The sequence below is a fragment of the Pongo pygmaeus genome, chromosome 6, assembly GCF_028885625.2.
Source record: "Pongo pygmaeus isolate AG05252 chromosome 6, NHGRI_mPonPyg2-v2.0_pri, whole genome shotgun sequence".
Lineage (NCBI taxonomy): Eukaryota > Metazoa > Chordata > Mammalia > Primates > Hominidae > Pongo > Pongo pygmaeus.
The window spans coordinates 68,663,187-68,735,275 of record NC_072379.2 but is presented as its reverse complement, the minus strand read 5'-3'; the positions used below and the strand labels follow the sequence as shown (position 1 = coordinate 68,735,275).

General features: G+C 38.3%; 1 protein-coding gene across 1 annotated transcript; it reads right to left on the bottom strand.

The window, feature by feature from the left end:
- Positions 1-33,166: 33,166 nt before the first annotated feature.
- On the bottom strand, positions 33,167-38,605 carry PRPS1L1 (phosphoribosyl pyrophosphate synthetase 1 like 1). Its single transcript, XM_054496848.1, has 2 exons — positions 36,440-38,605; positions 33,167-33,413 (listed from the first exon to the last, which is right to left on the bottom strand). Exon 1 carries the CDS (start codon positions 37,537-37,539, stop codon positions 36,583-36,585), a length of 957 nt encoding a protein of 318 aa, XP_054352823.1. The 5' UTR covers positions 37,540-38,605; the 3' UTR covers positions 33,167-33,413; positions 36,440-36,582.
- Positions 38,606-72,089: the final 33,484 nt, after the last annotated feature.

The window sequence follows — 72,089 nt, the reverse complement described above, 5'->3', positions numbered from 1 at the left end:
GGGAGGCGATGCTGCAGCAGCCACTGATGGTGATCTCTTGAGGTAGCTGGGGCACTACAGCAGCCAGGCCAAGGCAGGGAAGGGCTGGAAGGCCATCAGTGGGGATAATGTAAATCCAGAACGAGCCTGGGCTACAGAGGGAGATCTGAAATGGAGAGTTTGACTAGCCCCTTGGGGCAAAGCAGTGACTAGAACAGGATCCAAAGATAGAACACTTGCTGAACCTCGTATGGCATGAGAACGGTGCAATGGGAACACACTAGGGTCCAATGCTGGGTGACCGAGGAGGAAGACCCTGAACCATTGCGGAAGCCAGCTAAATAGGAGACAGGCTGTGTACAGGAGCTAGTTAGCTAGTTTGGTCAAGAGTAGCTATGAAGTTGAATTCATGATATGAGTTTTACTGGTACCATTTTTCTTTCTTTTTTTTTTTTTTAAGATAGGATCTTGTTCTGTCGCCCAGGCTGGAGTGCAGTGGCATGATCTGGGCTCACTGCAACCTCTGCCTCACAGGTTCAAGCCATCCTCCTGCCTCACCCTCCGGAGTAGTTGAGACTATAGGCGTGAACCACCATGCCTGAGCACTGATAACATTTTGAACTCTGAACTCGCCCTACCTGCTTTTAAAGGCACGTTGCCTCCTTATGGACAGAGCCCTCATGGAGCTCTGATGAGTCACTACTTTCCATTCTCACAAACCACTTTCTTCCTCCAATTCTTAGATCGCTCCATCTAGCTTCCTCTCTGCCCCACTTCAGTTTGAAGGATACTTGAGTTTTTCTTAACACCTTCACTTTTATTCAACATCTGCCCACTAAACTTGCCTCTCTATAGACAGTGTACCTTATGGTAGATGACAAGTCTGCCCTCATTAGCATTCTTAAAGGTTCTTTGGCCATCCCTGCCTCAACTTTGTATCAGTTGAGGAATTTGTCCCTTTTTTTTTCTGTTATATCCAGGTTACAAAGCACATCTATAAACTATTGGGTAACTGTATAGAATAGGACCATTTCATGTACAGGCTACCCAATCTCAACTGGTGCTTTAATATTGTGTGAATTTTTGAGACAGAGTCTTGCTCTGTCGCCCAGGCTGGAGTGCAGTGGCACGATCTCAGCTCACTGCAATCTCCACCTCCCAGGTTCAAGTGATTCTCCTGCCTTAGCCTCTCAAGTAGCTGGGATTACAGGTACTTGCCACCACACTTGGCTAATTTTTGTATTTTTATTAGAGATAAGGCTTTTCACCATGTTGGCCAGGCTGGTCTTGAACTCCTGACCTCAGGTAATCTGCCTGCCTCGGCCTCCCAAAGTGCTAGGATTACAGGTGTAAGCCACCATGCTCGGCCTGAAATTCTTTTAAAAAATGGCACGTGTTGATATATATTCTCCCAAAAGCTCTAGTAACCTGCCAGTCCTCTTATTTGTATTAATATAAATAATAGTTCATATTTATTGAACACTCCTTGTGATAGGTGCTTTATAAGCATTATCTCATTTAATCCTCACAACAATTCTATGACAGATACTATTCTTCTTGTTTTCACATTCACCAGTTTATTATGAGGGATGTTACAAAGGCTACGGATGAAGAGATGCATAGGATGAGATATGGGGGAAGAGATACAGAGCTTCCATTCTCTACCTGGGCTCGCCACCCTCCAGGAACTTCCAGGTGTTCAGCTATCCAGAAGCTCTCTGAAGTTGGTTTTCTTGGGTTGTTATGGATGCTTCATGATACTAGCATTCCTTCCCCCCGGGTACAAGGCAAGACTGTCTCTGGAATGAGAGTTTTATGTCTCATAATCAGAAAAGTGGGGAAGATTAGAGTCCCGCCTTGGAGCAAGTGAAAGGCGGGCAGGAGAAAGTCAGAGAGATTCTGCTTCCTGAGGATGACCCTGAGGCCTAACATACCCAACATTACAGCAAAAGACTGTAATAGGGGCTATGAGAGTTATGAGCCAGAAACCATGGATGAAAGCATAGATGATAGATAGATAGAAAGATAGATAGATAGATAGACAGATAGATAATCTTTTATATATCTACATATATAAACAGATCATAACACCACAGGCCACACCCCTGGTTTTCGAACACAGATCCATTACATCAACAGAATATTCACAGTAATGAATAATTAGTCCAGTCCATCATATTGTATGAATGTCCCCCAGGGTGAGGCCATTTATGTTTGTTGGCTTTCTTTCAATCTTCTCAGCTTCCGAAAGCAGAAGTGGCCCTGGAAAATATATAGCTTCGCCTTTTCAGGCATCTGGAATAATTGAACTAAGAGACAATGTTATCTCTTGCTCTGAGACCCTTTCAAGTTGTTAAGGTAATATTGGATTTACCTTCATTTATAACCCATTTTTTCATTTATTTACCCTCAGCTATTATTAGTACTCCTTTTTCCCATTTGTCATTTATTTTTTACCGAAACTTTTCCACCTTAGGAAGGGATATTAGGTTTGGCCACTGTGCTGGTCCACACTGCTGGTAGCAATACTAGTCTAACAAGTGCCTCTCTCTCAGACCATTCCCACCCACAGAGGGTAGGGTTATATGGGCTCTGGACTCTTGAGCCACCGTACTACCAGGCAATATAGCTGTATTCACTTTTAGCCCCAATTTGCCAGATGGGGCGAAGTCACAATCCACTCCCATCAGGCCCATAGGAATTCTGACATAAAGTTTTAAAACACAGTTACAATTTCTTAGTTACAGAAATCATCCCTGCTTCAGCAGTTATGTTGCAGCCCTGGTCCTAGAGCCCCTGCATCATGTAGGGGAGGAAAAAAAATTGTTTAGATGACTTGGGGAAGAAATAAAAAAATTATAGTCATTAGCCAGCATACCCCTCCCTTGGCAAGAATTGCATATTCATACCAACAACAGATACGACTACTAATCTCAAACTACAGGAGAAGGAATTTAGGGTTAGAGACCTTAAGTCATTTGCTGCAGGTCACAGTCCAGAAAAAACGCATTTTAACCACTCAGCAGCTTCGCATTCTTCTCAACAGGCATTTCTACATTTTCTCTGCTCTCTCCTGAAGCTCTCCAGGACTCCCGCCCTCCAGTTCTTTCCAGCAAGTGTCCTTAACTTTCCACAGCAATGCAGAAGAGACTGACTGGAGCAACGTTTACACCTTCCCCTTCCCCCACATCTATCAGCGTCTTTTCCCCAATATATATGTGAGAATTGTCAAGTCCAGATCCTCCTTTCTTCTTCTAGGTCTTGCATTCATTCTTTAAGTTTAACTTCTCCCTACTAACGCTTTTTTTTTTTTTTTTTTTTTTTTTTTTTTGAGACTGTCTCCTGCTGTTGCTCTCTCAGCCTGTAGTGAAGTGGCGCCCTCTCTCGGCTCACTGCAACCTTCAACTCCTGGATTCAAACCATTCCCCTGCCTCAGCCTCCCGAGTAGGTAGGATTACAGGCGCACCACCACACCCGGCTAATTTTTGTATTTTTAGTAGAGACAGGGTTTCACCATGTTGGCCAGGTTGAACTCCCGACCTCAGGTGATCTGCCCGCCTCGGCCACCCAAAGTTCTGGGATTATGGGCATGAGCCACCACGCCTAACTCCTACTAGCTCTTCCTTTACAGAAAATGAACATGGTCAAACCTTTCTCATCTTAAAAAAAAATCATTAAGTTGTCCAGTCCTTCTAGCTACTTCCATTTTTTCATGTTCATAGTCAAGCTTCATGGGAGTAGTCTGCACCATTGGTGTCAATCCTCGAGATTAAGAGACCTAGGAGGACACAGGCCACACCTGTCTTGTTTACTGTTCCACCCACCTACACTTCATGCTAAGCACAGTTCCTACCCTAATAAGCATCTGTTAAAGTTTTGTTAAATTAGTGAAAAGATGCAGAGATGCGTGGAAAAAATAAATAAGATTTCTATTGCCAATCAGTTTTTGAAAGCTGTGGTAGCCCTGCTTCTTCTAAATCCAAACTCATTATTCCCCTCTTCGTGCTTACCCCTACTTCTGTATTAGCTTCTCTTCCCTCATCATGTAAATGCAACAAGTCACCAGGTGAAACTATTACATCAAACTAGCAAGCATGTGTGATATAAAAATAAACACATTTATATTTGTCTCCCACTCTCCTTTGAAATATTTCCTCTGGGACTAGTTTCCACTTTATCTCTTGATGAAATATAGGGCAAGACCCATGATTTTCTAGTCACTTTTAGTGACCAGCTGTATCACAACGCTGAAGGCTTGGTCTCCCAGGGGCTGATCTAAAGTCTTCATTCAGAAAAAGTGTCTCTCTCCTTATGGGAGGTTTTTAAACCAATAGTTTGTGTATTATACATATGCACATACACACATATACATATATATACACACATATTCATATATATGCATATATACAAATACATGTGATATATTTAAATTAAATATGAATATAATGTAAATCATACATGTTTAATGTACACATATCCAAATATATTTTACTATATGTAATGTACAGTATATATATAGTCCACATGATATTCTGGGTTTCTTGTTATTTGCCTGATTGCCTTATACTGAACCTTGTTTCTCTCTCTTGGTCCAGACCTTTTAGATTCATGCCTTTTAATGTTAATTTCTCCACAAGATTGTTTTTCATTTGTCTCCTTTTGCTCTATGCATCCAAGTCTATCAACCAGTTCCAATCTGTGGGCCCAGATCATCTTTGAAGGAGAGAGTGTAATTTCTACTCACTTGGGAGTTCTTTAAGGAAAGACATCATATCCATTTATCCTCCAAAATGGAACTTTCCTCCTGGCATCCTAATGCTGTTCCCATCTTACACATGTGCTTTAGGACCCAGCAGAATACAGAATCCTAAATTGTCAAGCCACGTATTTTGAGTCTGAAGTGATAGACATGTGAAATATTAGGTTGAACTCACATAATCAAAACTCAAGTTATATACCCCATCGTCTCTACAATGGGAATGCCACAAATTCACTACCAAATTTTGCAATAATCAAATTGAGAGTTTCAATATTAGAATTTTAGGTAGTTTTCCCGCCCCTTCCCATAACACCCACTGATGGGCTTTCTTATTACTCCTTGCGCATGCCCCCCCCCATCTATTCTACCCCCTGTCACTCACTATTTGGCATGAGTAACTCGGCCTCTGTTTGTGCCTAGGTTCATAACGTGGCAGCTGTTTTCATTACCATCTCATTATTTCACTGAGGGGGAGATGTTTCCATGGTGATGCTGAACTGCATAAGTAGAGATTTTACTACACTGAGCTTTTATCTTCTCAGTGTATTAGTTAGAGGGAACTGAGCTAGAACCTTTCCAATAGGAAAAGGGTTTGTAAATCTCCCTTGTTTCCTGTATCTGTCTGTGCTTTTTTCAATGAAGGTATGTTGTAATTATGAATTTTTAACAGACAAGAGTTGATAAAGAAAACCAATAGCTGTTTCTCTGTATTTTAATTAAATTGCCCTTTTAACATAGCCATAGAAGCTTCCAGAATAGCATTACATAGGATAATTGACCAGCACAATTAATTTTTTCAAAATAGCCCCACCAGGAAAAGAGAATTTAGAGTCTTGGGAAAAATTCTGGATGGGAACTGGCCCAATTACTAATGTAATTATTGCTTAAGCTTTGATTGCTTCCAAAGTTGTCATTCCCTGGGGGAAACAAAGGTCACAACAGCATTGAAATGATTATATAATACTTTTTCTACATGTGAATGAGTGATACTTGGTTTCATTAATTGCTTTGTGCTTAATCCTACATTGCAGGAGAACTTTTAATAAATTTTAATACATTCCCCTTTGCAGTAAACCTTCAATAATTTGATATTCATTGAAAGTAAATCTGCCCATGACAGCAAATTCTTTTTCATCATTTGCTTTTGGATTTTTAGCCAAATCAAACCACATTTGTTGAACACTGAAGTTCTTAAGCACTTATATTCTTATTTAATAACTGAAGTACAAAGACAATCAAAATGTTTAAAGTAAACAGCATTGATAGTAACAGAATTAGTAAAGGCACCATTAAACAAATGCACCAATAGGATAAATACATTGGATCAAATCAATTATGGCATGGAATTCACTTAAACGTAGATTTATCTATGACCTGATCCAATGGACTTTCATAATCAAAATAATACTAATTTCACATAGTTACTGATATGTTAATGTTATTGCTATAGAGATTTTGGCAAATTTTCAACAAACGTAAGGCAATATGTGGTATATCAGAATTCAATGTAACAGAACATTTCTTCATTTTCTTCTTCTTCTTTTTTTTTTTTTTTTTTTTAGTAGAAACGAGGGCTCACTATGTTGCCTAGGCTGATCTCAAACTGCTGAGCTCAAATGATCCTCCTGCCTTGGCCTCTCAAAGTGCAGGGATTACAGGTGTGAGCCACCAGGCCCGGCCACGGAACACTTCTTGAGGAACAATTATGTGTGTTAGACATAGTGGTAGTTATTTTCCCTGATATTTCTTCGTTTACTTCTTGCAGCAGTATAAAGTGAATATTACTATTTCCACTTGAATGATGATGAAACCAACATTTAAGATGTGCAAGTACTAGTCATCCATCAAACACCCAGTCAGTATTAGAAGTGGGATTCAAATTCTGGTGTTTGTTTCTAACATCTCACTGGAAGGAATTATTAAATTATGGTAGTCACTATTAGTCTCTAAATAAACTAGGAAAGTTTTTTTGGTGGGGGACTTTCAGAACAATTATAGGGTGAGTGCCTGATGGAAAAACATAGAGTAGATAACAAAATCAAGTAGAAAAATCTTTTACAAAGAATTACATATATTAATAAACAATATTCAGCAATATCTTGGACAAGTAAATCATATATTAAAATGAAAAATCAGTTTTTAGTACATGAGAATTGGTTTGGTGGCCAGTTCAAGTTTGAGTACAGTTTTCCCTCTCCATGAGTCCTCATTTAAAATCAAAGTGCATTAGAATTGTTCATTCCTGTTTATTCTAAACTGTTTCTATTTCAAGTAAAGTCCCACTTCTAGGAGAGTAACATCTATCTCTACATAAAATGTAACTAAAATATTCTCTTCCCTCAGTATTCAGATACAATCCATAGAATACCATAACTTGTGCACTTGAAATAAATGTAGAGTCAAGATATGATGGTCTTGCCTAACTCACCCACTTGGCATTCAAAGTTCTATTTCATTACCTGCTGAGCCAGATTCAGTAAGATTTAGTCTTTGCTTATTAGAATGTTTTTATTTACTTTCCCTGTAACTCTATGTTTTCTAGCTTTTAAATTAAAGAGAAATTTTGGAATCAATGGTTAAGATGAAGAAAAATAAATTTATTGACATAGGGTTATCAGGCTATTCTCTGGCCAGTGTATTTCCAAAATATGCAAGATAAAGCTAACACAACTGAAGTGTTCAGTCAAGTGTTTGTGGAATTGAGTTCTTTAGAAATTGTAATTATAGATAAAGCAGAGCCCCATTTGACTGCTAGCCAAGTATCACCTGGCACTATTTTTATACAGTCTATTATTATCAAGAAATGTCTTCACAGAGAGTGAAAGTATAATGACCTTTCAGGCCGCTAAATGTGGATAAGAGCTCAATGTCAAAACAGATTGCTATGCCTCACCACATAGCTAGAACGAAAATTAATCAAAGTTTTATGTGTGCAGATGGAAATGCTTAAGCCAGTTTTACATACCAATTACTGTTCAGTTCCAAAAACCTATAACTTGTTCAAGATTTAATACACACTGAACAGCCTCAGAACTCCTTGAAGAATAATAATTCAAACTTAATGTAGAATGTAAGTTGACTACTGTTTCTGTGTTCTTAATTTCTATATTTTTCAGTTAAGATAAGTTATAATTCAGAGCCACACAGGAGATGCCTTTATAAAATATGTTTTCTGCTGACTGGCCTTTTTACAAAGACTTATGCAGCATACTTTTAGTGATGTAGTGCCATTGCTATTACAGGACCTGATTCTGTACTCCTTGTTCAGAATAAAAGACAGCTGAATTTAGGATCAAGAAGCAAGATTTTATTTTAGTATTTGTCATGGCTAAACCTTGAAAATTACAATGAATGGATCAAGTTCTTCAGGGCATTGTTTTTTTCCTTTCAGTGCTGTTGTTTTTGTTTAGTAAAGCTATTGATGTCCAGATCAAAGAATACATTACTATTTTTATTTTAAATAATCTTTTCTTACTGTGTAAATAATGTGTGCTTGGGATATGAAAATTAAAAAAAGATAAACTAAAGTGAAAATAAAAAATCACTCATAATTCTACCAGTCAGAGATAATCATTGTTAACATTTTAGTATTCATATTATAAACTAATTAATATATTTTAAATAATTGACATAATATGCTAATATTAATTTTAAAATATCAACATCTTCTTCTAGATTTTTTAAAATTGCAATGTATCATACCATAACTGTCATTTAATAAGTAATATATTTTGAATATTTTTCCACGCCTTCAGTAAGTAATGGTCATGAAAATATTAAATGCCAAATATAAAGTGTTCCATTTAATGATCTTCAGCTTTTTTGGTTTTATTACTCCCTAAAATGTTTTGAAAAATTTAGGTGCCCCATTGCTAATTTTAAGTCAACTTTTAAATTTTTTATCATGGGCTTAATAGTTACAAAGTGCCCCATTTCCACAATATTAAAATATTAACATCTTAAATTAAAACTACTAAAATGCTCTTAAATATAGCTATTGGAAACTAGTATCATAGTGATTTCATGCTGACGATCATGTGTTTGAGAAATACATCAAGATCTTTTAGTTAGAAAGTACTGTATGCATTATTCCTTTTCCTCCTTATATTATATTTCCATACACCTACCCCATTTTTATTCCAATGTAATGTTTTTATGTTTAAAAGTATTCATTTTTTGAAAGCTTTTTTGTTATATCTTTATGCCTCTTTGAAACAAAACTATACACATAAAATGCACTTGAAAATTCATATACTGTGGGTAACCATAGAGCTCTAAATACTAAATTTTCTTTTGAGTCGGGCATGGAGGTGTGTACCTGTAGTCCCAGCTACTCAGAGGGGTGAGGCAGGAGGATCGCTTGAGCCAAGGAGTTTGAGGCTGCAGTGAACTACAATCACACCACTGCACTCCAGGCTGGGTAATAGAATGAGACTCAGTCTTAAAAAAAAAATTATTTTGGATTGAGTTATGATTACATTTAATATTGAATAATTGATCAAACAATTCTAAACATATTATGCTTTTATAAATTATTATTAAACATTTAACAGTAAGATTTTATCGGAAATGCACGTCTTGATATGATGGATGTAAGTCTTTTTTCAATAGAGTGTATATCGATCAATAAATGTGCCTTATTTCTAAAATGAGACTTTTAGTGGAAATTAACAAAATGGTCACTAATAAGTGTACAGCTTTTATGAGGTTTCTCCATGAATGTTTCCAAATGCATTATTTTCAGAAGAATCTATAACAGATTCCCTTTAAAGTAGTCCAAATTGAATAATTATGTGATAGGAATAACAAAATAAACAGAGAAGTAGTTGACATGTGATGAACAGGAGACTTATCCAAAGTGAAATGTGAATTTACAGTACTAGTAATATTTTAGCAAATGTTAATGAAAATATTTTCTTACAAGCCTGAATATATGTTAAAAAGACAACAACCCACTAACTTACCTCCACCATTGTTCTTTTCCCTCAAACTTGAGGCCCTTACTACTGGAAGTAAAAATGGAAGTTTTTGTTACAAAGCAAATGAGCTTGCTGCCTGATACACATATGAGCCAATACTATGAGGCACATGCTTTTGATTAAAAAAAAGGCTTTATAGCAAAACCGATTAGCAAGGAGACAAGAGCAAACTCAGATTTGTTTCCCCAGTTTGGAGTCTGGGACAAATTTATGGGCTCAGAGGGCAGGGAAAAGGATTTAGGAATGTTGGTTCCACACGGTCTGATTGGAGGACTTCATATTTGACCATTTATGGAAACATACGTCGAGGTGGATTTTAGCCCCAGATCTTCCAGGCCCATCGACCCCTTGCTTCTGATAAACTTCTGGTGTTCAGGTCCCTGTCATGTCCTGGTCTTCTTGGTTCCAAGGGGAGGATTCACTGTTTCCAGATATTGTTAGAGCTCAAAGCTTTTTCTGTTGCACATGCTTGGACAACATGACTTGCAGTTTGGGGCTCTGTTCTATCTAAAAGTTAACTCAATATTTTGTTATTAACAGAGTAGACTCAGTTTGGGCTGGTCCCAAAATTACTACCTCATTCCTCCTTTAAGTCATTTTGCAAAAAGTAGCAGAGACCCAAATGGTGTTTTGATTAAATGAGACCCAAATCATGTCTTGATTAAATGAGGCTTCACAGGCACCAAAATTTTGAATTGCCCTTTGTTTGGCACTCCATTGTCTTTATACAATCTAAGGAAATGTAATGGTTGTAAGGCTCAGGATGGGTAAGAGGCATGCCTTTCTTTGGTAAAGTGGACAAGGGTATTAGGGAAAGAGGAGGTGGAAAAGGAAAACAGACATGATACTTTGACTATAGCACACTGTAAAGTGCATCAGTTTTAGGAAAAAAAGTCATTGAAAAATGAAGATCTGGAAATTGATTTTCTTAAAAGTGTCATTACTTGTTTGTGTTCCATAAGGAGCACTTTTAGGTATCCCCAAAGATACCCAACATTGGGTTGGACATCATTGGCATATTAGTTCTTTAATAGTAAAACATCACAGTGAGATCCCCCCATCTCTACAAAAATACATTTAAAAAATTAGCCAGTTGTGGGGGTGCATACCTGTAATCCCAGCTACTGGGGAGGCCGAGGTGGGAGGATCACTTGAGCTCAGGAATTCAAGGCTATACTAAGCTGTGATTGCACCACTGTACTCTAGCCTGGGCAATAGAATGAGACCCTGTGTCAAAAAAACAAAAATAGGCCAGACCTGGTGGCTCATGGCTGTAATCCCAGCACTTTGGGAGGTCAAAGTGGGAGGATCCCCTGAGTCCAGGAGTTCAAGACCAGCCTGGGAAATACAGGAAGACCCTGTCTCTACAAAAAAAATTAAAAAGAAAATAGTAAAACATTTACCTAAGTATATTGACTTAAGTGATTAATAGTAAATAATTTTTGTTTTTAAGAAAGCCGCTCAGAGGAAATTCCAGCATCCTAGATTTACCTACATATTTATCTAAATTTAAAAAATATTCCATGATAAGTTTATGGCTGGTAGAGACTAGCTCGGTTTCCTGGGCATATATGGAACCCCGTGAGGCCCAGAGAGGGAAATGATTCTTCCCATGGCACCTAAATACTTAGTAGTAACGGAGTACCGAGGATTGGAAACCAATCCTTTTTTTTTTTTTTTTAACGAATCATAGAAAAATTCTTTTTCATTTATTTTTTAAAGCTTAGCCTAAATATAGTTTCAAACAGGAATTTAAAAATTGCCAACTGCCTCTTGCTAGGAAATTAATCTAAATTCCATAGAACCTGAATTTTAGTGTCATCACCATATCCATTTATTCTTCATGGCTTTTTTATTTTTGACGGAGTCTCGTTCTGTCGTCGCCCAGGCTAGAGTGCAGTGGCACGATCTCCGCTGACCGCAAGCTCCGCCTCCCAGGTTCACGCCATTCTCCTGCCTCAGCCTGTCGAGAGCTGGGACTACAGGTACTCGCCACCACGCCCGGCTAATTTTTTGTGTGTTTTTAGTAGAGACGGGGTTTCTCCGTGTTAGCCAGGATGGTCTCGATCTCCTGACCTCATGATCCGCCCACCTCAGCCTCCCAAAGTGCTGGGATTACAGACGTGAGCCACAGCGCCCCGTCTCTTCGTGGCTTTTTATCAATGTCTGTTTCCTTGGTTTCTGGCTTCGTAACTTGCCCTCTTGGTATTTGGAGTCTTTAACTTCTGCACTCCTCAAAACGGGACTGAGACTTTCCCTGTCATGCATAGTGCTTGTCTTGACAACTCTGTTTGGGGTTCTACTTGGCCTCAAGGAGACTGGGCCCAGGTAGGTCTTCTGCATCAGGGAAGCCCTGAAGACCCTCCACAAGTATTGCAGAGCTTCACTTATGCCACATTTTACTAATGCTTTCTGCTTCTTCATTACTTTTATTTTTTCATGACCCTTTCTGTGCCTCATGACCTTTCTTCGCACATCACTTCAGCTTCAGTCTCACTGCCTGATTCCTTCAATATTTACAATTGCAATTTAATTAGAGCAAAATTCTGATTGACACAGCTTATTTCTGCCTGGTTAGGGATTTTGATGCCAAACTACGCTGAGCCTGTAGACCAGTAGCTCACTCTTGATACAATCAGATTTGGTGAAGGTGGGGCATGTTGCTAGAGGCTTGGGGCTGTCCCTTCATAAAGGTTGCAAGTAGAACAAAATTTCTATAGAACACAGCCATGTCCTGAATAATATTGTTTTGCATCTTGAGTTTTTTAAAAAAATACAATATATTGTGAACATTCTTTCATGATAATATTTTTCTATATTGTTTTAATGTAATCGTTCCCAAATGATATTGCATGTTGTACCTAGGGAGCTTAAAAAAAACAATGCCTCATCCCCAGAAATTATAATTTAATTTGTGTGGAATGCGACCTGGTCTTTAGAATTTTTAAAAGATCCTCAGGTGATTCTAAACTTCAGACAACTTTGGAAACACCACATTAATGGCAGCAAAGTGTTACTGAATAGGAGCAGTATAGCAGTATAACTTATTTAATGAATATTTTCTCAATGGATATATTTTAAGATGATTGTTAAGTTCTCACTATTTTTAACTACACTACCAAGAACATTCTTTTTTTTTTTTTTTTTTTTTTTTTTTTTGAGACGGAGTCTTGCTGTGTTGCCCAGGCTGGAGTGCAGTGGTGCGATCCCAGCTCACTGCAACCTACGCCTCCCGGGTCAAAGCAATTCTCCTGCCTTAGCCTCCTGAGTGGCTGGGACTACAGGCGCCTGCCACCACGCTTGGCTCATTTTTGTATTTTTAGTAGAGACAGGATTTCACCATGTTGGCCAGGCTGGTCTCGAATTCCTGACCTCAGGCGATCCGCCTGCCTCAGCCTTGGAAAGTGCTGGGATTACAGACATGAGCCACCACACCCGGCATGAACATTCTTTTAGCAAAAATTTTTAGCACAATTATGGTTACTTAGAGCAAATTTCTACTACTGAAATTATTGAATTAAAAAGTATGACTATTCCAAACTGCCCTCAAAAAAGATTCAATTTACGCTTTTGCAAATGATTTATGGATGTTTTCCTATTCCAAACTAATATTATTTATTAATTTTTTCTATTTGATAAGTAAAAAATAGTATGTTTTTTTTTTGCATTACTAGGGAGATTGAATTCCACTCCCTCTTCAGTTTATTTTGCCCTTTTATTTTTTCTTCCTATCTATATTTGGGTTTTCTTTGGTTCATTTTTCTTTTAGGTGATCATCTTTTGCTGATTTGTTTATTTATTTTTACATACTAACAGTATAGATTCTTTGTCATATATGTTATACATATTTCAGCTTGTTTTTTGCCTTCATTATTGCCTTGCCAGTTTTTAGAAAGTAAAATAATTTAATGTTTTTTATTATTTCAATTTCTTGGTGTCTGTGTCTCCACTTAGAAAAAAAAACTTTCATTATTATTTTTACCACCTTTCAAAAAATAACCTCTGTAAGACTAAAATTGTTTGTTATTTTTTAAAAAGGATAGAAAATTGACTATTGTGGTATGATCTTTATCACAAATAAATGAGACCGAGACCAATGTAACTGGTTTGTATTATTGAACCATTAGTTGCATCCAAGTCTTACTAGAAGTATACACTAAAAAACATGAAAGACATGAAAAAGTTTAACCTCACCAAAAGTGTTTCCTTATTACAACACCCCTGAAATTGAGACACTGGAATTTTCCTGGGTATACAGTAAATATGCAATAGGGAAACGATGGCAGAATAAAGCCAGATAATGTTCAATTGAAGACAATCTTGCTTATTTTATTTCATAAGCAAATTCCCAAATATAAAGTTTAAAAAGAAGTTGGTTCCCATATTGGTACCCTGGCATTTGTATTTGTCTGTAATGTAATCTGTAGATATAGTTCTCAAGTCCTGTGGAAAGTTAGCATTAAATTACTGGTTAATGTTACTCTAGAAGAATTGTGTTCATTACAGCATGTCTTTGAACCAACTCAAATATCCTTATAGTTGTCCTTCAGTTTATGATGCTGAACGTATGGTGCTTTAGTCCTATAAGAAAATAGCAAAGATTAGATTGCCTTGTAGTCTCATTTAGACAGTTAATTTTATCTTTGTTTTCTCAAGTCACATTTCATTGTGTTTCTCGATGGTGCAAAACTAATTGGCTCTTATCACAGTTACATTACCTTCAAAGGCAGATAAAATTAATGCAAAGTAAAAGATCACTACAATCAGAGATATCTGGTTAAAAGGGAGACAGGCTTGCATAAAGTGGCTGCAGAATCCACAGAAGACTCTGGCAGAATAATAAATCATGACTTTCTCCAGGTTATCATCTTGTGCTCCAGTTCATTATTTTGTATCATTTGTTTTAACCTTGGATTGTCCCTACTACATCTGCTCTGCTGTGATTAATTCTGCTGATGGAAATAAACTGTGGAAGGGCAATGCTGTACTGCATGACTAATTAGCTACCAAATTATGTCCATAAATTAACATTTTGTTTTTATTCATTTAAATAAGTCAAAGTTGTCAAAACTTATTTTGTGTAGAACACTTTATATCAATTTATATTTGTATATCACATAATATCAATTTATATTTGTAAACTTTAACTGATTCAGTTTACTTACTTTTTGGTCAACTAATTCTTAAACGATTTATATGTTAACTTTTCTAAAATGATCATAGTTCAGTTATTGTCTCTGCACAAGAGAAAGAAAGCTTTTCTCAGTTAAGCTGTATCTCTCATCAGACTCTCTGCCGTAGCCTACCCCTTCCTCAGCTCCCACTTGTCCCCAGTCCTGGCCACAGTTCCTGGTCCTTCTTCTATTGGTTATATGGAAAGGATTACTATTGTAAAAAACTAAATCTTTCTCACAAGAATCTTCTAGGGCCTCTAACAAGAGGAAAGACGTTTATAGGTACTGAAGAAAGGGACCAAGCCACTTTTTATTTTTAAATACCTCCACCTAAAAAAGTAGTTAGGACCAAGTAGGCTCTCAGTAAACTTTAAAAGTCCACTCAAGAATGCTATATGAAAGAATAATACTAGACATAAAACAGATTATTTCAGATCCAGAAACAAAGATGAGAAATGTTTCTATATATCCTGTGGCATTGCATTGCTTGCTACCATAGGCATTTGAAGAATGTGACTCAGTCTTTCTGGAACACTGTTTCATTGATTTTATTTTAATAAAAGCATTTAGGCATTTTTCAATAACAAGGCACTGCCTGCCACCTCAGGAAACTGAATAACATGAGAGATGTCACAAGCCCTCAAGTTAATTTCAGAAAGTTCTCCTAGTGGCTGTCCTTGCCTTTTATGTAGGGTGGTTGGGAAGACGGCTCACACTCGTTCACTAGACCCAATGGTGCAAAGCTCTTCCCAATTTCTTGTTCAGTGAGGGTACGTTGGTAGCTTGAATTTGGCAATGGAAATATTTATTCCACAGAAATTTTCTAAAAGTACAAATTAGGACTTTTATTTTCCAGAGAGTTGGTTGTTAAACATTTACCAGCACTCCACTGTTTAGATGGGAGATAAATGCTGCTAGGCATGGATCTCTCTCTCTTTCTCTCTGTTTTTTTTTTTTTTTTTTTTTTTTTGAGATGGAGTCTTACTTTGTCATCAGGCTGGAGTGCAGTGGTGCCATCTCAGCTCACTGCAACCTCCGCCTCCCAGGTTCAAGTGATTCTCCTGCCTCAGCCTCCCGAGTAGCTGGGACTATAGACGCGCGCCACCAGGCCCAGCTAATTTTTGTGTTTTTAGTAGAGATGGGGTTTCACCATGTTTGCCAGGATTGTCTCGATCTCTTGACCTTGTGATCCACCTGCCTCAGCCTCCCAAAGTGCTAGGATTACAGGCATGAGCCACGGCGCCCGGCTGGACATGGCTTTCTTACGGTGCCTTTCCAATTTAACTCTTAACTAGTTCATAGTAGAAGAATCTTTACATTTATGTTTTTTCTCTCTCCCTCTCTCTCTTCCTAAGAACATACATAGTTCATCATCTCTCACCTTTCCTTAGTCCTCAGCCCGGTTTGAAATAAACATCCTAGAAATTCATGTTTGAAATAAATACCCCTGAAAATCTCTGAGTGGAACAATCAGGAGACAGTTGTTCCCAGGCTTTTTAACTCAGCTGAGTCAAGTAACATTCCAGTTACCACTCCAGACAGGTTTCCACAATGATAACATGTTTCTGCTTTACATGGGGAGCACCACCTTATGTCTTCCTTGATACTTGGATAGTTTTGCCAGAGGAAAGCTGTGCATCGTTGAATCATGGTATCATATATAATGGAATCACTCCTCAGCTTAGTGACCAATGTGTTTTTTTTAAATGTGATCTCACTTTTTCTTTTATTTTTACATTTTGTATTATACTTTAAGTTCTGGGTTACATGTGCAGAACGTGCAGTTTTGTTACATAGGTATATATGTGCCATGGTGGTTTGCTGCACCCATCAACTCATCACCTACATTAGGTATTTCTCCTAATGTTATCCCTCTCCTAGCCCCCCAACCCAAGACAGGCTCTGGTGTGTGATGTTCCCCTCCCTGTGTCCATGTGTTCTCATTGTTCAACTCTCACTTATGAGTGAGAACATGCTGTGTTTGGTTTTCTGATCTTGTGATAGCTTGCTGAGAATGATGGTTTCCAGCTTCATCCACGTCTCTGCAAAGGACATGAACTCATTCTTTTTTTATGGCTGCATAGTATTCCATGTTGTATATGTGCCACATTTTCTTAATCCAGCCTATCATGGATGGACATTTGGGTTGGTTCCAAGTCTTTGCTATTGTGAATAGTGCCGCAATAAATATATGTGTGCATGTGTCTTTATCGTAGAATGATTTATAATCCTTTGGGTATATAACCAGTAATGGGATGGCTGAGTCAAACGGTGTTTCTAGTTCTAGATGTTTGAGGAATCTCCACACTGTCTTCCACAATGGTTGAACTAATTTACATGCCCACCAACAGTGTAAAAGTGTTCCTATTTTTCCACAACCTCTCCAGCATCTGTTGTTTCCTGACTTTTTAATGATCACCATTCTAACTGGCATGAGATGGTATCTCATTGTGGTTTTGATTTGCATTTTTCTAGTGACCAGTGATGATGAACATTTTTTCATAGGTCTGTTGGCTGCATAAATATCTTCTTTTGAGAAGGGTCTGTTCATATCCTTTGCCCATTTTTTGATGGGTTTTTTTTTCTTGTAAATTTGTTTAAGTTCTTTGTAGATTCTGGATATTAGCCCTTTGTCAGATGGATAGATTGCAAAAATTTTCTCCCATTCTGTAGGTTGCCTGTTCACTCTGATGATAGTTTCTTTTGCTGTGCAGAAGCTGTTTAGTTTAATTAGATCACATTTGTCAATTCTGGCTTTTGTTGCCATTGCTTTTGGTGTTTTAGACATGAAGTCTTTGCCCATGCCTACGTCCTGAATGGTATTGCCCAGGTTTTCTCCTAGGATTTTTATGGTCCTAGGTCTTACATTTAAGTCTTTGATCCATCTTGAGTTGATTTTTATATAAGGTGTAAGGAAGGGGTACAGTTTCAGTTTTCTGCATATGGTTAGCCAGTTTTCCCAACACCGTTTATTAAATAGGGAATCTTTTCCACATTGCTTGTGTGTGTCAGGTTTGCCAAAGATCCGATGGTTGTGGGTGTGTGGTATTATTTCTGAGGCCTCTGTTCTGTTCCATTGGTCTGTGTGTCTGTTTTGGTACCAGTACCATGCTGTTTTGGTTACTGTAGCCTTGTAGTATAGTTTGAAGTCAGGTAGCGTGATACCTCCAGCTTTGTTCTTCTTGCCCAGGATTGTCTTGGCTATGTGGGCTCATTTTTGGTTCCATATGAAGTTTAAAGTAGTTTTTTACCAATTCTGTGAAGAAAGTCAATGGTAGCTTGATGGGGATAGCATTGAATCTATAAATTACTTTGGGCAGTATGGCCATTTTCACGATATTGATTCTTCCTATCCATAAGCATGGAATGTTTTTCCATTTGTTTGTGTCCTCTCTTATTTCCTTGAGCAGTGGTTTGTAGTTCTCCTTGAAGAGATCCTTCACATCTCTTGTAAGTTGTATTCCTAGGTATTTTATTCTCTTAGTAGCAATTGTGAATGGGAGTTCACTCATGATTTGGCTCTCTGTTTGTCTGTTATTGGTGTATAAGAATGCTTGTGATTTTTGCAAATTGATTTTGTATCCTGAGATTTTGCTGAAGTTGCTTATTGGCTTAAGGAGATTTGGGGCTGAGACAATGGGGTTTTCTAAATATACAATCATGTCATCTGCAAACAGAGACAGTTTGACTTCCTCTCTTCCTATTTGAATACACTTTATTGCTTTCTCTTGCCTGATTGCGCTGGCCAGAACTTCCAATACTATGTTGAATAGGAGTGGTGAGAGCATCCTTGTCTTGTGCTGGTTTTCAGAGGGAATGCTTCCAGTTTTTGCCCATTCAGTATGACATTGGCTGTGGGTTTGTCATAGATAGCTCTTATTATTTTGAGATACATTCCATCGATACCTAGCTTATTGAGCATTTTTAGCATAAGGGGTGTTGAATTTTATTGAAGGCCCTTTTCTGCATCTATTGAGATAATCATGTGGTTTTTGTCTTTGGTTGTATTTATGTGATGGATTACGTTTATTGATTTGCATATGTTGAACCAGCCTTGCATCCCAGGTATGAAGCCAACTTGATCGTGGTGGATAAGCTTTTTGATGTGTTGCTGGATTTGGTTTGCCAGTATTTTATTGAGGATTTTTGCATCAATGTTCATCAGGGATATTGGCCTGCAATTTCCTTTTTTTGCTGTGTCTCTGCCAGGTTTTGGTGTGAGGATGATGCTGGCCTCATAAAATGAGTTAGGGAGGATTCCCTCTTTTTCTATTGATTGGAATAGTTTCAGAAGGAATGGTACCAGCTCCTGTTTGTACCTCTGGTAGAATTCGGCTGTGAATCCGTCTGGTCCTCGACTTTTTTTGGTTGATAGGCTATTAATTACTGCCTCAATTTCAGAACTTGTTATTAGTTTATTCAGGGATTCAACTTCTTCCTGGCTTAGACTTGGGCGTGTGTATGTGTCCAGGAATTTATCCATTTCTTCTAGATTTTCTAGTTTATTTGCATAGAGGTGTTCATAGTATTCTCTGATAGTAGTTTGTATTTCTGTGGGATCAGTGGTGATATCCCCTCTATCATTTTTTTATTGCATCTATTTGAGTCTTCTCTCTTTTCTTCTTTATTAGTCTGGTTGGTGGTCTATCTATTTTGTTGATTTTTTTCAAAAAATTAGCTCCTGGATTCATTGATATTTTTGAGGGTTTTTTTCATGTCTCTCCTTCAGTTCTGCTCTGATCTTAGTTATTTCATGTCTTCTGCTAGCTTTTGAATTTGTTTGCTGTTGCTTCTCTAGTTCTTTTAATTGTGATGTTAGGGTGTCAATTTTAGATCTTTCCTGCTTTCTCTTGTGCGCATTTAGTGCTATAAATTTCCCTCTAAACACTGCTTTAAATGTGTCCCAGAGATTCTGGTACATTGTGCCTTCGTTCTCATTGGTTTCAAAGAACATATTATTTCTGCCATCATTTCGTTATTTACCCAGTAGTCACTCAGGAGCAGGTTGTTCAGTTTCCATGTAGTTGTGTGGTTTTGAGTGAGTTTCTTAATTCTGAGTTCTAATCTCATTGCACTGTGGTCTGAGAGACTGTTTGTTATCATTTCTATTCTTTTGCATCTGCTGAGGAGTGTTTTATTTCCAATTATGTGGCCAGTTTTAGAATAAGTGTGATGAGGTGCTGAGAAGAATCAATATTCTGTTGATTAGAGCTGGAGAGTTCTATAGATATCTATTATGTCTGCTTGGTCCAGAGCTGAGTCCAGGTCCTGAATATCCTTGTTAATTTTCTGTCTCATTGATCTGTCTAATATTGACAGTGGGGCATTAAATTCTCCTACTATTATTGTGTGGGAGTTTAAATCTCTTTGTAGGTCTCTAAGAACTTGCTTTATGAATCTGGGTGCTCCTGTATTGGGTGCATTTATATTTAGGATAGTTAGCTCTTCTTGTTGCATTGATCTCTTTACCATTATGTAATGCCCTTCTTTGTCTCTTTTGATCTTTGTTGGTTTAAAGTCTGTTTTATCAGAGATTGGGATTGCAAATCCTGCTTTTTTTTTGCTTTTTATTTGCTTAGTAAATATTCCTCCATCCCTTTATTTTGAGCCTATGTGTGTCTCTGCATGTGAGATGGGTATCCTGAATACAGCACACTGATGGGTCTTGACTCTTTATCCAATTTGCCAGTCTGTGTCTTTTAATTCGAGTATTTAGCCCATTTACGTTTAAAGTTAATATTGTTATGTGTGAATTTGATCCTGTCTTAATGATGCTAGCTGGTTGTTTTGCCTGTTAGTTAATGCAGTTTCTTCATAGTGTTGATATGCTTTACAATTTGGTACGTTTTTGCAGTGGTTGGTACTGGCTGTTCCTTTCCACGTGTAGTGCTTCCTTCAGCAGCTCTTGTAAGGCAGGTCTGGTGACAAAATCCCTCAGCATTTGCTTGTCTGTAAAGGATTTTATTTCTCCTTCACTTATGAAACTTAGTTTGGCTGGATATGAAATTCCGGGTTGAAACTTCTTTTCTTTGAGAACGTTGAATATTGGCCTCCATTCTCTTCTGGCTTGTAGGGTTTCTGCAGACAGATCTGCTGTTAGTCTGATGGGCTTCCCTTTGTGGATAACCCGACCTTTCTCCTTGGCTGCCCTTAACATTTTTTCCTTAATTTCAACCTTGGTGAATCTGACGATTATGTGTCTTGGGGTTGTTCTTCTCAAGGAGTATTTTTGTGGTGTTCTTTGTGTTTCTTGAATTTGAATGTTGGCGTATCTTGCTAGGTTGGGGAAGTTCTCCTGGATAATATCCTGAAGAGTGTTTTCCAACTTGGTTCCATTCTCCCCGTCACTTTCAGGTACACCAATCAAATGTAGATTTGGTCTTTTCACATAGTCCCACATTTCTTGGAGGCCTTGTTTGTTGCTTTTTATTCTTTTTTCTCTAATCTTGTCTTCTATCTTTATTTCATTAAGTTGGTCTTCAATCACTGATATCCTTTCTTCCACTTGATTGATTCGGCTATTGATACTTATGTATTCTTCATGAAGTTTTCATGCTGTGTTTTTCAGCTCCATCAGGTCATTTATGTTCTTCTCTACATTGGTTATTCCAGTTAACAATTCAACTATCCTTTTTTCAAGGTTCTTAGCTTCCTTGCATTGGGTTAGAACATGCTCCTTTAGCTTGGAGGAGTTTGTTATTACCCACCTTCTGAAGCCTACTGCTGGCAGTTTGTCAAACTCATTCTGCATCCAGTTTTGTTCCCTTGCTGTCGAGGAGTTGTGATCCTTAGGAGCAGAAGAGGCGTTCTGGTTTTTGGAATTTTCAGCCTTTTTGTGCTGGTTTTCCCCCATCTTTGTGGATTTCTCTATCTTTCGTCTTTGATGTTGGTGACCTTTGGATGGGGTCTTTGAGCGGATGTGCTAATCCTTTCTGTTTGTTTCCTGTTTGTTTCTTTTCCTTCTAACAGCCAGGCCTCTCTGCTGCCAGTCTGATAGAGTTTGCTGGAGGTCCACTCCTGAACTTGTTTGCCTGGATATCACTAGTGGAGGCTACAGAGCAGCAAAGATTGCTGCCTGTTCTTTCCTCTGGGAGCTTCGACCCAGAGGGGCACCTGCTAGATGCCAGCCAGAGCTCTCCTGTATGAGGTGTTTGCTGGCCCCTACTGGGAGTTCTCTCCCAGTCAGTATACACGGATGTCAGAGACTCACTTGGGAGCCAGTCTGACCCTTTGCAGAACTCGAACTCTGTGCTGGGAGTTCCGGTGTTCTTTTCAGAGCCACCAGGCAGGGACGTTTAAGTCTGCTATAAGCCCCTGACGGGGGCTGCTGCCTTTTTTACAGAGATGCCCTGTCCAGAGAGGAGAAATCTGGCAGTCTGGCCTCAGCAGCCTTGCTGAGCTGCAGAAGGCTCCACCCAGTTCGAACTTCCCAGTGGCTGTGTTTACACTGTGATTGTAAAACCACCTACTCAAGCCTCAGCAATGGTGGATACCCCTACCCCACCAAGCTCAAATGCCCCAGGTGGATCTCAGACTGCTGCTGTGCTGGCAGTGAGAATTTAAAGCCAGTGGATCTGAGTTTCCTGGGCCCCATAGGGGTGGGACCCGCCCAGCCAGATCGCTTGGCTCCCTTGCTTCAGGAACCCTTTTGTGGGGAGTGAACGGTTCTGTCTTGCTGGCATTCCAGGCACGACTGGGGTATGGGAAAAAAAAGAGCTCCTGCAGCTAGTTCAGTGTCTGCCCAATTGGCCGCCCAGTTTTGTGCTTGAAACCCAGGACCCCGGTGGGGTAGGCACCAAAGTGGATCTCCTGGTTTGCAGGTTGTGAAGACCGTGGGACAAGCACAGTATCTGCACCGGAGTTCCTCAGGCTCAGACCCTCACAGCTTCCCTTGGGTAGGGGAGAAAATTCCCCGACCCCTTGTGCTTCCTGGGTGAGGCAACGCCTCCCTTCAGCTAGCTCTCCATGGGCTGCACCTGCTGTCCAACCAGTCCCAGTGAGATGAACTGGGTACCTCCGTTGGAAATGCAGAAATCACCCACCTTCTGTGTTGATCTTGCTGGGAGCTGCAGACCGGAGCTGTTCTTATTCGGCCATCTTGAATCCATGTCTCCACCAATGTGTTTTCAATGCAAAGAAAAGATTCGCCTATAGGGCACTTTTAAAACCAACTGCACTTATGATATTAGTCTATTTTATGCCTCCTATCACTGTTCTAAGCACTGTAAGAAATAAAAAAGTAGAGCAAATGGTCATCTTTTACAGAATCCTTCCAATCCTCCTATGAATGGCAGCAAATGGTCATCTCTTACAGAATCCTTCCAATCCTCCTATGAACGGCAGGACTAACAAAACGTATGAAGCAATTAGGAAAGAAGTACTAAACTGTTAAAAAAATATATACTGGGTCAATGTACCAAAGAGCTGGAGGGTTCAGGAAAGACTTTATGTTGGGATTCCTACTGGAGCTTGCCTTTGAGCAATGAGTAGGACTGGAACATGCAGGGAAGAGGAAGGAGGGCAGTTTATGTGGAACCAACAGCATGAGAAAAGGACTTGGCCTGTGAGCTAATCATATCTGACTCTTGGGAATTCTTGGGAAATTTGATTGAATGTACCATGGTTTTACAGGACCAACAGCTTCTTATGCCCACTGTACAGTAATAAACCAATACACTGAAGGGTTTGCAGCAGAGAAAGAGTTTAATAATCACAGGGTGGCTGAGTGAGAAGATGGGAGGAGACCCTCATATCCATCTCCCGAAGGAGTTCGGAGCTGGAGTTTTTAAGGGAATCATGGAGGGCAAGAGGCTAGAAAATTGGGGTTATTGATTGGCCAGGGTAAGGGGTATAAAATTATTAGGATGTGAAAACTGCATTCTTTGGTGAGTCAGCTCCTCGTGGGGTCCTTCAACTGACGTCAGTAGTTTTGCTGATATGTAGGACTTGAAAGAATATCTCAAAGGGAAAACTTAACCTTTCATAATGTTCAACTTGTTACCTATAGAGCAGTTAAGGGAACTATAATCCAGAGTCTATGTGATTCTAGGACAACAGGCACCACACAACTATGAGGAAGCAGGTCAGAAGGCAAGCTGACCTAATGATTAATGCTGAATGTGCTGCAAGCTCAGTTTATTTTATAAAGTTTATAAGGATAGCTTCACTGGGAGGTTTTTTTTTTTTTTTTTTTTTTTTTTTGATGCAGTTTTGCTCTTGTTGCCCAGGCTAGAATAAAATGGCACAATCTCGGCTCACTGAAACCTCTGCCTCCCAGGTTCAAGCAATCTCCTGCCTCAGCCTCCTGAGTAGCTGGAATTATAGGCGCCCAGTACCATGCCTGGCTAATTTTTTGTATTTTTGGTAGAGATGGGGTTTCACCATGTTGGCCAGGCTGGTCGCGATCTCCTGATCTCAGGGGATCCATCCGCCTTGGCCTCCCAAAGTGCTGGGATTACAGGCATGAGCCACCACGTCTGGCCTCACTGGGAGATTCTTAACAGCCAAACAGAATTTTTCAAATGCAGTAGACAACAGAAAACTAATATTGTGCTTTTGAACATCAGAATGATGAGATTAAAAGGACGCCTTTGAAGGTTACTATCAGCATTTTGTAGGAGAAAGTGCATAGATACGTATTAGTGGCAAGGGAACAGGTAGAATTGACTTAGGTCAGCCTTGTTAGCAAGCACTTGGGGACCTCAGCAGGGAGCTGGTCAAGGCCAAAACTGGGTGGAGAGCTACTCACAGTGGCAAAGATTAGGGTGTGGAAAGTGAGAGGGTGGCCCCAGTGATATCAGATGGGGGCTCCAAAAGCAGAGCACCCAAAAGACACAGCAAGCTTGGGCATGATACCAGCAACTGCCAGCATCAGAAGAGTGGATTTGATGGGCAGAACACAATGATAGGAAATCTAGGTAATGATGCAAGAGAGTTGAACAGATGTGATAATGCAGGAGGTGCAAGAGAAACCAGCTTCTCCTCAGGAAAGGACATAGACAATAGGACTAGCAAGCTTCTAGGGTCTACACTTCACCTGGGGCTCAGGGTAGGGCCACAGTCTAAATGGGTACGAGGGCACAGAGCTGATAGAATATAGAGAAGAAGGCGAATCAAAGGAAAAAGCTAGTCTAATGGCTAACATAAGAGGGAGGATCAGAGGGTGACAATCCAAGGAATGCCCAGACACCCGAGGCTGGATCCTCATATGGCAGACCTTGGGCTTAGCCACACTGGTGGTAAAAGAGAAACAGAGGGCATATGGAACCACCACTGTGGGTAGCTGTTCCATTGCTGTGATTAATTTAAAATCTGCACCAGGTTGCAGATTCAAAGGTTTTGAGCCTGCTTTTGTTAGGATTGGTTGAGAAGCTAGCAAGTCTCTTTGAGAATAGCCAAGGAAGGGGAGCTGAGAGACAGAAAATAGGGGTTGACCCTTGAAGCTGATGCAATACTGCAGGTAGCAATGACCTATAATTTAACTTTTTGATATTTTAGCCTACTGATATATGTTTTGAAGAAGTACTTATGCTTAAGGAGTAGAGGAAAGACGAAACTTGGGAAAACTTGAGAGGTGTGCACATTCAACTTCAGTATAATTTTGAATAACTGTCAAGTTTAGGAATGGGATTTTCTTATTTATTTACATTTCTGATTACTTGAGTTATTTAGAAAACATTTTTGGGCATAGGTTTTTCCTACATCTGTTTTTCTTGGGTTAGCTTAAATTTCCTGCCTTATGATTAATATAAATCAATATTTCTTCAATAATTGAAGACTGCACATTACTTACAGTCATTACTCTTTACTGAAGAAATAGAAAATTTAGTTTTAGACAATACTTTATTAACTCCAGGACAAACATATTTGTAAATAAGGCCCCAATTTCAGCTTCTCTCATCTATTGTAAGAATTCAGTACATCGTACCGATGATGTTGAGGGTTCCATTTAACTCAAAGAGACTTTGATTCCATGGTTTCCTCACAAGTCTAGGGCACATGCTCATAAGAATTAAAAAGGTTACTCAAAGATTTTGCTTGTTTGAATATATATTAATTATTAAACTTTGCATAAATAGCATTTTAGGGTGTTTATTAAAATTTCCATGTATTACCCAAATTCTGTAACCAAACAGAGGAACACACAAAGAGTCTTATAAGTGAGTCAGCTAATGGAGGGAGATTTCTGTTTCAAGTAAATAAAAGGAGAAAATCTAGGCTTTTTTCATGTCCACATAATGTGACCAAAACTCTTCTAGCTGTTTCACACATAAACGTTTATATTAAATTACAGCAGTTGTGTGAGGTATTTTGTCTCTTTTGTGGAAATGAAGAATCAAAGATTCAAAGACATATATTGTTACTAAGATAGCTGATAATACAGCTAATATTATAATATTAACAGCTAATGCGCCATAATACAGCTGTACAGTAATATAGCTGGCACAGCCAGAATTTACCTTAAACTCTAATTCTAAAACTCATTTTTCTTTTCACTGTCCCTTTCAGAAATATGTCTGCATATATAAATTGTTATAAAAGAAATAGTCAAAATCTGTTTTTTCTGGATACTGTAGTTGTGAAGTTTACATCAGTATATATTGCTGAGTCAATAAAATAAGTTTAACCCCATAGATTAACCCAAACTTTTAAAAATGTAATAATTTAGTATTTCCCCAGATAAAAGTCAGCTGAGAAGTTGCCCTGGTCTAGTGATAACCTTATGAGATGGATGGCATTTAAGTTTCGCCTTCTATACCAGGTCTTATCAATTGATAGTGGCTGCCTGGATACCTGCATGGAGAAAGAATCTGAGGTCATGTCTCAAGTCAGCAGGAAGGAATTCTAGGATCCATGAGCGATGAAGGCCATGGTCATGGTAGGGGAAAGTAGCAGCTCAAGTATTGGCCAGAGCTGCCACAGGTATTAGTAAAGTAGTATGTCTTTTGGAATGTTACTGCTCAAAACTGTCTTCTGCACTCAAAATTATCTCGATCAGTCTTGGTTTTGAGGCTTAGTGTTTCCTAAGCTTGCCAGATCATAAGAATCATAGAAGATAGTCATTTAAAAATATTGTTTTCCAAGCCTCTTATCTGAAGATTCAGGAAGTCAAGAGTGGGAAGCCAAGAATTTGATGACCTGGCAAGTTTGGGAATGTATGAGTTGCCAGTGTTTTCAGAAAGCCTCTGTGAAAGATAAAATTCTTATTAATGAGGAATAATTTAAGGCCATAATTTTCCTAGTAGAGATTTGAGCACTAACAGGCAAGGAGCAAACAAAAGATCAATTTGAGGTTGGGTGCAGTGGTGCACGCCCGAAATCCCAGAGCTTTGGGAGGCTGAGGCAGGAGGATTACTGAAGCCCAGGAGTTCAAAACCAGTCTGGGCAACATAGTGATACCCCATCTGTCTACAAAAGAAAATAATTTAAAAATTAGCCAGGCATGGTGATAGTCCTGTGGTCCCAGCTACTCGAGGAGCTGAGGTGGGAGGATTGCTCAAGTCCAGGAGTTTGGGGCTGCAGTAAGCCCTGACCTACACCAATGCATGCCAACCTGGGCAATAGAGTGAGACCCTGTCTTGAAAAAATTTAAAATAAAAAAGATCAATTTAATGGTGACTGGAGATAGAGAAGTTTAGGGCATGTGATAGCTTACCTACATTATCTGAATCTGCCCCAGCTTACTGACTTAATCTCATTCTGCTGTGCCTCTTGCTGACTCTACTCCAGCCACACTGATCTTCTTTCTGTTGCTATAATTCATGCATGTTCCCACCTCAAAGCCTTTGCTCTTGCTGGTCTTCCCATATCTTAATGCTATGCCTGGAGACCTTCACAGGGCTAGTTTTTCTAATCCTTCCTTAACTGGTATGTTATTAAGTGGAAAAGCCAAATGGTAAGTGTATTAGTCTGTTCTCACACTGCTAATAAAGACATACCCAATACTGGGTAATTTATAAAGGAAAGAGGTTTAATTGACTCACAGTTCTGCATGGCTGGGGAGGCCTCACAATCATGGTGGAAAGTGAATGATGAGCAAAGTCCCATCTTACATGGCAGCAGGCAAGAGAACTTGTGCAGGGAAACTCCCATTTATAAAACCATCAGATCTCATGAGACTTATTCACTACCACAAGAACAGTATGGGGGAACCGCCCCCATGATTCAAGTATCTCCACCTGGCCCCACCCTTGACACATGGAGATTAGTACAATTCAAGGTGAGATTTGGGTGGGGACATGGCCAAACTATATCAGTAAGCAAGGAGGAAGAAGAAAAGCACAATTTTCAGTCTGTGAAACAGACACTACTCATTGCCTATTCCACAACCAGAGACTTTTTAATGTTGCAAAAGGGAGGCTCCCTTCCCATGCCCTAAGCAGTGAGTTATGCCAGTCATTACATAGCATTTGCAATGAAATCAAGATGAAAAAAATTAATGGTTTTCCTAGAAAAGAAAGAAAGAGAATGATGCATATAAAAACAGAAGAAGAAAGTCACTAGTTGCATAATAATTAATCAGGATAAAATGTGTTATTTAAAACCATTCAATCACTGCCTTATCTTGTCTCATTCTTACAGGGTACTCATAAGTATAATCATCTGACTGTATCTTTGAAATAGAATTAGGATTTGGGAAGCATCTTAATAAACACTAACTGAAGCCACTCTGAAGAAAACATCATTAATCATGTCATTGATAAGAGATTCTGTCAGCATTACATTTAGAAATTTATACCCAGACTAAATTCCCATAAACAACTCCCGTGTGCATTAGGGATTACAAAAAATGAAGGCTTCTTTGTTTACTATAACACTAAAAAAATATTGTTTAGGCCCAATTTCTCAAAATGGAAGCCACCCAGGCACATGTAGTTTCCCAGTTGCAGAATCTTTCCAGTACAGTTCAGTTTGCACAATACTGCTGAATTCTCTTTAGAAAGTACTGTTTTCGCCCAGTGCTGTGGCTGATGCCTGTAATCCCAGCACTTTGGGGAGGCCAAGGGGGGCACACTGCTTGAGGCCAGGAGTTTGAGACCAGCCTGGGCAACGTGGTAAAACACCATCTCTACTGAAAATACAAAAAATTAGACAGTTGTGGTGGCACACACCTGTAATTCCAGCTATGCCAGAGGCCGAGGCACGAGAATCGCTTGAACCGGAGAGGCAGAGGCTTGAACCGGAGAGGCAGAGGTTTCAGTGAGCCAAGACTGGGCCACTGCATTCCAGGCTGGGCAACAGAGCAAAACTCCGTCTCAAAAAAAAATAAAAATAAAAAAAATGAAAGTACTGTTTTCATTGCATCAGCCGTCTACTAAAAATCCACTTAAAAAGCTACAAGGGCTCTTCATTGCTTTTTTTAAATAAATGGAAAATCCTTAGGCTGGTATTTTAGATGCCTACTTAGTTATTCCTAGGTTTGCCTATCTTTAGGTAAGGTTTATATCAATTTAAAAAAATCAACCAAAGCACAATAGCTATTTAGTACTCTATTAGTCTATTTAGACGCTATTCTTGCCTTCTGCTGAGATGGTTGACTAGATCTGTGAGTCACACACTTAATTTCTTCAGGAAAAAGTTATCTAGCCACACCCTTGGCCTTCTATCCAGAGCATGATTTTCTAACAATGAATTTCCTAATTTTCACATTCTTTGCCATCTGGATAGGCTAAGAAACTCAACAAATCATCAAGTTCTGGTTCCTGTTTACTTTATTCCTTCCACATTTATCACTTTCCTCTCCGCTTTTACTATAAGCAGCAAGGAGGAACCAGGCTGCATGTTCAACACTTAGCTTGGAAATCTCAGCTAAACATCCAAGTTAATCACTTAGACGTTCTGCCTTCCACCCAACAGTAGAACACAATTCAGTCATGTTTTCTGCCACTTTATAACAAGGACAGCCTTTCCTTCAATTTCAAATAACATACCCTTCATTTTCTTTTGAGACCTCACTGGAGGCATATTTAATATTGATATTCCTACCAACAATCTGCGAGGACACATACATTCTCTAAGATGAGAGAAGCATCTCTTCCTTCTGAGCCCTCACCAGAATCTCTTTTAACAACTCTATTTCTACCAACATTCTCTTCAAAGCAATTTAGGCTTTTTCTTTCATATACCTCAGCATTCATTCAGCCTCTACCATTACCCAATTCTGAGGCCACTTCCACATTCCTACATATTTGTTATAGCAGGACTCCACTTCCTGCTACCAGAATCTGTATTAGTTTCCTGGGGGGCGGGGGAGTAGTAACAAATTACTATAAACTGGGTGGCTTAAAACAACAGAAATTTATTCTCTGGAGGCTAAAAGTCCAAAGTCAAGGTGTCAGCATGTTGGTTCCTTATGGAGACGCTGAGGGAGAATCTGTTTCTTGTGTATTTCCTAGCTTCTAGTAGCTGCTGGCAGTCCTTGGCATTTCTTGCCTTGTAGACATGTCACTCTAATCTCTGCCTCCATCATCAATGACTTTCTCCTTTGTATCTCTGTCTCTCCAACCTCCTTTTGCCTATTCATTCCTGTAATGGTATTTAAGGCCCACCCTAAATCCAGCATGATCTCACCTCAAAATCCTAAACTTATTTACATCTGTAAAGATCTTTTATCCAAATAAGGTCACATTCACAGGTTCTGGGGGTTGTGATTTGGATATATCCTTTTGGGGGCCACCATTCAGCCTACTATCCCTGTTGCTCCCCAAATTTCATGTCTGTCCACATATAAAACATGTTCACCTCATCTCAACATCTCCAAAAGTCTCAGCCCATGATAACATCAGCACTAAGTCCAAAATCTCACCTAAATATTATCAGCTCCAAAGCCTCAGATCTTGTCATCTAAATCAGATATGGGTGAGACTATGGGTATGAATTATCCTGGGGCAGAAATTCCTCTCTATCTCTGGATCATGAACATAGAAAACAAGTTATCTACTTCCAAAATAAAAGAGTGGGACAGGCATTGTGTATCCTTATGCATGAACTGGGTTTACAATATATATCCTTATACATTCCTATTCAAAAAGAGAGAAATTGGAAGGAATAAAAAGGTTGTCAGTCCCAACTCTGAAATCTAGTAGGAGAAATTTAGTTAAGTTTCAAGATCTAAGACTAATTATATGTGGCTTGATGCTTGCTATAGACAAAATGTTTGTGTCTCCCCAAAATTCCTATGTTGAAATCCTAACCCCTAATATGATGGTATTAGGAGGTGGAAACTTTGGTGGGCGATTAGGTCATATGGGTGGAGCCCCCATGAATGGCATTAGTGCCCTTATAAAAGAGACCCCCAAGAGTTCTCTAACCCCTCTGTCATACGAAGACACAGTGAAAAGACAGCTGTCTGTTAACCAGTAAGTGGGCCCTCACCAGACACAGAATCTTCTAGCACCTTGATCTTGCACTTTTCATCCTTCAGAACTGTCAGAAGTAAATTTCTGTTGTTTATAAGCTACCCAGTCTATGGTAGTTTATCACAGCAGCCTGAGTGGACTAAGACGTTGCTCCACTTGCTGGGGCCACAGCTCTAGCCTCTGAGTCTGCAGCAATGGCTCCATTAGCCTCTGGGCCTATGGCGGCAGCTCAATCTGCTTCTGGGCTGTCCTCAGCAGCCCCAGCTGGCCTCTGTGCCACTCTGCCCTTAGAGTCATTCATCCTTTCTCAAAGGGTAGTACACATTTGTAGCTGAGTATCTCTATCAGTCTGTTTCTGGCTGTAGAATCGCAGAAGTCATGTTTCAATCTTATCTTTTATGAGTTCTAAGTTTTATATCCTTCTTAAAAAGGACTTCTTGGACAGGTGCGGTGGCTCATGCCTGTAATCCCAGAACTTTGGGAGGCTGAGTGGGGAGGATTGCTTGAGTCCAGCAGTTCAAGACCTCCCTGGCCAACACGGTGAAACCCCATCTCTACTAAAAATACAAAAATTAACCAGGTGTGGTGGCTTGCACCTGTAAATCCCAGCTACTCAGAAGGATTGCTTGATCCTGGAGGAGATGGAGGATGCAGTGAGCTGAGATCGCTAGCCACTGCACTCCAGCCTAGGTGACAGAGGGATACCCTGTTTCAAAAAAAAAGGCCTTTTTAACTATAAAGGTATATGTGATTCCACATTTTCTTCTCATGCTTTACAGTTCTGTTTTTTATAACCATTCCTAGGGAATTTATTCTTGTGCATCATTTAAGGATGAGATAAAGCTGTGGTTTCCCAATCAGTAGCTAGTTATCTGGCCCTATTGATCCTATTGATAGATCAATGCCTTATTTATCTATAATATGCCAGTTTTATCATATATATGAATATTTGATGTAATGCCTTTTTTTTTTTTTTTTAAAGAGATGAGGTCTTGCTATGTTGCCCAGGTTGGTCTCTTAACTTCTGGGTTCAAGTGATTCTCTCATCTCATCATTTCAGCCTCTGGAGTAGCTGGGACTACAGGCATGTGCCACCATTCCTGAGTTGATTTAATGACATTTTAACAGAATCCTCCCTCCCTCTCTCTCTCTTTCTCTAAATATGGGTGTGAACTCTCAGCCAATGGGAATTCATGTGTAGTGTGACGAACTGTATAAAACAGTTCTCAGGCAATAAGCATAAGAACATTATAGCCTCAGCTAGGAGGCCCACTGCTTAGCTACCATAGGGTGAATACATTCTGCAGCATGTGTTATTTACTATTCAATGGCCTATCTTTTGTTTATTTTGTATTCTGTAGAGAAGCTTGTCCCAAATGACTGATTAAGTGTGTGGAAATAATAATGTTGAATATGCTTCATATAAGCAAGAAAATAGTGTTACAATGGGCCTTAAAAATAGAAGCCTTGGAGAGGCTTTTGAAGAGGCACTTTCCAGGATACAATCAAGGAAGCAGAAGGTTAAGACCATGCAGAAACTAGATATTGATAAGTGCTAACTGACATTAAAAAGGCCATCCTAAGCATCACTGTGATCTAGATTGACCAACAACTGTATGAAGATAGCTAGGAAAAAACTATGGCAGGAGTCTCATCCCCACTTTGGAGAATCTGAGTAGACCGCAGAAGTGGTTGCCAAGGCAGGATATCAGGAAAGCATCTCCATAGGGACTTTGTGATAGCAATTCTCTGATAGAGTTGATTCAGTTATGTACCTCTTTCCAGTAACACAGTCCCTCCACTAAATAGGGTATGTGTGTACTAAATTCCTGTAAGTATACATGAGTCTGTTTCAGGAGTATACGTTCTGCAATATTAATTTATGTGTCCATTCCTGCATCAATACCACATTTTAATCACTGTAGCTTTGAAATGTTTTAATGTATTGTGACACAGAAAAGATCTCGAGTATTTTTGCTTATTTACTTTTCCAGATGAACTTTAAGAAAAGCTTGTGTCAAGTTCTCTTTTCTTAAAAATCCCTTTGGCCAGGTACAGTGCCTCACATCTATAATCTCAGCACTTTGGGAGGCCAAGAAGGGCAGATCACTTGAGGTCAGGAGTTGAAGACCAGCAAGGCCAACATGGTGAAATCCCGTTTCTACTGAAAAAAAAAAATACAAAAATTAGCAGGGCGTCGTAGCTGACACCTATAATCCCAGCTAGTGGGGAGGCTGAGGCAGGTGAATCACTTGAACCCAGGAGGCGGAGGTGCAGTGAGCCAAGATCGGGCCACTACCCTCCAGCTTGAGTGACAGAGGGAGACTCTGACAAAAAAAAAAAAAAAATCCCTTTAAGATTTTGATTGGGTTCACACTGACTTTATAGGAAACTATCATGTTTGCAATATTGTTCTTCCTATCCAAGTTCATAATGTACTTATTCAGGTATTTTCTATATCCTTTAGCAACATTTTTTCATACAAATCCTACAGTTTTGGGATTTATTACTGGTCATGTTGTAGATTTTATTGTTTTAGGCTGTGGAAACATTTCTTTCAATTATGTTTTAAAATTATATTTTACTGGTATTTAGGAAAGATGTCATTTTATCTTACATACTTTCACTTTACTGACCTCTCTTATGAATTCTGAGTTTTTCTTTTGATTGTTGGATTTTTTGTTGGCAATCATGACATCTTCAAATAATGAAAGTTTTGGCTCTTTCCTTCTGGTATTGATACTTCTCTTTTTTCCTTGCCTCATTCCCATTGGTTTAGAAATTTAATGGGAATGTTTTCAATGTTTCATCATTAAGTATGTCCTTAATTAGGTCAGTACCAGATTTTCTCTAGCAGGTCAAGCAAGGTTTGTTCTATTCCTATTTTACTGATAGTTTTATTTTTTCATAACATTGTTAAGATGACAGTAGTATAGCTACTATACTATATATAGTCTACATACATTTCTTTAAAAAATTTATTAAGACTTTTTATGACCTATTATGTATTTTTTCTTTTTAAAAAATCTTTAAAACCTGTGAAACCTATTATATTTGCTTTATGCATACTTGAAATGTAAATTATGTTTAATTTCTACATTAAGTTGTGATAATGGAGTCATTTAAACCCTATAATACCTTTTCTTGATAACTTATGAGAGTTTTGTCAAAATTTCCTTCTTTGATTATGATGATTGTGCATTTCCATTTCTTCTTATATTCTCACTGATGCGCTTTTCTTTTTCTATTTCCATGTTAAGTTGTTAGGTAGATAAAGATTCATGATGATTATAACTTATTGGTGGGTTTAATCAGCAAAGCACGTTCCACTTTTTTTTGACTAAAACTATCATTGCTTGTCTCTTTTTGTTACCATTTACTTTGTATATTTTTCTCTATCTCTTTATACCAAACTTTTTAGATGTGTGTCCTATAAATAGCATATTATTAGGTATTTTAGCTACCCAATCTAATAATGTATCTTTTACAAAATTGACCTATTGACTTCTGTGATAGTATATATTGGGTACTTTATCTTTGCTACGTTTTCTTTCTTATTTCCTATCTTCAGCTCGATTTGTTGAGTTTGGCTTATTCCCCCCCACCCCCCAGCTCCACCTTTTTTTTCTTTCTAGGAGTTTGGAAGTTATTTATCCCATTCTTTTCTTCTCTGGTTTGCTCCTTGCCCTTGAATTTTAGAAAATACGTTATTTAAACTCAGGTTTTTCTATAATGTGAATGATTGTTGTTAATAACCTCCATCCAAAACTAGACAAGATCCTTAATATATTTACACTAACCCTAACTCCTCCCAGCCTCAAAACTGCTTCATAATGTGGCCCAATTTTATGTGAGTTTTACCTTAATAACGGCCATAATCCTCACAGTAACTTCATAAAAATTATTTTTCTATCAGTTTCACTTCTTTTTTTGCTTACCACCATCTCTTTTATTCTATGTGTTCTTCTTGGCTGTATATATTTTTTATTTTCAGTATCTCCAAGAAGTACTTTCAGGAAACATTAGTGGTAGTAGTTTCTGAGTCCCTTAATATTGTCTTCATATGTCAATGATAGTTTGGCTAAGCACAGAAATTTAGGTGAAAAATAATACTCCTTTAGAACTGTGAGGAAATAATTCCATTTTGCTTACTGCCCAAGAGTTCAAATGAAAAATTTAAAGCAATCTGAATATTGTTTCTTTAAAACTTTCTTGTTTTTGTTTTACTCTTTAGAAATTCTTAGCGATTTTTTCTTGGAGATCAGAAATTTCACACGATAAATCTAGGTATGGTACTCTGCACCACCCCTCACCACCCCACACATATATGCAGATATTTTATTGGTTTTACCTAAAAAGGACAATAACAACACTTTAAAAATATAAATCTGAGGTCATTTGAGGGGCCAACAAAATACAAGGAAGGGAGATAAAAATTAAATGTTTAAATTTAACAAAAGGCACTACAATGTCACCTAACATCTACTACGATGGTGGTAATAAACTAAGGAAGATTAAGTTACAGCAAAAATAACTAATATAAATATTAGAGATTACATAGCAAAAAGTGGGTTTGCCTTCCAGAAGACTATGGTACCCTGACCATTTGGGGCCCAGTAGGATATTTAGCAAGGAAAATGTCAAGATGGGTGGAGGTAAAGCTAAATCAAAAGGAACAGGTATAACTGAGAATCCAAGATAGATAGTCTCCAAATAGATGGTGACAGATCAATCTTCCTCCTCTCAAGAAGCATTTACTGTACTTGTTGGTTCCTCTCAAGATCCCAATGGCTGCTCAAGCTGAAAGTTGCCTATTCCTGCCGTTCAGGGGGTTCAGCAACCAGAACTAATTTTGTGGTTGCTCAGGGCTCTTGCTGCAACTGAACACAGAACTTGGAGAATTTGTGACACAAAGTGGGGGTTGGGGGCAGGGGGTAGATTGGGTGTCTTTTTTGCTAGTTGTTCTGAAAAAACAAAACTCTGAAGCATTTACATGTAAGCTTTCCAACCACTTTAAAACACCTCTACAAAACACCCTCAAAAGTCTGAAATCTTGCAGCAGAAGGGCTATAGTTAAAGCTGCTGGGCTAACAAAATCATCAAAGAAACCAGATGACACAACCCAATCAGGAAATCCTAGTGATTATTCTTAACCTGTTTTTCCCTAATTTAAGGTAAACTCTTATATACCTGATGTGGGATGTAGAAAGTTACACTGGAGCAAGCTGGATCTTCTGCTGAACTTTTAATCAAACCTAAGAAAAAATAAAGGCAAGGTTTGTTTTTATTAATCTTATTTTATTTTAAAATAGCATAACCTAGAAGTTATTCTGTTATAAAGGAACGTGGCTGAACAGGTAGGAAACAGATTCCCCATTATGTGTTCTCCTTATGGCTTCTGCAAGGATCATGGAGATGTCAATTACTCGTATTTTGGAGCAATGCTTCATCTTATCATCTTGAGGTATGGTATTGGTGACTACCACTGCTTCAAAGCATGCAGTGTTGATGCGAGAAATGGCTGGGCCAGAAAAGATTCCATGAGTCAAGATAGCATAAACTCTGGTCGCTCCAGCTGAGAGAAGTTTCTCAGCTGCGAGGCAGATTGTACCACAAGTGTCTGCCATGTCATCTACAAGGATAGCCACACGATCATTCACATCTCCCACTAGCACCATGCAGTCCACTTCATTGGCCTTCTTCCGTTCTTTATGAATCAAAGCAAAGTCCACATTCAACTGGTCTGCAATGGAGGTCACTCTCTTAGCTCCACCAGCATCTGGCGAGACAATAGTGCAGTTCTTCCACTCAGAGATATTCTCCCTTATCCACTTCAAGACAGTTGGCTCTGCATACAAGTTGTCTACTGGGATATCAAAAAAGCCCTGAATTTGAGAAGCATGCAGGTCCATGGTGATGATATGATCCGCACCTGCTATAGAGAGCATATTTGCAACAAGCTTGGCAGAGATTGGGGCCCGGCTCTTACCCTTCTTATCCTGTCGGGCATAAGGGAAGCATGGGATGACTGCAATAACTCGGCTAGCTGAAGCAATCTTGCAGGCATTAATCATGATCAAAAGCTCCACTAGACTGTCGTTAATTTCGCCACAACCACTCTGAACGATGTAGACATCCTCTCCACGCACACTCTCATCAATTTCCACGCAGGTCTCCTGGTTGCTGAATTTCTTAGTCACCACCTTGCCTAGCTCCAGGCCCAGGCGGTCAGCAATTTTCTGGGATAAGTCCTGGTGGGAGCTGCCGCTGAAGATTTTGATATTCGGCATCTTGGCAAACTACCAGAGGCACTCCGTCGAGCGATCCAGCTGCCGCTGAGACAGGAACGGAAGGGAAGCGCAGACTGTAATGGCTTCCGGTTGTTACTCAACCGTTAGGGTCCCTTCCCCCTTGCGGCGCGAGGTCCCAAATTGACCCTGGGTCTCTTGAAAAAATTTCTGCTTGCCACCTCCCACTTCACACTTTTAGACTAAATAATCAAGTATTTACAGTGTATGGAGTTTCTTTCTATTAGCATCTATATTAGTTTCATAGGGCTATTTAAACAAATTTGAATGCATAAAAACATAAAACTTCTACAAAGCAAAACCCAAGTTTAAAAGGAAAATTACCTACTAAAGTATATGCAAAGGATTATTTTAGAAAGAATTTCCCCAATGAAGTGAGAAAAAGACAATAAAGTAGAAAGTTGAAAAATGGCATAAATGGGCAATCACAGTAAAAAAAAAAAAAATGGATAAGAAACGTGAAACAATGGAAGTAATCAAGAAAACGCTATTTTCACACATCAAGTAGCCAAAATGTTAAGATGGATAAGGTCTTCTATTCGGATGGAATGTATAAATATGTAGATTTTGCATGGGTAATTTTGCACATAAACTTTGACTCATCATGTATACTTCTAGGAATCTATTTCAGAGAAATTTTCACAAGCACCCCAAATATACATGGCTAAATAGTAGTGTTGCTGTATTCATTCATGCAATAAATATTTTGTGAACACCTCCTATATGTCAGGTATTATACTACTTCTAGGGTATAAAAATGGTGCATGACAAATAGTAATTGCCCTAGAATTGTTTATAAAAGCAAAATCTGGAAACCAACAAATGTTCATCAATAGGTAAATTACCAAATAATTTATTGTATATATGTATGCGACCATTAAACAGATTAAGTGTAATCATGTGGAAATGTCTCCTAGGTATTTTTTTAGAGGTAAAAAGTCAGTCACAAAAATATGCATAGTGTTATATTTATGTATTTAAGATTATGTGATACTGAAAGCATTCAATTAGCATGGAAGTCCTCTTTATAATAATTACCTTTGGAGAGGGGAGTAGGTTGTGAGAGTTGAGAATGAAAGAGTACTGTTACATTTTACTGCTATCAGTGTGGCATTTGAACATTTATTACTTTTGTAGTAAAAAAGATGAACAAAATATATTTGGTAATTAAATGTTTGTTAGCAAATTTTAAGTATACAGCTTATTGGGGCTGGTAATAGTGAGGAAGGAGGCAGAAAGGACCACAGATGCCAATAATTTCATAAAAATAATGGAGGCATCAAATACAGATCAACCATTTATATCTTGCTAATTGTGTGCCTGACATTTGGATACCAGGGTGTTTTTATTTAGCCTAAAACCAAATCATCATTTTTTTTCATATTGTAAAATAATCAAATAATTTAATAGATTTTCTCACCACACTTCTGGGCTTCCTTAATGTGTTGGATTCATGAATAGGATAAACTCAGAAATGGGATAAGAAATGGGGTAGGCAACAAAGATGGGTAAGATTCAGCAATGTCTGTGAAAAACATTACTTAGCTATAAAAAGGTAGTTTTATATATTGAATGAGGTATTATTATAAACTCAAACAGCTATGTTTTAAATTTTACACCAAAATGACTTGCTGCTGATTAATCATTTCTCTCCTGGCATCAACATGCTTTTCTCCCTAGTTCAGCCTCTTCCTGGTTGACAGTGTATGCCAGCCCATTTCTGTCCATAACCCTTCATTCATGTTCCTTTTATCACAAAAAAAAATCAACAGACCTACCTATACCACATAATTCTCACCCTTAGCCAGACTACATAAAGTGATTTCTAAAAATCCCGTAGCTTAATTTAGAAGCACTAAAAGTATTTGTAGTTTCAATTTATTTTTCTCTTACTATTCTGTGTGTCACACATTTTTCAGTGTTTTTTAAAAAACAAAACAGATTCTAAACAGGTTTAATATTACCTAAATAGGATTAAATGCTAATGTGAACATTTAAACCCATACTTGGTTGCATTTTCCTTGAGGTGTTAAGGAGGAGAAATTTTTGTCTTGCTGCTATTTTTGTTTCAAGCTCTAGCTGTTGCTATATGTTATAGTTCCAGAAATTTGTCTACAGTCATAAAATGTTAAAGATAGATATGGCCTTAGAGATCACCTAGTCTGATAATCACAATTCACGGACAGGGAACTAAGGCTCAGAGAAATGAAGCAACCTGCCTGGGATCTATCAGCTAAATAGAGGCAGAGTGTGGATTAGAATGTGGGACTCCTGAATTTCCAAGTAGGGCGTTATCAACTGTATACTTTCAAGCCTTTTCTTTGAGATTTATCAGAATAAAGGAAAAATTTAAAAGTACTCCAAAATATTTGCATTTTTTTCTCTTTTACCAAGCAACTACAATAAAGAACAAAATCCCAAACATGAGACTGGAAAGTTTTTTGCTTTAAAAACAAAAACTTTTCCCAGAAAGAAATGAACCATTAGTAGTGTCAGGGAAGTAGCTTTGTTATTTTGACATTTCTGTTACCTACCTGGTCTATTGCAAGAGGATTTAGCGTCTGTTTACTTTGGTCTCTGTAGGTTGAGAGGGACATCTGTTTTATCATTGACTGCATTTCACAAGTTACAGGTAGGAATGATGCCTACTGAATGGTATCTTCTATTAAGGACATTGTTTCTTAAATTACTCTGGAAACAACAATTGCAATATAGAGACAATGCCTTATCTTTCTCCTTCCCAAGGCAAGCATATTTAAATGTCATCTCTATGGATCTGTGAGAATTACTGTATTTTGAAGGTCTTTTGAGTCAATACCCAGAATATATATAAATATATAACCTTGGTAATAGTTTCTTGCTTTACTGATTATTCTTTTACCCTTCACAATTCCAACATAAATAATTCAAAGAGAGCTCTGATGCAGCTTGATCGGCTAGAGAAAAAAGAAATTCAGTCAGTTCTTTCAGAAAGTGAAGAAAAATGGATGTTGTATTTTAAATGAAATAAATGCTTTCACTAAACATACTTGCAGTTGACAAAATGCTAGATGTTTAGGTGGCAATTATAGTTTTTTGATAAACTGTCAAATCTTGTCACAACACGTGTTACAAACAAGGACAGATTTAGATGTCCTTTATGACAGCTTTGTGTAGGTTGGGAATGTTTGGCAGTTAATTTCAAACGAGGAACATATTTTTCTTTCCAGCAGTTATCTGCTTGTTTATTAGGCAGAGTTTCTTTGTGCCTTTAATCTTAACTCGTTTAACTCACAGTTCCAGATCATTATTGTAACATTACTTTACCTCATTTATTTTATCCATAATAATCATCCACAATACTTCGGGAAAACAATTTCCTACAAAGCTTCACATTGATATAAATGCTTTAAGGTTTGTTTTGTGATTGTTTACGATTAAAGTTGACTACTCTGAGTGTTTACTGAGCTTTTGGTTGGAAATGTGTCGTTTTATACAATAAATGTGTAGATAGCAACTAAATAAAGCTGAGTGAGACAAATAGAATAGGAGAAATTTTTGTGATTCAGAAATGTGGCTTTAATTCTGAGTGTTATGTTAGACTCATGAGAGTATTTTTGAAATGCACTTTGGAATTAAAAAAAACTTTTTGGTGAACTTAAAAATCTTAGTATAAAATAATAATCTTGGAATGACAGCAAGGTTACATGAGCTGAATATGTCACTGTAAAAGACAAACATATAGAGAGGTTCCATAACTAGTAAATTGCAAATAAGAAAATATCTTTTCAATATTTCTGTGAAATATTTTAAAGTATTTCAAAGCAGTTTTTGATAATGAATATTTTGTTTCTCACATGCAATGTTAGTCTCATGAAATTAATAAAAAGATATGTTTATTTTGACAAAATGCAAGCTTCATTTATGCTATTTAAACCCCTTTAAAAAGACAGTTTTTTCCTCCTCAAAATTGGCCATTTATTTAATTCTAACAATAAACATTGAGACTACTTGTGCACTTGCCTAAGCGAAAATTGAGTACCGTTTGTTTTGGAATGGTTCTGCAATTCTCAAACTTCAGAGCATCAGGATCACTGGGAGGATTTGTTAGAACACAGATTCCCAAGCTCCATCTCCAGAGTTTCTCATCAGTAGGCCTGGGGTGGAGGCCCAGAGTTTGTGTTTCTAACAAGACACTAGACAAGACTGATGCTGTTGTTCTGTTGATATGTTTCAGAATCTATTTCATTTTATCTAAATTTATTGGCTAGATGCTTTCCATAAGATCCTCCTATTATATTTTTAGTGTCTGCAACATCTTTAGTACAATTCCCTTTGTCATTTCTGGTATTAGATTTGTGTAATTATTCTCTTTCTTTTTGATCAATTTCACCAGCAGTCTATTAATTTCATCAGCCCTTTCTAAAAAACTTAATGTTTTGATGTATACCTAATGGTTGATGTATCATACTTCATTGGCTGCTTGTTTTTAACTTTATTGAGTTCAAGATTATTTACTATTTACTTTCATCTTATCTTTGAGTTTATTTTGCTGTCCCTTTTCTAATTTGAAATGTGTGCTTAGCTTACTATTTATCACTAGTAAAACTATATATTTTTCCTCTAAGTACTATTTTACCTGAAGTTTTATGTGTAGTATTTTTGTTATTGTTCAGATAAGGCCAGTTTCCAATTTGGATAGCAATTTCTTCATTTCAGGGGTTATTTTAAAGTTTATTTCTTAATTTACAAACATATGGGGCATTTCTAGATATTTCGTTGTTTTGGGTTTCTTGCTTAATCACACACCAAAGGACATGTTCTCTGTGATTTTAGTCCTTTGAAATTTGCTGCAACTGTTCTTATGGTCCTCCATGGTCATTTTTCATAAATATTTTCTGTGTGCTGAAGAATAAATGTACTCTTGAGTGGATAGGTGCGATATACATATTCATGCATTAGATCTGGGATTTGGTTTGTTTGTAGTATTATTTACATCTTCTATAGCTTTACTGAATTTTTTGTCTGCTTTATCAAATACTGAAAGAAATAGGTTTCCACAGTGATTGTTGGTATATATCTATTTCTCCTTATATAGCCCTTTCTTATTTCTCTTTATATTTTGAGGCTCAGTACTTACTGAAATTTAATTTGTCATAATTTTTTGACGAACTACGATATTATTTTAAAGTAACACTTATTTTTTTTTCTAGTAATGCCTTTTGCCTTAAATTCTATTTTGTCTGGTGATTATTTTATTATATTAGCTATCTTTTTAGATAGCATTTGGTTTATTTTCTTATTTTTTAGTTTCAATCTTACTGCATGTTTATGTATTAAATGTGTTGCTTATAAATAAGATACAGTTAGATTTTATTGTATCTCCTAATCAAAGTTATAAGTTAATGAATACCTTTCCCCTCCTCTCAGAAAATGCAAAGACCTTCATGTCATTTAACTTCATTTATTCCCTCCTGACATAAATAGTAGCAGCCAGCTATTATCATTTTGTCTCTTTTCTTTCTTCCTTTCTTCTTTTCTTTCTTTTACTTCCACATTCACATTATTATTATTAATATTTTATACAATCAGTGTCCCTTTAGATATATGTACCTATGTTTTACTGTCTTTGGTCCTCTTTTATTGTCATATCTTAAGGCTTTTATTTGGCATGAGTTTTCTTCTGCTTAAAGCATATCCTTACAAATTTTCGAGGTGCTACTGGTGAAAAATTCCATTTTTTCCATTTTTTCTGATAATATCTTCATTCCACCCTCATTCTTTTTATTTTATTTTATTTTATTTTACATCAATAGTTTTTGGGGAACAGGTGGTTTTTGGTGACATGGATAAATTCTTTAGTGGTGATTTCTGAGATTTTGGTGTTCCCGTCACCTAAGCAGTGTACACTGTACCCAATGTGTAGTCCTTTTATCCCTCACGCGCCCTTCCACTCTTCCCCCTGACTCCCCAAAATCCATGACAGCATTCTTATGCCTTTGTGTCCTCATAGTTTAGCTCCCACTTATAAGTGAGAACATATTTGTTTTTCCATTCCTGAGTTACTTCACATAGAACAATCGTCTCCAACTCCATGCAGGTTGCTGTGAGTGCCATTATCTCATTCCTTTTTATGGCTGAGTAGTACTCCATGGTGTGTGCGTGTGTATATATATCACATTTGCTTTACCCACCTATTGGTTGATGGGCATTTAGGATGGTTCCATATGTTTGCAATTGCAAATTATGCTGCCATTAACATGTGTGCGCAAGTGTCTTTTTCATATGACTTCTTTAACTCTGGGTAGATACCCAGTAGTGGGATTGCTGAATCAAATGGTAGTTCTACTTTTGGTTCTTTAAGGAGTCTCCGTACTGTTTTCCATGGTAGTTATACTAGTTTACATTCCTATCAGCAGTGTAAAAGCATTCCCTTTTCACCACATCTATGCCAACATCTATTATTTTGGATTTTGAAATTATGACCATTCTTGTAAGAGTAAGGTTGTATCTCATTGTGGTTTTAATTTGCATTTCCCTGATAATTAGTAATGTTAAGAATTTTTTCATATGTTTTTTAGCCATTTGTATATCTTCTTTTGAGAATCGTCTATCCATGTCCTTAGCCCACTATTTGACGGGATTAGTTGTTTTATTCTTGCAGATTTGTTTGAGTTCCTTGTAGATTCTGGATATTAGTTCTTTGTTGGATGCATAGTTTGCAGATATTTTCTCTATGGAATGTCTACTCTGCTGATTATTTCTTTTGCTGTGCAGATGCTTTTTAGTTTAGTTAGGTTCCTTTTATTTATTTTTGTTTTTGTTGCATTTGCTTTTGTGTTCTTGATCATGAACTCTTTGCCTAAGTCAATGTCTAAAACAGTTTTTCTGATGTTATCTTCCAGAATTTGTATGGCTTCAGGTCTTAGATTTAAGTCTTTGCTCCATCTTGAGTTGATGTTCGTATAAGGTGAGAGATGAGGATCTGGTTTCATTCTTCTACGTGTGGCTCACCAATTATCCCAGGACCATTTGCTGAATAGGGTGTCCTTTCCCCACTCTATGTTTTTGTATGCTTTGTCAAAGATCAGTTGGCTGTTACCAAACTATACCCTGTAATATAGTTTGAAGTCAGGTAATTTAATGTCTCCAAATTTATCCTTTTTGCTTTTGTTATGTGGGCTCATTTTGGTTCCACATGAATTTTAGGATTGTTTTTTCTAGCTCTGTGAAGAATGATGATGATATTTTGACGGGAATTGCATTGAATCTGTAGATTGCTTTTGAAGTGTGGTCATTTTTACAATATTGATTCTGCCCATCCATGAGCATGGGTTGTGTTTCCATTTGTTTGTTTGTCTGTGATTTCTTTTTTTTTTTTTTTTTTCTTTTATTATTATTATTATTATACTTTAGGTTTTATGGTACATGTGCACAATGTGCAGGTAAGTTACATATGTATACATGTGCCATGCTGGTGCGCTGCACCCACCAACTCGTCATCTAGCATTAGGTATATCTCCCAATGCTATCCCTCCCCCCTCCCCCCACCCCACAACAGTCCCCAGAGTGTGATGTTCCCCTTCCTGTGTCCATGTGTTCTCATTGTTCAATTCCCACCTATGAGTGAGAATATGCGGTGTTTGGTTTTTTGTTCTTGCGATAGTTTACTGAGAATGATGATTTCCAATTTCATCCATGTCCCTACAAAGGACGTGAACTCATCATTTTTTATGGCTGCATAGTATTCCATGGTGTATATGTGCCACATTTTCTTAATCCAGTCTATCATTGTTGGACATTTGGGTTGGTTCCAAGTCTTTGCTATTGTGAATAATGCGGCAATAAACATACGTGTGCATGTGTCTTTATAGCAGCATGATTTATTGTCCTTTGGGTATATACCCAGTAATGGGATGGCTGGGTCGAATGGAATTTCTAGTTCTAGATCCCTGAGGCATCGCCACACTGACTTCCACAAGGGTTGAACTAGTTTACAGTCCCACCAACAGTGTAAAAGTGTTCCTATTTCTCCACATCCTCTCCAGCACCTGTTGTTTCCTGACTTTTTAATGATTGCCATTCTAACTGGTGTGAGATGGTATCTCATTGTGGTTTTGATTTGCATTTCTCTGATAGCCAGTGATGGTGAGCATTTTTTCATGTGTTTTTTGGCTGCATCAATGTCTTCTTTTGAGAAGTGTCTGTTCATGTCCTTTGCCCACTTTTTGATGGGGTTGTTTGTTTTTTTCTTGTAAATTTGTTGGAGTTCATTGTAGATTCTGGATATTAGCCCTTTGTCAGATGAGTAGGTTGCGAAAATTTTCTCCCATTTTGTAGGTTGCCTGTTCACTCTGATGGTAGTTTCTTTTGCTGTGCAGAAGCTCTTGAGTTTAATTAGATCCCATTTGTCAATTTTGGCTTTTGTTGCCATTGCTTTTGGTGTTTTAGACATGAAGTCCTTGTCCATGCCTATGTCCTGAATGGTAATGCCTAGGTTTTCTTCTAGGGTTTTTATGGTTTTAGGTCTAACATTTAAGTCTTTAATCCATCTTGAATTGATTTTTGTATAAGGTGTAAGGAAGGGATCCAGTTTCAGCTTTCTACATATGGCTAGCCAGTTTTCCCAGCACCATTTATTAAATAGGGAATCCTTTCCCCATTTCTTGTTTTTGTCAGGTTTGTCAAAGATCAGATACTTGTAGATATGTGGCATTATTTCTGACGGCTCTGTTCTGTTCCATTGATCTATATCTCTGTTTTGGTACCAGTACCATGCTGTTTTGGTTACTGTAGCCTTGTAGTATAGTTTGAAGTCAGGTAGTGTGATGCCTCCAGCTTTGTTCTTTTGGCTTAGGATTGACTTGGCGATGCGGGCTCTTTTTTGGTTCCATATGAACTTTAAAGTAGTTTTTTCCAATTCTGTGAAGAAAGTCATTGGTAGTTTGATGGGGATGGCATTGAATCTGTAAATTACCTTGGGAAGGATGGCCATTTTCATGATATTGATTCTTCCTACCCATGAGCATGGAATGTTCTTCCATTTGTTTGTATCCTCTTTTATTTCCTTGAGCAGTGGTTTGTAGTTCTCCTTGAAGAGGTCTTTCACATCCCTTGTAAGTTGGATTCCTAGGTATTTTATTCTCTTTGAAGCAATTGTGAATGGGAGTTCACTCATGATTTGGCTCTCTGTTTGTCTGTTATTGATGTATAAGAACGCTTGTGATTTTTGCACATTGATTTTGTATCCTGAGACTTTGCTGAAGTTGCTTATCAGCTTAAGGAGATTTTGGGCTGAGACAATGGGGTTTTCTAGATATACTATCATGTCATCTGCAAACAGGGACAATTTGACTTCCTCTTTTCCTAATTGAATACCCTTGATTTCCTTCTCCTGCCTAATTGCCCTGGCCAGAACTTCCAACACTATGTTGAATAGAAGTGGTGAGAGAGGGCATCCCTGTCTTGTGCCAGTTTTCAAAGGCAATGCTTCCAGTTTTTGCCCATTCAGTATGATATTGGCTGTGGGTTTGTCATAAATAGCTCTTATTATTTTGAGATACGTCCCATCAATTCCTAATTTATTGAGAGTTTTTAGCATGAAGGGTTGTTGAATTTTGTCAAAGGCCTTTTCTGCATCTATTGAGATAATCATGTGGTTTTTGTCTTTCGTTCTGTTTATATGCTGGATTACATTTATTGATTTGCGTATATTGAACCAGCCTTGCATCCCAGGGATGAAGCCCACTTGATCATGGTGGATAAGCTTTTTGATGTGCTGCTGGATTCGATTTGCCAGTATTTTATTGAGGATTTTTGCATCAATGTTCATCAAGGATATTGGTCTAAAATTCTCTTTTTTTGTTGTGTCTCTGCCAGGCTTTGGTATCAGGATGATGCTGGCCTCATAAAATGAGTTAGGGAGGATTCCCTCTTTTTCTATTGATTGGAATAGTTTCAGAAGGAATGGTACCAGCTCCTCCTTGTACCTCTGGTAGAATTCGGCTGTGAATCCATCTGGACCTGGACTTTTTTTGGTTGGTAAGCTATTGATTATTGCCATAATTTCAGCTCCTGTTATTGGTCTATTCAGAGATTCAACTTCTTCCTGGTTTAGTCTTGGGAGGGTGTATGTGTTGAGGAATTTATCCATTTCTTCTAGATTTTCTAGTTTATTTGCATAGAGGTGTTTGTAATATTCTCTGATGGTAGTTTGTATTTCTGTGGGATCGGTGGTGATATCCCCTTTATCATTTTTTATTGCATCTATTTGATTCTTCTCTCTTTTTTTCTTTATTAATCTTGCTAGCGGTCTATCAATTTTGTTGATCCTTTCAAAAAACCAGCTCCTGGATTCATTTATTTTTTGAAGGGTTTTTTGTGTCTCTATTTCCTTCAGTTCTGCTCTGATTTTAGTTATTTCTTGCCTTCTGCTAGCTTTTGAATGTGTTTGCTCTTGCTTTTCTAGTTCTTTTAATTGTGATGTTAGGGTGTCAATTTTGGATCTTTCCTGCTTTCTCTTGTGGGCATTTAGTGCTATAAATTTCCCTCTACACACTGCTTTGAATGCATCCCAGAGATTCTGGTATGTTGTGTCTTGGTTCTCGTTGGTTTCAAAGAACATCTTTATTTCTGCCTTCATTTCGTTATGTACCCAGTAGTCATTCAGGAGCAGGTTGTTCAGTTTCCACGTAGTTGAGCGGTTTTGAGTGAGATTCTTAATCCTGAGTTCTAGCTTGATTGCACTGTGATCTGAGAGACAGTTTGTTACAATTTCTGTTCTTTTACATTTATTGAGGAGAGCTTTACTTCCAAGTATATGGTCAATTTTGGAATAGGTGTGGTGTGGTGCTGAAAAAAATGTATATTCTGTTGATTTGGGGTGGAGAGTTCTGTAGATGTCTATTAGGTCTGCTTGGTGCAGAGCTGAGTTCAATTCCTGGGTATCCTTGTTGACTTTCTGTCTCGTTGATCTGTCTAATGTTGATAGTGGGGTGTTAAAGTCTCCCATTATTAATGTGTGGGAGTCTAAGTCTCTTTGTAGGTCACTCAGGACTTGCTTTATGAATCTGGGTGCTCCTGTATTGGGTGCATATATATTTAGGATAGTTAGCTCTTCTTGTTGAATTAATCCCTTTACCATTATGTAATGGCCTCCTTTGTCTCTTTTGATCTTTGTTGGTTTAAAGTCTGTTTTATCAGCGATTAGGATTGCAACCCCTGCCTTTTTTTGTTTTCCATTTGCTTGGTAGATCTTCCTCCATCCTTTTATTTTGAGCCTATGTGTGTCTCTGCACGTGAGATGGGTTTCCTGAATACAGCACACTGATGGGTCTTGAGTCTTTATCCAGTTTGCCAGTCTGTGTCTTTTAATTGGAGCATTTAGTCCATTTACATTTAAAGTTAATATTGTTATGTGTGAATTTGATCCTGTCATTATGATGTTAGCTGGATATTTTTCTCGTTAGTTGATGCAGTCTCTTCCTAGTCTCGATGTTCTTTACATTTCGGTATGATTTTGCAGTGGCTGGTACCGGTTGTGCCTTTCCATGTTTAGCGCTTCCTTCAGGAGCTCTTTTAGGGCAGGCCTGGTGGTGACAAAATCTCTCAGCATTTGCTTGTCTGTAAAGTATTTTATTTCTCCTTCACTTATGAAGCTTAGTTTGGCAGGATATGAAATTCTGGGTTGAAAATTCTTTTCTTTAAGAATGTTGAATATTGGTCCCCACTCTCTTCTGGCTTGTAGGGTTTCTGCCGAGAGATCCGCTGTTAGTCTGATGGGCTTCCCTTTGATGGTAACCCGACCTTTCTCTCTGGCTGCCCTTAACATTTTTTCCTTCATTTCAACTTTGGTGAATCTGACAATTATGTGTCTTGGAGTTGCTCTTCTCGAGGAGTATCTTTGTGGCGTTCTCTGTATTTCCTGAATCTGAATGTTGGCCTGCCTTGCTAGATTGGGGAAGTTCTCCTGGATAATATCCTGCAGAGTGTTTTCCAACTTGGTTCCATTCTCCCCGTCACTTTCAGGTACACCAATCAGACGTAGATTTGGTCTTTTCACATAGTCCCACATTTCTTGGAGGCTTTGCTCGTTTCTTTTTATTCTTTTTTCTCTAAACTTCCCTTCTCGCTTCATTTCATTCATTTCATCTTCCAGGGCTGATACCCTTTCTTCCATTTGATCGCATCGGCTCCTGAGGCTTCTGCATTCTTCACGTAGTTCTCGAGCCTTGGTTTTCAGCTCCATCAGCTCCTTTAAGCACTTCTCTGTATTGGTTATTCTAGTTATACATTCTTCTAAATTTTTTTCAAAGTTTTCAACTTCTTTGCCTTTGGTTTGAATATCCTCCCGTAGCTCGGAGTAATTTGATCGTCTGAAGCCTTCTTCTCTCAGCTCGTCAAAGTCATTCTCCGTCCAGCTTTGTTCCGTTGCTGGTGAGGAACTGCGTTCCTTTGGAGGAGGAGAGGTACTCTGGTTTTTAGAGTTTCCAGTTTTTCTGCTCTGTTTTTTCCCCATCTTTGTGGTTTTATCTACTTTTGGTCTTTGATGATGGTGATGTACAGATGGGTTTTTGGTGTGGATGTCCTTTCTGTTAGTTTTCCTTCTAACAGACAGAACCCTCAGCTGCAGGTCTGTTGGAGTACCTGTCCGGCCGTGTGAGGTGTCAGTCTGCCCCTGCTGGGGGGTGCCTCCCAGTTAGGCTGCTCGGGGGTCAGGGGTCAGGGGTCAGGGACCCACTTGAGGAGGCAGTCAGCCCGTTCTCAGATCTCCAGCTGCGTGCTGGGAGAACCACTGCTCTCCTCACAGCTGTCAGACAGGGACATTTAAGTCTGCAGAGGTTACTGCTGTCTTTTTGTTTGTCTGTGTCCTGCCCCCAGAGGTGGAGCCTACAGAGGCAGGCAGGCCTCCTTGAGCTGTGGTGGGCTCCACCCAGTTCAAGCTTCCAGGCTGCTTTGTTTACCTAAGCGAGCCTGGGCAATGGCGGGCGCCCCTCCCCCAGCCTCGCTGCCGACTTGCTGTTTGATCTCAGACTGCTGTGCTAGCAATCAGCGAGACTCCGTGGGCGTAGGACCCTCTGAGCCAGGTGCGGGCTATACTCTCCTGGGGCACCGTTTCCTAAGCCCGTCGGAAAAGCACAGTATTCGGGTGGGAGTGGCCCGATTTTCCAGGTGCCGTCTGTCACCCCTGGAAGGGGAACTCCCTGACCCCTTGCGCTTCCCGAGTGAGGCAATGCCTCGCCCCTGCTTCGGCTGGCGCACGGTGCGCTCACCCACTGACCTGCGCCCACTGTCTGGCACTCCCTAGTGAGATGAACACGGTACCTCAGATGGAAATGCAGAAATCACCCGTCTTCTGCGTCGCTCGCGCTGGGAGCTGTAGACCGGAGCTGTTCCTATTCGGCCATCTTCTGTCTGTGATTTCTTTCAGCAGTGTTTCATAGTTTTCCTTGTAGAGATCTTTCACCTCCTTGATTAGGTATATTGCTAAATTATTATTTTTTTTTATTTTTTGCAGCTAGTGTAAAAAGGGTTGAGTTCCTGATTTGAATCTCAGCTTTGTTGTTGGTGTATAGCAGTGTTATTCATTTGTGTACATTAATTTTGTATCCTAAAACTTTACTGAATTCATTTATCAGATCTAGGAGCTTTTTGAATGAGTCTTTGTGATTTTCTAGGTATACAATCTTATTGGTAAACAGCCACAGTTTGGCTTCCTCTTTACTGATTTGGATGCCCTTTATTTCTTTCTCTTGTCTGATTGCTCTGGCTAGGACTTCCAGTACTATGTTAAATAGAAGTGGTGAAAGTGGGCATCCTTGTCTTGTTCCAGTTCTTAGGGAAAATGCTTTCAACTTTTCCCCTTTCAGTATAATAGATGACTTTTATTACCTTGAGGTATTTCTCATCTATGCCAGTTTCACCGAGAGTTTTAATCATGAAGGGATGCTGGATTTTGACAGATGCTTTTTCTGTGTCTATTTAGATGATCATTTGATTTTTGTTTTTAATTCTGTTTATGCAATGTACCACATTTGTTGACTTGTGTATGTTAAACCATCCCTGCATCCCTGGTATGAAACCACTTGATCATGGTGTACTATCTTTTTGATATACTGTTGGATTCAGATAGCTAGTATTTGGTTGAGGATTTTTGCATTTATGTTCATCAGGGATATTGGCCTGTAGTTTTCTTTTTTTGTTTTGTTATGTAACAGAATATGTTTATTCTGTATCTTTTAATTGTAGCATTTAGGCTTACTGCAACCTCTGCTTCCTGAGTCCAAGTGATTCTCCTGCCTCAGCCTCCCGAGTAGCTGGCACTACAGGCGCCTGCCACCACTACCAGCTAATTTTTGTATTTTTAGTAGAGACAGGATTTCACTATGTTGGCCATGCTGGTCTGCAAGTCCTGACCTCAGGTGATCCGCCCACCTTGGCCTCCCAAAGTGCTGGGATTACAGGCGTGAGCCACTGCGGCTGGCCTGAAACTATTTTTATTTTTATTTTATTTTATTATTATTATTATTATTTTTGAGACAGAATCTTGTTCTGTAGCCCTGGCTGGAGTGCAGTGGCACGATATCGTCTCACTGCAAGCTCCACCTCCCGGGTTCACGCCATTCTCCTGCCTCAGCCTCTCCGAGTAGCTGGCACTACAGGCGCCTGCCCCCACGCCCAGCTAATTGTATTTTTAGTAGAGACTGGGTTTCACCGTGGTCTCGATCTCCTGACCTCGTGATCCGTCCACCTTGGCCTCCCAAAGTGCTGGGATTACAAGTCTGAGCCACCGCTCCCAGCCTGAGCCTGATACTATTTGTAAAATACTTAATATAAGAGCTGTTCTATAAGATGTGTCTGGTAATTCCAATATCTGAAAATTTTGGAGTCTGTATCTGCTATTTATTTTGTTTTCCTCATGATGACTTTTTTCCTTTTGTGTTTATGTTTAACTATGTACTCTCATGAAAATAGAACTTATTTCTACTAAAATTCTTTGAAGTCTAAAATGAAAGTTTCTTTTTCCAGAGATAATTTGTTTCTGACTCCTGCCTGGAGAAGCTACTATCTGGGACTATCTTAAATCAAGTACAGTGCTACAGTTTCCCCAAATTATCTTGGTGATACGACCCCAGATGGCAGAACTGTTCAAGGGTGGCCTGGGATCACAATTTCTTAAGTATCTTCTCTCTCACACTCCCTCACATCATTTTCATCTGCTGGCTGCTGCGCTCACAAGTCATTCCTCTCTGCTATGGACTGTGGCAACAGGCTTCTTTCTGGTTCACCATTACTCCGAAGATAGAGCCCTCTCAGGTCCCAATTTAATGAGCAGAAGGTCTTCTATCAGACTTTTCACCTTGGGCAGGCCCTGGGCCTTAACTTCTATCTCCCTTGGCTAATAAAGTCTTTAAAAATGAAGCCTGAGATGATTATATCTAGTCTTAGCTTTTCTATCAATAATTTAGCGTGAGTCTGTGCTCATATCCCTTCCCTGAGGGCTGAATGATGGGAGCCGCAAGCCACAATGGCCACTGGCAGAGAACACCTGTGCCCTAAGGAGAAGCCATCTTAGGAAGATTAGTGGTAGCAGAGGCTATGCCATGGTGGCGGATGAAGAGGTTGGAGTGGACAAATATGTGAGATCCTGTATTAAATAGAAGAAACTAGTAGTCTGAGAAACTGTCAGAAATAGTTCACTGTAGGACACTTTGAGATGAGGTAATTTTTGGAATTAATGTAAGTTTGTGTCATGATTATATTTACAATTCCAACTTGCTTTTCCCATGTCTGATAGGACCTTGGAAATCAGGTCTCCATTTTTATTTATAATATACTCCAGGTCAGTGCAAATGAGGCAGGAGAATAGGGTCTGGAGGCAGGGAACCTAAGGCCCTTTCATGGTAGCTGGACATTAGGGGCTTCTCGCTTTTCAACCGCTCATTTTTCTGTGTGGCAGTTGCAAAATGAAAGTACCACTGATTGGTCCCCTCCTGCAATCAATCAGAGTGGTTATGGGCCTACTCTTCTTGTTCCACAACCAATCAGACTGGTTGCAGGCCACTACTTCATTTGCATAGAGTGAACCAACGGAAAACTTCTAAAGGGTATTTAAAGCCCCAAAACTTCTGTAACCAAGGCTTTTGAGACACTTGCTCGAGCTCGCTCTTATACTGTGGAGTGTACTTTTGTTTAAAATAAATCTCTGCTTTTGCTGCCTTGCTTTGTTTGTGTGTTTTGTCCAATTCTTTGTTCAAAACATCAAGAACCTGGACAACTACCCTTAACTGGTAACACTAACAGACACTAAATATGTATAATAAATATATATTCTACATACTACCTTCTAGTAATTCATCTTTAAAATGTTATTTGTAATTGTTGTTGACTTTAGCAGTTTACTTCACCAACAGTCAATTTTTGTATAAATACATTCTGCTTCATATCCTTATATGTTAATTTGCTTCTTATCAATTCAATTCATGAGCTCTCATTTCAAACAAACTACAATGAAAAATAAGAAACAGCTTATTAGTGTCAATCTGTTTTATTCCTTTTGTAGACACAGGAAAAGGAGGTTTTGCCAGTGGTTAAGCTAATACTTTATTTCTTAAAAATTTACTTATTTTTAAAGCAATATTTTATTGTCACTAACTTTAGTTCTTTTATCTGTTTGGAGTGCAGAAAAATGGTGATTAATGATCTTTGTAAGTAATAGTAGAGCAAAACTGTTGGTTTCTTATGTCCTTTAAGTTTAACCTAACTGCAGAGGGGGCAGTTTGGTGTTGTGGATATGCGCACACAGACTCTGGTGCCAGACTGCCTGGGTTTGAATCCTGGCTCATTAACCTAAGATCTGGGTGACTTGGGGCAAATTATCTAACATATTTTTGCCAAATTTTCCTCATTTGCAAAATGAATACAATAATAGTCCTAACCTGTTAGGGTTGTTAGAATGAAATAAATAAATCAAATGTAAAGGATTAGGAACTTTATACATTATATGTGTACCAGATGTACTTTACACATGTAAGCTAATTTGTATACAGGATGTAGATAGGTGTTGAAATTTTTTGAAAACTGATAGTGGAGTCCTGGTCTACATGGGCACCCACTCCAAGTTCTTTTTTACTTGCCATTTATCTTCCTCCCAAAGGGGCAAGAACAGTGAGGTAGAGCAGGTAAATTATCACTGTGTCCATTTCTCTCCAGGGAGTGAGAGTGAGCTGTGATGAGAGGGGAACACGCTGAAGGTAGTTCTTTTCCAAAGAGTTCATGGTTCCATTGGTTTCCTCAAAGCAGGTGAGTCTTCACCCAAAAACTCTCCAGTCAGCTGAGAGTTGGGAGGATAGAACATTCGGACTAATCAATAGGGTAGGGATCTGCAAAATCGAAAGCAAGACAGTGTGGCCTAAAGAATGGCAACAAAATGACCATGAGTGGTGTGGTGTGAGACCGAAAGGAGCCTTTTTATGTTGTGCCTGGGGAGGGTTTTCAGGTGAGAGTGAAGCCTGGGTCTATAGGTGGAGCAGGTTTTTATTTCCTTTCTCCATGGATTGAGGTGTGTTTACTTTGACATCTTAATGGATCCTTGTAATAACAGGCTCTCTCCTCATGCAGGGATAGAGTGAGTTCCCTTTTAAAAAAGTTTGGTCATAAGGCCATGTGAAAAATTTCTGGTTAACCAAAAGAGGACAGTTTCTTGCTTTCCTCAGTTTATCCTACAGTAATTAAGCATATTTTAAACTATAGATCAAAAAATCTTTTTAGTGTTTTAATGCTTACTTTTTTTTTTTTTTTTTTTTTTTTTTTGAGATGGAGTCTCGCTCTGTCGCCCAGGCTGGAGTGCAGTGGCATGATCTCGGCTCACTGCAAGCTCTGCTTCCTGGGTTCACACCATTCTCCTGCCTCAGCCTCCCAAGTAGCTGGGACTACAGGTGCCCACCACCACACCCGGCTAATTTTTTTATATTTTTAGTAGAGACTGGGTTTCACTGTAGCCAGGATGGTTTCCATCTCCTGACGTCATGATCAGACCGCCTCAGCCTCCCAAAGTGCTGGGATTACAGGCCTGAGGCACTGCGTCTGGCCAATGCTTACTTCTTATAACTCTATTTTAAGTCTCCATTTTTAGTATATTTTATAGCAATAAATGGTGACTGGGAAACATACTCTTCCTCTGCTGAGATTCTATGATAGCAGACTATTCCTCACAGCAAGACATCGCTGGAACATTCTGAATAAGAAAATATATGCCTTATTTATAAATATCTCTGGGGAAGGAAATTCCATAGACCCTTTTGATGATTTTCTATTTTTAAAAATATAACTCGTTTGGGAAATTCTCTTATATCTTGCTTAAGTCTCTCTGCTGAAGTTTAATCTCATTCCTGCTCATTCATTCCGCAGTAAAGATGGAGAGCAGCTGATATCATCCTCTTTATATACTTGAGAACCCTCATTTAAAAACCCCTTTGCTGAATAATCTTGTTTTCATTATTCAAGGCCTTCATTATTGGTCACATTTTTAATTTCTTTGATCATTTTTACTGGCCTCCACATCTCTTTTAAATATCTGAATCTAAACAATTGAGCTCTTGTGGGTCTGACCAGTGTAGTATTACACTGGATGTGTCACTTCACATTCCTAATGCTTAACTACTATTTATACATTCCAGTATCATACATGCTTTTTTAAGAACAGTAAAAGCATTTCAATGGAGGCGATACATTATCTCCTAGCATTTATTTGTGTCGCAGGTAAACTAAGGCCATTTGAAAACACTCTTCCTTACACACACACACACACACACACACACACAGTGTATATTTATGGTAAATGTTTTCTAATTAAACAAGTTCTTAACAGTCATTAAAAAACAGTATTATGTTCCAGAGTGATTTGGGGTTATTTACAACTTATTACACGTTGAAGGAGAAAAAACACAAGTTGCAAAGAGTATGAAAATGATGGATTTTTAATAATTCATTGAATAATACTTATTTTAAAAAGCCAATGTGTCTGAAATAAATAAATGGCTCTTGAGTTGAATTGTTAGATTTCATCAGTGAGCTACTTTTCATCTTTTCACTTGAAATGTGGCTTGTATGCACAGTGTTTGTGTTTGAAGTCTGCATCTGTCATTAGTATAGTTAAATAAAATTGGGATAATTATGGTATGAAACTGAGACCAAAATTGACAAAGTAACTCAATGAAATCTAAGATTCCCTTGATTATTGTATTAGCCTCTCAGATAATTTCTTGAATTTATGATTCACTCTAAAGTGTACATGGCACAGATTTTCTTATTTTAATTGAATGTTTTCATGATAGGTTTGTGATGTTGCTTCATTGAATGATAGAATTTTACTTGCTTCTTTCACTTGTGGCTTTGTGTCTTTAAAGAGCTTCTTCTACCACTTTTAAAAAACCTTGCAATCAGAGAAGATTGATATTAAATCCTTCTTTCCATCTTTACTCCTTTTTTTGCTGATGAAATCTTTGTTTACTTTTCATTGGGAGGTTTAGATTGTGGCCAACCACTTATAGCATACTTATGGTTTATTTATGATTCAAAACAAAATAAGACCAGAAATTAGCGAAACCTAACACTTGAGAAGTTTCATATGTTTGGATGTGCTCAGCTTATTATTTTTTCCTATAACTAAGTTACAAATCCCTGAGATGTAACTTATGTGCAAGCACTGTATGGGATTTCATGAATATTTAGTGTTTTGTTTCTATTTCTAAGTCTGTGAAGTTTCATAAATCAGCACTGTTTTTGCTTGCTTGCTACATAGCTGTGATTTTCATGCTGTCTCTTCTGTACTATAAAGGCTGAGTTTCACCCAATTTTCATACAAAATTAATTCCTAGTAGGTAAAAGATAAACTATGTTGGTCCAGTGTTAAGGGTTATTATGATTTAAGTAAAACAGAAGGGAAACTACAAATCTAAAGTTCTCCTTTAGGCCAGGCATGGTGGCTCCTGCCTATAATCTCAGTACCTTGGGAGGTTCAGATGGGATAATCGCTTGAGCCCAGGAATTTGAGACCAGCCTGGGCAACATAGTGAGACCTTGTCTCAAAAAATTTAAAATAAAATGAAGTTCTCTTTTGACTTCAAATCCTCTATGTTGCTTATAGGCTAGTAAATAGTGAGATATTATGAAGTGATTTCAAATTTCATGATCTGTAATACAAAATATTGGCTGGGCATAGTGGCTCACACTTGTAATCCCAATACTTTGGGAGACTGAGGCAGGCAGATCTCTTGAGCCCAGGAGTTCAAGACCAGCCTGGGCAACATAGTGAAACTCCATCTCTACTAAAAATACAAAAATTAGCTGGGTTTGGTGGCCTGTACCTGTAGTCCCAACTACTTCGGAGACTGAGGTGGAAGGATTGTTTGAGTCCAGGAGGTCAAGGCTGCAATGAACTATGATCACATCACTGCACTCGAGCCTGGGTGGCAGAACAAGACCTTGTCTCAAAAAGAAAAAATAAATAAATAAAACCAAAATCTTACTACATATTTCCTGTCCGAAAACTCCATTTGCAATATATCCTCAGATTTCATAACTGAAAACATAGGCCCTCAGCCATTTTATTGGGGTGATATCTTTCCTAAACCAGTGACTACCAGTGTGGCCAATCATCAATGTTTTGAAAATATTTATTTCCATTCCCAACCCCGGGAATTTTTTTCACTCAGTAGCACTAGACCAGTGATTCTCAAACTTGGCTGTACATTAAAATCACCTGAGGAGCTTAAAAAAACCCTGAAGCCTCAGCTCCGACCCCAGAGATTCTGAGGTATGTGGTTCTGGGTCACCCTAACCTTAAGAGCTTTTCAGGTTAATGTCCAGCCATGTTTGAGAACTATTGCTGATGTAGTTTGGCTCCATGTCCCCACTAAAACCTCACTTGAATTGTAATTCCCATGTGTCGAGGAAGGGAAGTGATTGGATTATGGGAATGGTTTCCCCCATGCTATCGTCATGATAGTGAGTGAATTCTCATGAGATCTCATGTTTTTATAAGTGGTAGTTTATCCTGCACGCTCACACACACACACACACACTCTCTCTCTCTCTTGCTTGCCACCATGTAAGATGTGCCTGTTTCCCCTTCTGCCATGATTGTAAGTTTCCTGAGGCCTCCTCAGCCATGCAGAACTGTGAGTTAATTAAACCTCTTTTCTTTACAAATTAACCAGTCTCAAGCAGTTCTTTATAGCTGCATGAATACAGTCTACTACAAATACTCTAAACTATACAATATTCAGAGTTTCCTGTAGTGAATATTGATTTGGTTTACAATTTGATGATTTCATTACCATCTTCAAATATTTCTCTTTTTTTTTTAACTTATAAAATGACACTGATGAACCCTAGGAGAAGCAGAGGCTGACACCTCCAAGCAAGTTCTGGCATAAGGAAATGTCTGAGCCTGTTTACCTCAGCAGGATAAATACGTGACTTCTTTGAGAAGTATTACAGAAGCTTCTTCCCACTAGATGGTGAGCCTAAAGGCAGGGAGATTCAATTTGATTTTGATGGTAGAGTCAATTTGATTTTGCTGTGCCCAGGACAACCAGGAGGCCTATTTTAGCTTGAGTTGGCTCTTCAACCTCTGGTAATAATAGCTAATTTACTGAGTGCTTACTATAGACCAGACACATAAAATCCCACCGCCATTTTACAGGAAGGGAAATGGCAAGCACAGAGAGGTTAAGTAATTTTCCCAGGGTCACATACCTACCGCACAGTAGAGGCAGGATTTGAACTCTGTCTGACTCCAGGGGCCTCATGGCTGCCTATGATGCCATTTTGACTGGCTAGCTAGACTATAATGTGGTATAATATATATAAATGAGGGGTATGGAAGCAGATTGAAGTTTGATCTTATAAGCAAGGTAAACATGTAAAACTTGCTTGACTTCTTTCAGCTGCAATGATCCAATCTGTAAAATGGGGTTAACAATAGTACCTGCCTCATAGGGTTACTAAGAGACTTTTAAATGGGTTATGTTGGTGTCTCGATTATAAAAGTACTCAGGAAATAACTTTGTTTTTATGTCAGTGAAATTCATGCATCTAAAAACATAGAAGTTTTGGTTTTGGAGGTTGTTGCCATTCTTCTGATGGGTAGGATAGATAGTAAGTAGCTCCAGCCAGGATATGTAGATTAGTTAAGGCCTATTCTAGTCCTGAAATTCTCTAATTTTCATAAATTGTACCATTCATTCGGATACATTATCTTTACATGACAAAATTCCTCTATTCCTATCCTTATGGTTAATCATTTAATTTATGAAATAAATCTTTTTTGTTAATTTACATAAGAAAAGCAAAGCTTTATCCTTATAAAATATACTACTACACTCCAGGTACTACGCTGAAGATTTTTGAGGAATTAAGATGGTAACTCACTTAGAAGTTCCCCATGCCATGGTGCCACATAAAATTACTGAAATGGGAGTCAGAATATTTGGATTCTAATCTCCATGCCTTCCTTCTTTAAGTACTGGGTAATTTCAGGCGTGTCACCCACCCTCTTATGTCTTTGGTTGTCTTACATGTAAAATTTAGAAGCTATATTATGTGATAGCAACGATTTCTTCTCACTCTAATATTGTGTGATTCTGGATATTACAAAATAGCAACAAGGATATATTTATATATGTAAACTGTGCATATACTGGGAACTGCAGTTCTCACCCACCAGTCTATCTTTTTAGTTCCAACAATTTCTTCCTTATTATGGGCTCATCTGTCAAAATGAAGTAGGATTCTGTGATTTCTAACTTTTTATGATTCTATTAATCTTTCAGTTTTTGTTAACAGCCATTTGCCAAAATGCAACAGTGCCCATGCCTACAGATCCCTTGGCTACTCCCTAACATCTCCTGGAAATTCATTTATCTTCTATCATCTAGTTTTTTTATTACCTGAGTGTAGTGTTTCTCAAATATTGATTTCTGAATATACATTTGATTATACAAATCATGGAAATGTTTTCCAAATTCACCAGAAAAGTTGAATTAATGGATAGAAGATTTCTCCCATAAAATATTTTTAAAACCTCTGACACTTGACACCATTTGTTTGCATTAGAACAAAATATGATAGTGTGTTCCATGCAGTGCAAAACTGTTTATATTATAATTTCATACAAAATATATCTGCCTTAGCACCTATATTCTCTAGAAAACAGAACCAGAGGCAAGGCTTACATGGTAATGTTTTGTTGAAATGTTCAATCACACAGCAGCTAAAGTGACAGAAAAGAAAATTGAGGCAGAAAAAGATGGGAAGCAAATGCAAGGTGGTGCTTTACCATTGTGACCACAGCTTCTAACAAGCCCAGAAGAGACATGGCTACCCCTTGGCAGGTGCATCTGCCCAGCTTTGCATGAAGTCTTCAGATGAGTTGTATAAAAAATTAACCCCGGAAGAGTCCATCAAACAGAAAAAAAAAACCAAGGGACTTTATCTACTGACTCTCCCACTGGTCAAAATGCACTCTACAGGAGTGACGTAAGTCAGTTTCAGAAGATGGAACTTGCAGAAGGAGAAATCAGGCAGGCTCTCACAGACTCAGTCACATTGATGTTTAAGGTACAGGAAACAGGTGAGGCCAAGGGAATATATGAGACAGTGCATACCATCGTATTTATCTGACACAATGTCTGTGTTCCATGGTGTGTCACAAAGACCCCAGGATTTCCAGGTGGTATACCTTTCCACAGATTCTAGGCCCTATAGCGCACCAAACAGCAGCTACAGGATGACAAGTTTATCAGTAAGTGCTATTTCTCTAGCCACAATAAACTCTAGAACAGTGCTTCTCAAATGTGAACATGGAGGGGAATCATCTGGGAGAATCCTATTAAAATGCAAATTTTGATTCAGTAATAGGGGGGCAATTCAAAGTGTGTTCTACAGCCAGCAGCCTCAGCATCACTTGAGAGCTTATTAGAAACGCAGTAGCAGGCCGGGCGCAGTGGCTCACTCCTGAAATCCTAGCACTTTGGGATGCCAAGGCAGGTGGATCACTTGAGGTCAGGAGTTTGAGACCAGCCTGGCTAACATTGTGAAACCCCGTTTCTACTAAAAATACAAAAATTAGCCGGGCGTGGTGGCAGGCGCCAGTAATCCCAGCTACTAGGGAGGCTGAGGTGGGAGAATCGCTTGAACCCAGGGGGTGGAGGTTACAGTGAGCCGAGAACGTGCCAAAAAGAAATGCAGCAGCTTATTAGAAATACCTCTCTCCTGAATTACTGAAATAGAATCTTTGTTTTAAAAAGGTCCCCAGATGATTTGTACACTCTTAAGATTTGAAAAGCATTTATCTGGTCTAATAGAGAGCTTCTTAAACTAACTGTGGTGTAAAGACAGTTCTTTTTAAAATTACCAATCCATTGTAATTGTATTACCAATACAAAAAAATGAATTACTAGAAAAAGAATGTTTTTAAGAAGGCATAAAAATGCAAATGCAAATTTTTTATCATTTGATGCAAAAGACATAAAATTATTCTGTCAAACTGCTCTAAAATTCTTTGTCTCTAAATTTTTATTCTCAGTGAGTATCTATAATTGTCATAGCGAAGAGTTCACAGAACTGTACTGGTCTGTGAACAAGACTGAGTAGCATTGGTCTGGAAAGGCAAGTTTTGACTTTATCGTTTTTCTAAGTTTGAAATTCTTTAGCAAAAATAAGTATATTACAACACTTACAATGCAGCAATATTCTAGTACATACTCTTCATTTGCAGAAAATGTATTTCTTTGTAATGTAACATAAGAATGAAATGTAAACTGTAACTTTTGAATTTTATTCCCTTTGTTTCCCCCTCCCTTCATCTCTTCCCTCAACTTGGAGTATATCTTTAAATTGCAAGGCCTGGCTAGCTTCAGATAACTCCTACGTTCAGTGACTAGATCTTTCAGGTTCTTTCCATGGTTGAAATGTAAGTAGATATTAAGCCTCACCTGCATTTAACCTTAGTGGGAGTGAGTTGTTCAGATCCTTTCCTGAAAACAGCTTTTAATGAAAGGGAGAAGAGGAAAGCCTGGGGGGAGGGAGTGATTCAGCTGTGGAGAGGGGATATCATAAAAGGGGGCCATGTCTGTCTGGGATACATGCCTGGTAATAGAGCACCAAAGATTGACTTGTGATTTTCGTGTTAGAATTGTTGTCCAAGTGGAAAACAACCCAAACATTTGATGATGAAGGAAAGGTAAGATGACTGCACTGAAAATATGTGAGGCTTTAAGGTATTTTTCAATTTTATTTACTGTAAGAAAAAATAGAAATTACTGTTTATCAAAATAGTAGTTTTACTGGAAACTTCAGATAGCAAATTAGGTATATATTGGGTATACATAGTTTTACATATATATATACACACATACACACATATATGTATATAGGTATATATTTATAGATGTATAGTTATAGGCATACATATATATATAACTATCTTTCAAAGATATATATATCTTTGAAAGGTAGTTGCTAGGCAAGTAGATTTTCCAGTCCCCATTGAAGGATTCATTTCATAAGCAGCTTAAGCCTATATTTTTGAAACTGAAAACCTTACTCATCTGGCAGAGAAAAGGATCATAACTACTGAGAGAAAATACAAAGGTCTTTCAGAGCATCTAGCTCTTACTTCCAGACTTTCTCCTTCATGGGCTTTCCCCTATACTTTAAAAAAAAACCTTGTTTATCTGCCTTGGGATTTTCTGCATTAATTCACAATCAGGTTAGCTATTAGAATGCAATATTTACTTTTATAAGATCAAAGTATAAACTTTATTTATGAGGACCCATGAGAGATCTTCTTCTCCTGACAATGTATTAGGAACACTGTGCTTCCCCTAAGCACTCATTCACTCATTCACTTTTTAACTTTTTCTTAGCACTGTCACTTTTGAACTTTATTCCCTTTGCTTCTCCCTCCCTTTATCTCTTCCCTCAACTTGGAGTACATGTTTAAATTGCTAAGCCCTGCCAGCTTCAGATAACCGCTACATTCAGTGGATATATCCTTCAGATTATTTCCATGGTTGAAATGTAAGTGGATATTAAGCCTCACCTACAAAAATTGGACTATCAAGACTCATTAGATATAAGACTTGGATAATTTATTTCATCCATGGGCCTCACTTTCTCATTTCAAAGGTGGAGATAAAAATTTTAGCCACTTTATAGGGCCGTTCTGTAAATTAAGTGAGTTAATATATTTTAAGTGTTTAGAATAGTACTTGGAACATAATAATTAAAAATGTAAACCTTTACTTTTTTTACATCATGGAATTGGTGATTCTTGTAACTATTCAAGTTTTCCATTTTGTTTTTTCTCCTAGGAGCATTAGGATCATGTTTGCTTCTTCAAGTAGCTGTTCACTGTTCTTTTTCTCCTTATTCCCAATTTTTCATCAGTTTATTTATTTATTTATTTATTTAGAGACAGGGTCTTGCTTTGTTGTCCAAGCTGTAGTGCACTGGGGTGACCATGGCTCACTGCAGCCTTTACCTCCCAAGCTCAAGGGATCTTCCTACCTCAGCCTCCCGAGTAGCTAGGACTACAGGCGCATGCCACCACTCTTGGCTGATTTTTACATTTTTTGTGGAGACAGGGTCTTGCTATGTTGTCAGTGCTGGTCTCAAACTCCTAGGCTCAAGCAATCCTCCTGCCTTGGCCTCCTGAAGTACTGGTATTACAGGTGTGAGCCACTGCGCCTAGCCCATCAGTTCATTCTTGATCCTGTTATTTTGCATGCATATCTGCTGGCTGCCTCAAACCTTTTTTTAGAATAAAGTGATGTATCAATCAATCTATCGGTCTCTTAACAATGGGATTATGATCAGTTCTATGGGACCTGGAAAAAAAATTGGATTATGAATTCACCTATGGACGAGAATTGTCTCAAGGATATTTTGAAACTGGTGGACTTAAGTCTGGTTTCCTGAACCAATCACTTGAAAGAGAGATTGGATTACTATATGTATTGTGACTGGGGCCAATCCTCAAAATTACATTGCTGGTACACAAGGAGCATGGCAGGATGGATGATGGAGAGTCAATATCAATTACAGTACAATATTCGAAATAGGAAAGTATCTTACTCATCTTTGTATTCCCAGTAGCTAGCACAGTTTCTGGTATATAACAATACTCAGTAAATGGCTAATGAATGAACAAATCATTTTTGCCTGGGTGCCACATTTCCATTTGGCAACTTCACCAAACAAAGGAACCTGTTATAACTATAGAATTCCCCTAAATGAAACTTTCATTTTCTGGAAACAAGACGTTCCTATGAAGTCAAACTCCAGAAGCTTTTTATGATTTATTCTCTGAGTAATTCACTTTACTCTGTACGCTAACATTATCAGATCACCTGAAGGTTCCTGAAGCCAACATGCTTCTTCACTCATATTTGTCTTTGAAAATGCTGATACCTCTATCCAGTAATATTTATTCCTTAAATCTGGACCTAGGTCTCTGCCTTGCCGTAGGGAGATTTCTTTGCTTCTGACTCCATTAGGCATAGCCAGGCACATCAATGTTTATGACCCCACCATGCCCAATATTTATTCTCTCCACATTGTTTTTTTCATAACTTGATGAGCAGAAAATATGTGAAGGAGAAAGAGCACAGATTTTGCAATCAGACAAAACTGGGTTAGGTCCTTCCTTGACCACGTTTTAGCTGTGTAAACAAACCCTGTTACTTAACTTTGCCAACAGTCAGGTCGCTTGTTTTGAAATAAGGATAGTAAAGTCTATCTCATGTAGGTGTTGTGAAGATTAAATTGGGTAGCATATGCAAAGGTCAAGTGCATAATTGATACAGAATAAATAAATAATAGAGTAGGAGCTCAATAACTAAAATGTAGTTAGCATTAATTGAGGGGTTTTTGAAAAAGTGAAGATCATGTAACAGATTTATGATGTAGGTTAAAAAATCAATATGAATTATGACAAAGTTTTTAGAATTAAATTTATTTTATAGATTTATAGGTTATATATGTGAAAAAATGAAAACCATGATTTTAACTTCTTCCTAAGTAGCACATAGCATAGAAGTATGTGTTAATAGATAGCTGATGATGATTTTGATGAACGATCAGCAAGTGATTTGGTCCCTTTCTTTACATTTCCTTAAGTATTTATCTTAGAGTCATATTTAAGAGTGATTAGCATGGTATTAGAGCAATAGTGCTCCAAAACCTCACCATAAGCACTGGTTTCCAGATGAGGCTATTCTTGAAAGACTTAATTTAAGCTTTTCCACTTAGCATTTAATGTGACTTATTTTGTACAATGACAAAGCTGCAGGTGTTAACAAAATCTAAGAGTTTAAAAATGTGCCTGTGGTATATTTAAAGTGACCAAAATAACTTTTTTTAAGATTCAAAAATAAACTGTTGACATAAATCACAAAAATACCACTGCTTAAGAAATAAAATTTGTAGCATTTCATCGTTTTCACTCAGAATTAAAGGTCCTCCATACTCTAGCCCCAGTTTACCTTTCAGACACCTCCACCGCCCACCCACTCCCAGAACCTCTACACTGCAGTTTTATGATGAAATTTTTCTGCCTCTGCCTTTAATTTCTTCTTTGCCTCTGACATATTTTAGTGTACAGACATGCCTTTTTACACATTTTTATTCCGGCTAAAGCCGAAGCTCAGGACCTAGCAGGTGGGCAACGGTCAGGGTACACTGGATTAATGGTGGGTGACTCAAAGAGAGGGCCACATGGAGCAGATATGGAGAAACCAGACACAGCTTATCCTTCATGAAATGGGCTGAAGGCCTCCTGGAAAGGGCAGTTGCAAGAGTTGTTGGAGTCACTGGCTGGTCTCTCCAAACTGGCAATAAAACCTATCTCCAAAGCTCTCTGGCAGTATGCCTGATGGAGAAGGAGCATGTCCTGAGTGGCACAGAGCTGAGCTTCACAGACTTGCCCCAGAGACAGTGGCTGAAGGTCAGAGGGAAGGGCAGTTTTGAGTGAATCATGAAGCCTAACACTTAGCAGACCCTTCAGCCCAGCTCTTCTCTCCCCAGTTCCTTTCTTCCTCAGAATTTGTGGCAGAGCCCCAGGAAGAGGTCTCCTAAGACAGAAGCTAGTCCGGGCATGGTGGCTCATGCCTATAATCCCAGCACTTTGGGAGGCCGAGGCGGGCAGATCACTTGAGGCCAGGAGTTCAAGACTAGACTGACCAACATGGCAAAACTCTGTCTCTACTAAAAGTACAAAAATTAGCTGGGCGTGGTGGTGCGTGCCTGTAGTCCCTGCCACTTGGGAGAATCACTTGAACCCAGGAGGCAGAAGTTGCAGTCTCAAAAAAAAAAAAAAAAAAAAAGACAGAAGCTAAAGCGACACACAACTGAGAGCCACTGGGAAAATGATGGGCAAGGAGTCCTTTTAGTCAGCAATGCAGAGATGAAGCTTGGAACCTTTAAAAGGGGCAACAGAGTTGTTGGAAAGCTGACTGGGAAGAATAGGATGCTTTAAAAAGAATTTCTGGCATCCCTGTTTTGCTGATTCCTCACACTTCCAAACTACAGGTTGAATATCCCTTATCCAAAAGCTTGGGACTGGAAGTGTCTCAGATTTTGAATTGTTTTGGATTTTTGAATATTTGCAATACATAATGAGATATCTGAGGATGGGACCAAAGTCTAAACAGGAAATTTATTTATGTTTCATACACACATTCTACACATAGGCTGAAGGTAATTTTATACAATATTTTAAATAGTTTTGTGCATGAAATAAAGTTTTGTCCACATTTAAACTTTGTTCTATCACATGAGGTCAGGTTCAGGATTTTCCTCTTGTGGTTTCATGTTGGTGTTCAAAACTTTTTGGGTTTTGGAGCATTTCAGATCGTTAGGTTAGCGATGCTAATCTGCAATTTTTTTTTTTTTTTTTGGACAGAGTTTTGCTCTTGTTGCCCAGGCTGGAGTGCAATGGCACAATCTCAGCACACCACAACTCCGCCTCCCAGGTTCAAGCGATTCTCCTGCCTCCTGAGTAGCTGGGATTACAGGCATGTGCCACCATGTCCAGCTAATTTTGTATTTTTAGTAAAGACGGGGTTTCTCCATGTTGGTCAGGCTGGTCTTGAACTCCCGACCTCAGGTGATCCGCTCGCCTCGGCCTCCCAAAGTGCTGGGATTACAGGCATGAGCCACTGCGCCCGGCCTAATGTGCAATTGTCTGTACTAAACATAAATAAAAATCTAAACTAGAAACAAGGGAAGAGCATTTAGACTGCTTTGTAACTCCTTAGAAGAAATTATTTATCTGTAGTATCCCTCAGATGGAAGTAACCAAATGAGACATAATCTGGGAAGGGGGAGACACCTCACTAATTGAGAAAGCATTTCTGTTCTTAGTATGGATTTAGAGTATACTATCCCCTAATTAACATCTGTTTTGGGAAAGTTAAAATGGCTAAATGCAAGTCCATTATTTAAAGGATATGCCAGGCACACTGGCTCACTCCTGTAATCCCGGCACTTTGGGATGCTAAGGCGGGCGGATCGCTTGAGCCCAGGAGTTAGAGACCAACTTGGGCAACATGGTGAAACCCCATCTCTAGAAAAAATACAAAAAAATTAGCCTGGCATGGTGGCACACGCCTGTGGTCCCAGCTACTCTGGAGGCTGAGGCACAATAATTGCTTGAACCTGGGAGGCAGAGGTTGCAGTGAGCTGAGATCATGCCACTGCACTCTAGCCTGGGCGACAGAGCAAGACTGTCTCAAAAAATTAAAGGCTATGGCATCACTTTCATTTTACCTTGATGGGTCTGTGGAGAAAGAAATCGGTCAGGAACCTGGTGATTACAACAATTGTAACAACTATTCTTTTTACATAGAATAACTCATTCCCCTCTTACCTCCTGAAGGAAATATGAAAGGTTCAGCATTAATTTTAAAAATACTGAGTCATCAATGAGAGGGTCAGAGACTGAGAAACCAACTTTTGGTAAGTGTGTGTCCTTCACCTACAGCACTCTCCTGGCCAACTCCCTGCAGGACCAGGCTCATGATAGATAGGATGGCCATTACAAAACACAAATATACTATTATTATTATTATTATTGCATATCTGGGTTGTAAGATGTTAATTTTTAACTCACTTCAATGTAAATGATGACTACATGAAATAGTTTCCTCATCTTAATCAAATATTGCCCAATATAAGTCCTACACGTTTACCTTCCCTAAACTCTCATAGCCCCACTTTACTAAACTTTAAGTCATAGCAGCAACCCCTTTTTTAACCTCTGAATTTAAAGCATTGTTATTATATTTTATATCTATCATTTGACAATGGCTCAAGGATACATTATGCAGCTGGTTAGATTTTCATCAGAGGCTTAGTCACCTTAGCCTCTGATTAGTTTGTATTTGATAGGGTCAACCATGCAGCAGCCCAGAACCTAGAAATTTGGAAGCTCTAGTCTATGCTAAAGTTTTCAAGATCATTTCAAAAACGAATAAATGAACACTTGGCAGAAAGTGCCTGTCACAAACAACATATGACACACTGAATCACACGGTTGTGTAATATACATACCTGAGCATGTTCTAGTGGCATTATTCAACAATGAACATTAGTTCCTAGTACTTTTATTTGAGACTTCACACTTCCTGTGAAGTTTTATGTTTGTCTTATTTCTTATTTTTAAATTAATAAGCATTCATTGTTAAAATTTTAAAAAGTATAAAAAAGTATAAATAAGTAGGAAAAGTCATTGAAAATCCCACCACTCATTTTGGCATATTTCCTCAATTTTTAAAACACATTTGAAACTTTACTATACATGGAGTCTCGGTTCCAGCTCTTGCATTTAATATTATAACATAAGGATTTTTTTCTAGCCATTTAAAATGCCTAGCAAGCATAATTTTTAAACAAAAATGAATATTTCTTTGTTTCCTAGTCTCATGATATGAGTAATTCATGCTAGTTATAGAAATTCCAAATAATACATAAGTGCATATAGCAACAGTAATCTGCCACACAGAAATAACTGCAGTTAAATTTAGTGTATATCCTTCCAAATTTTTGCCCATGCTTTTAAACACAAACTTGTATGTGTATATACAGATAAATATATGTGTAAACATGCAACATTGGGATCACACTTTGTATAGAGTTTGGCAATCTACATTTTATACTTAATACATTTTGGATATGTTACTATGTATCATCTTCATGTTTATGTATTATTTACCCCTTTTAACAGCTGCATAGTGCAATATCTTAAAAAAAGAATCTTAATAATTACATAAAATTGTATTACAAGCTTGTTCAACTTGGCCCAGGATGGCTTTGAATGTGGCCCAACACAAATTCATAAACTTTCTTAAAACATTATGAGATGTTTTTTGCAATTTTTTTTTAAGCTCATCAGCTATCATTAGTGTTAGTGTATTTTATGTGTGGCTCAAGACAATTCTTCTTCTTCCACTGTGGCCCAGGGAAGACAAAAGATGGGACACCCCTGTTGTATTGAATGGATGTGCGACAGTGTCCTTAACTTTTCCCCACTGTCCACTCCCACTCCCCATTAATGGAGATGGAGGCTTAGTTTGTTTCTTAACTTTAAAAACTAAGAGTGATGCTAAACTGAAAACAATGTTGCAGTGGACATCTTTACCCATAAATAACTGTCCACGTATAAAATTATTTCCTTAAGATAGAGTCCCACTGTTAGAATTATTAATTCAAGAGGTGAAAAAGCTTAAGACTCTTGATCAATCTTATAAATTTTTTTTTAAACAGGGTATCAGGATCTAAATTGTTTTACTGGCCAATGAAACAAGAATTTCTGCCCAGAGGGTTAAATATTTTGAAAAATATTCAAAAATTCTGTGAAAAAGAATTTTAAGATTTTCTTCGTTTGCCTTCTGTAAGGAAGCTTTTTAATTCTTTTTTCTTTTTTTTCTGTTTTTTTTTTTTTTTTGAGACAGAGTCTTGCTCTGTCACCCATGCTCGAGTGCAGTGGTACGATCTCAGCTCACTGCAACCTCCACCTCTCGGGTTCAAGTGATTCTCCTGTCTCAGCCTCCTAAGTAGCTGGGACAATAGACACATGCCACCACACCTGGCTAATTTTTTGTATTTTTAGTAGAGACGGGGTTTTACCATGTTAGCCAGGATGGTCTCGATATCCTGACCTCTTGATCAGCCAGCCTCGGCCTCCCAAAGTGCTGGGATTACAGGCGTGAGCCACTGCACCCGGCCGGAACCTTTTAATGTGGTAATCTTTAATTCTTTAATATTTTAGATGGTTCTGTGTACCAATTAAAGAATATACCACATTGTAAAAAATATGGTTTTAATTTTAAAATTTCTTTGCTATTTCTTATTTTATGTAAAATGCTTATATCTACCTTCCTGTTGCTTTTTAATACACTATATCCTAAGTCTTTTAAAATTCAAATTTGCATTTCTGTCATCTTCATTGAATACATTGGATGTGCTTTTATATCATTTAATATAAATTTGAGAAAGACTGGTGAAGATGGCTGGTACATGTGTGAAATTTGCTTGTGGATAGAGTTGAGGGTGGTTTCTAGCCCTATCTTTTGTCGTTTATCAGGCTTTTTGGGAAAGTTTATGGCACTAAACATATGGGTAGTATACCCATAAGTATGAAATTAGTCTTCAGGAGCTGCATTACCTGCTTTCATTCTGTAACAATTCCTAATGTTAGATGAAGTTTTACTTAGGAACATGCTCAACTCTGAAGTCTCTCACAAACTTCTATGAAATGCGTGTGTTCAGAGTTAAATTTTCACAAGAACTTTGCTCAAGAAATTACTTTTCACCTCAGTTCAATGTTAATTTGCTCTCCTTGTAAGCAAACAGAATGTAGCAGTACTATTTCTATCCTAAGAACATATGCACATTGTTCCATTAGTAGTAATATTTTCATCAGAACATTGTTTAACAGTAGCAAGTGATAACATTTGTAGGCAGTAATCAGAGACTTGACAGCTTTCCTCACCACTAACATTCTTCCATCTAGGAGACAAGAGATGTAAATGAAATAGAATACTTCAGAAAATGATTATTAGCCGATGCTAACTCAAGTGCCAAATCCAAGTTGAATTACTTGTTTAAAAAAAGACAAGTGATCTTCTGACATTGCTGTTTCCCAGCGGCTTCATTTTATAGGTGATAGTCATAACAGAGTAGGGAATGAAGTAGGATTATGCAAATTTTCTCATCTCGCACAGAGAAAATAAGAGTTATCATGTGTGAATTTCTTCAATTTCCTGATATGCACCTAAAATTTACCAGCATCCATTCCATCTTCTTTTTTCATCTGTGAGAAGAAAAAAGTGCCTCTTCTTCTATCCAAAGCCAAACCCTCCCTTCTCCTTTGGCAGTCAGTGCATTAGTCAGATCTCCTTTGTCTTCTGCTCCTGACAGCCCAACTACTAAAAACCTTTGAAAGATGCAGCTTCTGTTCTTTCTCCTTTTCTTTTTTTAATTTAAAT

Coding starts and splice junctions, on each gene's coding strand:
- PRPS1L1 (XM_054496848.1), bottom strand. CDS start 37,539: ATGCCGAATATCAAAATCTTCAGCGGCAGCTCCCACCAGGACTTATCC.